The sequence below is a fragment of the Akebia trifoliata genome, chromosome 10 (genome assembly GCF_017979445.1).
Source record: "Akebia trifoliata isolate Shusen 1 chromosome 10, ASM1797944v1, whole genome shotgun sequence".
Classification (NCBI taxonomy): domain Eukaryota; kingdom Viridiplantae; phylum Streptophyta; class Magnoliopsida; order Ranunculales; family Lardizabalaceae; genus Akebia; species Akebia trifoliata.
The window spans coordinates 20,325,729-20,397,817 of NC_141384.1; the positions used below are offsets into that span (position 1 = coordinate 20,325,729).

General features: G+C 34.7%; 1 protein-coding gene across 1 annotated transcript; it reads right to left on the reverse strand.

Annotated features, from left to right (window-relative positions):
• Positions 1–12,818: 12,818 nt before the first annotated feature.
• Positions 12,819–24,137, reverse strand: LOC147393236 (BRAP2 RING ZnF UBP domain-containing protein 2-like). Its single transcript, XM_086457143.1, has 13 exons — positions 23,976–24,137; positions 23,640–23,857; positions 21,487–21,602; positions 21,280–21,388; positions 21,048–21,162; positions 18,763–18,860; positions 17,068–17,174; positions 16,688–16,937; positions 16,541–16,594; positions 15,990–16,133; positions 15,816–15,880; positions 13,323–13,377; positions 12,819–13,219 (listed from the first exon to the last, which is right to left on the reverse strand). Exons 2-13 carry the CDS (start codon positions 23,853–23,855, stop codon positions 13,055–13,057), a joined length of 1,494 nt encoding a protein of 497 aa, XP_086313269.1. The 5' UTR covers positions 23,856–23,857; positions 23,976–24,137; the 3' UTR covers positions 12,819–13,054.
• Positions 24,138–72,089: the final 47,952 nt, after the last annotated feature.

Sequence of the window (72,089 nt, forward strand, 5' to 3'; positions counted from 1 at the left end):
GACGGCCTCTACTTATGATTTCATTCTTCTAATTCTGCCCATCATCAAATTCAAAAGAATCCTAATGGAAATATATTACTCTCTTCAATTTTGGAAAACCACTTATACCATGAAATTGGAAATCGAAATGGATTGTTTAATACTTTTCCAATTTGCTCTCTCTTTAAGCAACTTCCCTGTCCATTTAGAAAAGCAATTTGATTCGGGTCATAAAAGAAATTTTATCAAAAAATTGACCCACGTTTTTTAAAGAAATACTCACTTTGAAATAAGATTTCCAACATTCAACCCTTCATTTATGTCACAAAGTCACCTAGGGTAAATATTTTATTTATTTTCTTCTAATTGATTTAGAAGCCAGAGACTAGTATAGAAAATTGAGAAATTAAACAAATTGTTCAAAGAATAAGAGGCAATCTTCTTTGTTTAGAACCGAGGTATCCAAATCTGTTCGAGCACCACCCAACTAATCGTCGGGGAACCTGTAGTTGCTTCTCCACATAAGCACCAGTTAATTTCTAGAATAGATTCCTGAGGGTGGCCACAAGGGGCGATTTTAACTCAAGACCACTTCCTGAGGTGTAGCCTTAGCCATCTCACTAACAAATGACAATCTTGTCATCAAAACGTAAGGTTGAAGACGAAAGACTTTTGGAGTGAAAATCAACTATTGAAGAACATATTTCTACCAGTTTCTACCAAGGTTATCTGAAATTAATATTGACCAAACCTTGAAGAGTAAAACCAGGGGTATCTCAAATTAATATTGACCAAAATCTTGAGGGGTATATATATATAGGTTATCGTAAACAGTCTCCAACTTTTAAGTTTTTTCTAACTGAGGATAAATAAATAAAATTTCTCTGTACATTTCCAAACCATTTTAAGTCGCAGCTTTCTTTAAAACTAATAAGATTATCTCCTTCCAACATAATAATGCTAATATGATACACCCATATAGAAAGCGAAAGTATCATTACCGTGAAAAGCAATGCGGTGGACAGGCTTGGAATTAATCGTATTCATGCTATTAAGACTAAGTGAACTAATAATAAGAGCAAGAAACAGAACTTATAGATCCAATTTTAAATAAGTACATCTTAGTGAAGTAAAACTTCTAAATATATCCATGAATTGTAGGTAGAAACCTACCAAAACATAAAGCAAAGTCTTGAACCATAGTTGTGAAGTCCCCACGTGACTCTATCTATAAGATCTACCTAACTTGCTAGCCTCTATATTAATCAGCTTAGTAGCTCTCTCTCTAACATGTCTTGCAGTAGTTGTAACTTGAAAGAAGAAGAAGATGCATAACTCACCACCTCACCATGGCCTACCTACTCCCAAACCCCAACCCCAGCCTCCAGGTCCCCATCCACCACCACCTCCAGGTCCAGGCCCACCACGGCCCACACCATGGCCCACCTCACCACCCCGAACCTCCACCTCCCCATGGACCACAACCACCACGCTGCTGATCGTATCTAGATGTTCATCCCAATGGAGAAGGTTTACTAGTGTTGTATCTAATGTTTTACAATCTGGATGCAAATGTGTGTCAAAGTAATAAATGAAGTACTTGTTTTAGTTGATTAACCAAACAAATGCGTGTTTAAATTTGTTCTGTTTCTGATCTTCTTAGCCTTACGTTGATCTTCAAGAATTAGTTAGATCTTGTGACCCAAGAGTAGGTAAAGGTGTCACTTTTCAAGAGTGCACCTTCTCTTTAAGAAAAAGATAGTATCATTAAGAAAGAAACAGGGGTTGAGGTGACCACCAAAAGGGAAACCCAAAGATAACACTACTCCAAAACTAAATAACTAACCCTATCCCACCTTATAATAAAATATTCAAAGAAAACACCCCTAAATTCCTTGTACGACTTAGACCCCTACATTTCTTGTCTAAATGATTCCTGTCTTTAGAAAATTACTTCGAGTATCCATTTTTTCATGTGTCAAGCGCTTCCAGGCCTGCTGACCAATGAATGTTTGGCCTTATCTTTGGTGTCACCCACACGGGGAATCATTGTGACTGAAGTCTAGCCAATTTGCCATCATTGGGTTCCAGCCCACCTAAACCCTTTTTGAATCATGACTAAATCAAATAGTTAAGGAGTATTGGTTAAGTGTTCCCCATTGGTATTTGGGAAGAGGGCAGAGTCTCTGAATTCATAGCAGTATTGGTTAAAGAATCCCCCGCAAGAACTCAGGCAGATTTAGAAAATCCTTAAGACTGTAGCCTAAGCATTAGCTAAGTAATTCTTGTAAGAATTCAAGAAGAGGCAGACACTAAAACCTCTATGTCAGAGAAAAACAGGCTGAAACTTTAATTTAGGTCTGAGATTGATGGAAATCAATTGCAGCCACTAAAATTAAGAATCAATATTAGGTTCTTATTCTCAGAAAAAATAAAGAAAGGAGAGAAAAAGCATCTTATTTTACTTTTATTAATCAATCTCCAAAAAAACTAAGTGCTGAATTTGTTTATTGAGACTCCTTATATAGATAACTCCCTCATAACAACTTAGAAACTTCTAAAATACTAAAACATAACATTTTAATCTATCCAATAACATGTTACTAACTTTCTCTAATCCTATTAGAACTCAATTTGGACACCTAAAAGCACTTTTAATTATAGCCTAAAGAATAAAAACGAATTTAGAAAAGATTAGAAATATAAAACAAAATACAAACTTCTCAAAGTTGAAATAGAAACTAACTAGGACTACTTAAGCAACTTAAAAATAGAAACTCAATAAAAGAAAGATTCCTAAGAGAAATTGGACCAGGTCTTGTGGATCAGTCAAAAATTAGACTGAGTTTACTCAGTTAGTCAAACTAAATAGGATGGTTCTTGGCGAATGTGTGTGGATAGCAAAGCAATCAACAAGATTACCATCAAGTATAGGTTTTCAATACCGAGGCTTGGCGATATGTTGGATATGATGGTAGGCACCACTATTTTTTCAAAGATAGATCTTAAAAGTGGTTACCATCAAATTCGCATTTGTCCAAGGGATGAGTAGAAAACCGCATTCAAAACAAAGGATAGTTTGTCCGAGTGGTTAGTCATGCCCTTTGGGTTAACTAACACCTCGAGCACTTTTATGAGGGTCATGACGCAAGTGTTGAGACCCTTTATGGTAAGTTCCTAGTGGTTTACTTTGACGACATTTTGATTTACAATGACTTTCAGGAACACCACCTAGACCACTTGAGACAAGTATGTGGTGTTCTTAGGATCAAACAACTCTATGCTAACCACAAGAAATATTCGTTCATGTCCAATCAAGTTTTCTTAGGTTTCATAGTTTCCTCTGAAAGGATATCTGCAAATCCTAAGAAAGTCAAAGCCATAATGGAATTGCATGAACCACGAAACATTCATGAGGTTCGTAGCTTTCATGGTTTGGCTGCATTATATAGGCGATTCATCAGAGGATTCAGTTCCATTATGTCCACAATTACAAATTACATACGTAAAGGGGAATTCAAATGGATGAATGCCGCAACTAAAGCATTTAAAGAGATATATCAAGTCAAGGATGATTGAATCTCCTATCATGCGTCCCCCTAACTTTTCAAAAGTCTTTGAAGTAGCTTGTGATGTTTCAGGGGTAGGTATTGGTAGAGTCTTGAGTTAGGAAAATCACCTGATTGCATACTTCAACAAGAAACTAAATGATGCAAAACACAATACTCCACTTTTGACAAAGAAGTCTATGAGGTAGACCAATCCTTGAGATATTAAAGACATTACCTATTGCCGCAACAATTCGTTTTGTTATCAGATCACGAGGCTCTGAAATATCCCAATTCCTGGAAGAAATTAAACCATAGACATGCTAAGTGGGTTGAGTTTCTTCAAGAGTAGACATTTATACTTAAGTATAAGGTGAAAGTTGAGAATAAACTTGTGGATGCATTGAGCCGCAAGGTTGCACTATTGCACTCCATGAGTGTAGAAGCGACTGGGTTTGAGCAGATTAGAGACGATTATCTTACGTGCCCAAATTTTGGGGAGTTATATGCACCAGTCTCAAGAGATCAAATTAGGAGTAATAGAGAGTTTGTCTTACAAGATTGGTTTCAATTCAGAGGTAGTAGATTGTGCGGTCCTCGCACATCATTATGAGACTTTCTTATTTGGGAGCTCCAAGGAGGTGGAGTAGCCAATCATTTTGGTCGGGACAAGACTATTATCCTTGTAGAAGATCGTTTCTATTAACCAAGTCTCAGGCGAGACGTAGCTACGATTATAGATTAATGTAAGAGATGTCAACCAGCAAAACACAAGTTTGTATTCCCCTTTGTCAATGCCACATTCCCCGTGGCAAGACATCAGCATTGATTTCGTGCTAGGCCGTCCAAAGACTATTCGGAAGCAATATTCCATATTTGTGGTAGTGGACCGTTTCTCAAAAATGGCTCACTTCATTGCTTGTTCCAAGACCTCTGATGCATTTAACATAGCAAAGATTTTCTTTGTGAAGGTAGTTCGTTTACATGGGTTGCCTAAAACCATAGTGCATGATCGAGGTGTTAGATTCATGAATTATTTTTGGAAGACATTGCGGAGCATGATAGGCACCAGGTTCCAATTTTCATCGGCATACCACCCACAGAGAAATGGTCAAACTGAGGTTGTCAATAGAAGTCTAGGATATTTATTAAGGTGTTTAGTAAGGATCATGTTAGATCATGGGATTCATTATTGTCTATAACTGAGTTTGCATATAATAGTTCCACTAATAGGATCACAGGAATGAGTCCATTTGAAGTAGTATACGGTTATAAACCTAGGAAACCTGTAGATCTTATACCCAAGGCAGTATCACATAGGCCTTCTAAGTCAACATAATCATTTGCACATCACATTCATGAATTGCATTCTGAGATCAGAAAGAAAATTACTATGGGCAATGCAAAATAGAAATTATCTGTTGATGCACATTTTAAGTTTAAGAGTTTCAAGTAGGTGATTCAGTAATGGTTCGCATAAGGCCTGAGCGATTCCCACAAGGAGTCGTGAAAAAGTTACAAGCCCGCAGTGCTGGCCCATTCAAAATACTCAAATGACTTGGTCCCAATGCGTATTACATTGATCTTCCGACAAACATGAGAATTAGTCAGACCTTCAATATGGAGGACTTAGTTTCTTTCCAAGGCCCAACGACTTTACCTAGCAATCTTTACCCGAGTCATACCTTTGATCCTACCCAAACAATCCCAATTTCACCTGATCATGCTAGACCTACCATTGATTTAGCCCTTGAGCCCTCACCTGATCCAAAATACATATCATCCCAGTTTTCACAACCTTTACCTACTTTGCCTCGCATGAGTGAGAAAATAAAAAATATCTTGGATCACCCAATGGTCCCCACCAAACATGCTTGTCAAGTGGAGAAATTGACTGTATTTGGATAGCACGTGGATTACAAAGACGGAGTTACAACGGACTGATCCAGATATATTGCAAAGGTGACAGTTTTATCTCACCAGAGGTGAGTTCCTCTCAGTTGCAGGGAGTTTATGTTGTCATCACGAGCATACTCTTCAGAGTGTTTCAGAGGAGAAGACATTCAGTCGTTGTGGATGGGCAAAGTGTGGACATGAAATTTATGACAAACACCATTTCATGGATCCTTCCCACTGGATCATCATATTTCATGTTTTTATTCAGTTTATGTTTAAAGAATCTATTTTAGTGTTTCAGATGAGTATTTGATGTTATTTTCATGCTTTATTAGCTATGATGATAGTATAGATGTTTAGGGCAATTTGATAACTTCATAATTATTTTTTAATGAGTTTTCAAAGGTTGAAAATTCAAGGGAAATAAAATTACGGGATTGAGACATAGATGGAATTTTTTATTTTATTTTATTTTATTTAAATTGTTTAAATTTTATTTACAACCATTGGATCTAATTATATTAGTTGGATGGTTGAGATTAGATTTAGGATTTAGAAAACATTATAAATACTTGTCTATTATTGTAATTTTCTTCAATGATGAATAAAATTGAGATTGGAGTTTTGATAATTCCATTGATGGTATGGTGTGAGTCCAAGGCAACATTCGTTTTCTCTATTGAGGTAGGTATTTACTGTTTCCATAACATCTTTTTTACTTTCTCTCTTAAATTTATGTTTTAAACCTCCAAAACATTTATAAGCCCTAGCCAATCCATTTTATAACCTAAAACCCCATCGAAATCCCTTCATCTATTGAAACATAACCCTCATACCCATAAAAACCCTGCCTAACCCTTCCTTACTCGCACCACATTGTTCCAAACAACTTAATCACATTCCTTTTTTTAGCCTACAACTTCTCCAAACCTTGTTAACTTGCCGCACAACAAATCAACACTATTTATTTGACTATTTTTGCATTGAAATTGAGCCTAGAAATCTATTTTGAACACCTAACTGAAACCCTAGACTAGAGGAAGACTTGTCTTCTATTGGAACCTATTATTAGGACTTGAATAGCTATTACTGTGGGACTGTGACGAACCTTAGGACTGTTTTGATTATCACTTAGATTCTCTTGCATATCCATGAATGTAAGCTCATGATTTATATTTGCATTGCTTATGTTAATTCCGTTTAATCTCAAATTTATCATCATACGGTAACATTTACAGTCTTGCATTACTAGGTCTGAGATTAATGGAAATCAATTGCAAACACTATAATTAAGTATCAATATCAAGTTCTTATGCTCAGACAAAGCAAAGAAGGGAGAAAAGGTATTTTCTTTTGCTTTTATTAATCAATCTCAAAAAAAAAACAAAAAACCGCTGAAAAATCTCCAAGGCTTATTTTAGGAAAATAGGATATTCTTGATTATTCTTGATCTCTCTTAACTTTCTAGAATATTCTTGTAATCTTCTACAATAGGATAGTTTTCTAGAATATTCTTGTAATCTTCTACAATAAGATAGTTTTCAAGAATATTCTTGTAATAGGATAGTTGGTCTATAAAAACCCTATTAGGGCATTTGTAATGGGTATCCAAGAATTCTTAATAAATTCAATTTTCTACATGGTATCAGAGCCTTAGGCTCATATCCTGAGAATCGAATTTTTTTTTTTTTTTTTTTGTCATCTTGTTCGCAGTTCATCTGTTTTTACCCTTCCTTTATTTTTCCCTTGTGATCTGAATTCACGATGTCAAAAGAGTCAGGAGCCACCAATCAATCTGAGATGGTGACTATCAATCAGGCCGTAGGAGAGTTGCAGAATATTCAGGATGCTTACAGACTTAATGGTAAAAATTACCTAAAATGGTCACAGCTGGTTCGAACTTTTCTCAAAGGCAAGGGAAAACTCAGTCATCTCCTTGGTATCGAACTCGATAAAAATGATCCTGTATTCGCTGCTTGGGATGAAGCGGACTCCATGGTCATGGCCTGGCTTTGGAATACAATGGTGCCAGAAATCAGTGACACTTGTATGTTCCTCACCACAGCTAAGGAAATATGGGAGACAGTTCAACAGACAGACTCAAAAGTAAACGATTCAGCCCAGATTTATAATATTAAGACCAAGCTTATTGCTACAAAACAGGGTAATCGTTCAATTACAAAGTATTCTAATCTGTTGAAAACATGTGGCAAGAGATGGATCATTATAGGTGTATTGTGATGAAAGATAGTGAAGATGCTGCCATTCTCAAAAAATTTATTGAGAATGATCGAACATATGACTTCTTAGCGGGTCTCAATCCCGAGTTTGATCAAGTGAGAGTGCAGATCTTTGGAAAGAAAGAATTACCATCTCTAAATGAGACAATTGCGATTGTTTGTGCCGAGGAAAGCCAAAGGGGAGTCATGCTTGTTCCACACGCATCGCTGGAAGCCTCGGCATTAACTACAACAAGTCCTAGAGAGCTAACTTCCTCAGAGAAGGCTCTTGTTGTAAACTCAGAAGGCAAACGGCAAGATCAAAGAAATGGTAACAAGGCCAATCTCATCTGCAACTATTGCAAGAAGACAGGACACTTGAAGGAGCAGTGTTGGAAACTTCATGGGAGACCACAAAACTTTTTTGGTCAAAATGGGGGAGGATCAAGAAACTGGCAACAGAATTGGCAACAAAAGGGACATGCTAATCTGGCACAAACCGGCAGTGATGGCTCGGGTGCTCAAGAGAATTCTAATAGCAAGGAGATCAACAAAGAAGACATTGAACGGCTAAGATCACTTCTCAACTCCTTGGAGAAACCATCGGGTATGTGTTCATTTGCATATTCAGGTATGATTTCTTCTTCTCATGCCTTTAGTGTCTCGGATAGTAACCATTTCGACTCTTAGATCATTGATTCAAGAGCAACTGACCACATGACTCATTGCTCCTTTATATTCCCCACATATAGTCCATGTTCTAGTAAAAGAAAAATTACATTGGCCGATGGGTCATTTGCTACTGTAGCAGGTCAAGGAGATATTCACATAAGTCCTTCATTAATTCTAAAAAATGTTTTGCACATTCCAAAACTTACAATAAATCTAGTCTCTGTCCAAAATCTCACAAAGGATTTGAATTGTAGCTTGACCTTTTCATCCACCTCTTGTATTTTTCAGGACCGAGCTACGGGGACTAGAGTTGTAGGATTGACAATCCATCTTCCTTGTTGTCAGATACAAGATCTCCAATAAAAGACCAGATTTGGCTATATCACCTTCAGTTTGGACATCCTTCCTTTAGGACTTTAAGTGTCATGTTTCCTTCCTTATTTAAGAATGTTGATATTCGTGAATTTCATTGTGACATTTGTGAGTTTGCCAAACACAAACGAGTTTCTTTTCCTTTGAGTAATAAAAAATCCTCATTTCCTTTTCAAATAATCCATAATGACATTTGGGGACGACCGTCAAGAATTTCAAATATTTCAGGGGCTAAATGGTTTGTCACGTTTATTGACGACTGTACTCGTGTCACATGGGTTTTTTTGCTAAAACAAAAATCTGATGTTTGCACGGTTCTCCCTATCTTTCATGACATGGTCAAAAATCAGTTTAGCGTTAAAATAAAAAATAAAAAAAGATCTGACAATGCAAGAGAATATTTTAATCAAGTATTATCTCCATATTTTCAAAAAGAGGGGATAATACATGAATCCTCTTGCATAGATACACCCCAGCAGAATGGAGTGGCAGAAAGGAAGAATGGCCATCTCTTGTCAACAACTCGTGCACTGTTATTCCGACGGAATGTCCCCAAATACTTATGGGGTGAAGCAGTTCTCACATCAGCCCACTTAATAAACCGTACTCCATCTCGAGTTCTTGATTTTAAAAGTCCCTGGGAGGTTTTTTCCAAATTTTTTCCTGATTTTGCATCTCACAATCAATTATCACCTCGAGTTTTTGGATGTGTCTCGTTTGTTCATATTCATTCTCATGGTCGTAATAAACTTGATCCTCGAGCTCTTAGGTGTGTCTTCATGGAGTATTCCTCAACTCAAAAGGGTTATAAATGTTATCATCCACCATCTCGCAAAATCTTTGTGTCCGCCGATGTAACTTTTATTGAAAGTGAAAGTTTTTTCCAACCTTCTCTTCAGGGGAAGACACTTACTAGTGAGGATAAGGACCAAGGGGATCATGGCTTTCTAATGGACTTTCCTGCTCAAGCTAGCTAACCACCAACCCAAAACACTCCACCATTTCCCTTGCCTGAAACTGAACCACCAAAACAACTTGAACAAGAAGAAGTTGAGCCATCAAAACAACCCGAAGCTGGACAGCTTGAACCTATAACCCCAAGACATACTTGTATTGAATCAGTTGTTACGAAACCATTGCAAGTTTACTCAAGGAAGAGAGGTTCCACTGCTAAGCCGAAGCTAACTCAAGCATCCGAACCAACTCTCGGAAATGAGGTAAATACTGATATCCCTATCATCAGCTTGTCTTCTGAAGTTTTTGAAAAAAATGATCTTGACTTACCCATTGCAATTAGAAAAGGTACCCGAAATTGTACAAAATATCCATTGTCTCATTTTATGTCATTCGAAAAAGTGTCACCATCACACAAAAGCTCACTCATCTAAACTCCACAACCATACCACAAACATTATCCGAGGCCCTAAGCAAAGAAGAATGGAGACATGCTATGAAAATGGAAATGGATGCACTCGCGAAGAACAAAACCTGGGAGTTGGTGGAGCTGCCCAAAGGAAAGAAACCTGTTGGATGCAAATGGGTGTTTTCTCTGAAGTATAAAGTTGATGGATCACTTGAACGATACAAGGCCAGGTTAGTTGCAAAGGGTTATACACAAACCTATGGAGTGGACTATGAAGAAACATTTGCACCGGTGCACAGTAAGGATTTTGTTGTCATTGGCAGCCAACTTAGATTGGAGTTTACACCAATTCGACATGAAAAACGCCTTTCTTCACGGAGACCTAGAGGAAGAGATTTATATGGTGAGGCCTCCAGGATTTGATGACAATTCAGGAGATAAGAAGGTATGCAGGTTGAAGAAAGCATTGTATGGGTTAAAACAATCTCCACGAGCATGGTTTGGAAGGTTTACAAAGACAATGTTAGGAATGGGTTACAAACAAAGTCAAGATGATCACACTTTATTCGTAAAACACTCGGCCTTTGGGGGAGTAACTGCACTACTGGTATATGTGGACGATATTATTGTCATTGGTAATGATGCGAAGGAAGAAGCACTCAAGAAACGTCTTGCGAAAGAATAAAGGACCTAGGCAAGTTGAAGTATTTCCTAGGTATAGAGGTTGCTCGTTCAAAGGAAGGAATATTTGTCTCACAACAGAAGTATGTGCTAAATCTTCTCAAGGAAACTGGAAAAATATGTTGCAGGCCCATGGAGACACCGATAGAAGCAAATCATAGGCTAAGTGAAGCTCCAGAAGATGAGATTGTAGACAAAAGGATGTATTAACGATTGGTTGGAAGACTGATTTATCTCTCTCATACTAGGCCTGACATAGCATATTCTGTAAGTGTGGTTAGCCAATTCATGTACAATCCTAAGAGTATACACCTGCAAGCCGTATACCGCATCCTCCAATACTTAAAAGGTAGTCCAGGTAAGGGAATCTTATTTAAAAAGGGACCAAACTTGCGTTTGGAAGCATATACAGACTCAGATTATGCAGGGTCCATGGTGGATAGAAGATTGACGTCCGGTTATTGTACATTTCTAGGAGGAAATCTAGTTACATGGAGAAGTAAAAAACAACCGGTTATAGCAAGATCAAGTGCAGAGGCAGAGTTTCGGGCAATGGCACAAGGAATTTGTGAACTTCTGTGGATCAAAATAATTCTGGAAGATCTTAAAATCACCTGGGACAATCCAATGAGGTTGTATTGCTCATAATCCAGTGCAAAATGATCGTACAAAACATGTGGAAGTGGATCGACATTTCATAAAGGAAAAACTAGACAGTGGTTTAATTTGCACCCCATACGTTTCAACAGAAGGGCAACTTGCAGATGTTCTAACGAAAGGATTACCTGGAACCACATTTCACACGGTCATCGGCAAGCTGAGAATGAAAAGCATATATTCACCAGCTTGAGGGGGAGTGCTGAAAAATCTCCAAGGCTTATTTTAGGAAAATAGGATATTCTTGATTATTCTTGGTCTCTCTTAATTTTCTAAAATATTCTTGTAATCTTCTACAATAGGATAGTTTTCTAGAATATTCTTGTAATCTTCTACAATAAGATAGTTTTCTAGAATATTCTTGTAATAGGATAGTTGGTCTATAAATACCCTATTAGGGCATTTGTAATGGGTATCCAAGAATTCTCAATAAATTCAATTTTCTACAAAAACTAACTGCTGAATTTGTTTATTGGGTCTTCTTATATAGATAACCCCCTCATAACAACTTAGAAACTTCTAAAATACTAAAAAGTAACTTTCTAATCCTATTAAAACTAAATTTGGACACCTAAAAGCACTTCTAATTATAGTCTAAGGAATAAAATCAAATTTAAAAAAGATTAGAAACATAAAACAAAATAGAAATTAAACAAAATAGAAAATTCCTAAAGTGGAAATAGAAACTACTTAGGACTACTTAAGCAACTTAAAAATAAAAACTCAATAAAGAAAAGATTCCTAAGAGAAGTTGAACCAGGCTTGCGGACTGATCAAAGATTGCACTTCGTTTACTCAATTGGTCAAACTAAGTAGACTCGATTTGACTGATTTGACGTAGTCAATTTTGTTGATTTCTTTGATGTGTCTTAACTCGAACAAAGGCATTGTGATAAGTGTCGCCAAGCCTATCTACATCACACACCCTATATCATCAATAGAGTTCGATGAATAAATTCTGAGCTGAAAGAACTTGGTTTGCCAAAGGTGTGATACCTAGGGTTGAAATATTAGAAATTATATCGATCATGGAACTTTGGTGACTTAGAGTTTCATTTGTTTCCCTCATACAAATCTCTTTGGTTAAGGAACTACAAGTATATTTTTCTTGCATACAACCATTGATGCCTTGAGATGCATTCTATAATAAAGATCATGATCAAAATTGTCTAGGGATAACAAAATATATTAATAGTGAAAAAAAAGGAGATGAATAGACCATTATGTTAGGTTTGTCACCAAGGAATTCGGCAACTAATGTCCTGCCCCCTTGGACCAATTAAAGTGTTATATGCTCACATCTTCGTCAGCATGGCATGAAAATGGCTTATCCCAAGATTTAGAATCTTATTTTAATACAATATTTCGTTTAGGAGAAAAATCAAAATGATCTCAACCAAACCATTCCAACACAATCCAAAATCCTGAGTGTTTTAAAATCAATATTTCATCAATCTCTACCAAAAAATTGGAAAATTGAAATTATACAGAAGTATGAACCATAATTGTATTTACAAAAGTGGATTTTATAGAGATTTTTTCTCATCAAAGACGATAAGTTGTTACAGGATAGGATATATATATATGAGTGCATGTTACATCGTGGTGTCATTTTGTTGTATCATAATTTCTATTCACATGTCAAATTTTATACCTGATTTTTTGTATCAACTTCTTTTCCCATTATTATTTCTTGTGGTCCGTTTAGTACCATTTCTCGAAGAGGAAGACTCGATTGGTACTAACAAGACCGTGCCATCCTTTATCTCACTTGTGTTTAGTAGTTCCTCTTCAAGCTTCTCGCCTTCAAGACATACCATCAAATCTCGAAGCTGTCATAGAAAGTTCATGAGATAGTTGCAACCATGAGAACCATGACTAAAACCCCAGTTTAAGATGAAGGATACCCAATCTTAAAGCGGAATGGTGTCATACCTGATCCTCCAAGTCCTGTATTTTCTCATCCTTTAATCTCAAGGCCTTTTTCTGCCTGAAAACAAGAAACAATTTAACTAATTTGCAAGTGCAAGCTTTAGGTATGACTTATGTAAAAACAATGCACAAGGTCCCTACCAACATTCTCTCATCACAAGCAAGATACTTTTATGGCCTCGGTTCTCTATTAGTTGGTCCTCCACATAAAATGGGAAAGACTATCCATTACAACCGAATCCATTTACTTCATTATTTTTTCTTTTTCCTTTTTTTCATTAATGAAATTGTACTATGTACTATGTATATTATTTTTAAACATAAAACTTGTGTTTCACCATGTAAGGTTTCTCAAAGAACTAGTAGATAATTTTTATCTCATCCCATGTTAACCATATTCTCAAAAACAGTATCTTTTAACAACTTAATTTCTAAAACCACCGTATATGTATTAACAATTTAGTCGTATGCAATAGGGGTGCAACTTAATTCGGTTCAAACCGAGAGCCGAACCAATCCGTGAATTTTGGATTGGGTTGGTTCGGTTTTAATTAAATACGGTTCGGTTTCGGATTAAAAAAATAAGAACCGATGGGTTCGATTCGGTTTTCAGTTAAGAATTTGTAAATAACCGAACCAAACCGAAAACCGAACCATAATATTTTATTTTAAATAAAATGTAATTTTTTTTTTTCAAAACCCTACTCTCCTCTACTCTCTTTCTCTCGTCTGAGTCGTCTCTCCCACTGACCTGTGGCTTCGACCTACAACCTGCAGCTGTGCCTCTCTCTCTCTCTCTCTGTAGCTGACCTGCGCCTGTGGTTGCAACCTCCGACCTGTGCCTGCACCTGCGCCTGCAACCTCCTACCTGCTCCTACGGCTGCAACCTGCGACCAGTTCGTTCCTCTCTCTCTCTCTCTCTCTCTCTCTCTGTAGCTGACTTGCGACTTGCGCCTGTGGCTACAACCTCTGACCTACGCTTGTGCCTGCACCTGCAACCTCCTACCTGCGCCTACTGCTGCGGCTGCAACCTGCGACCGATTCGTTCCTCTCTCTCTCTCTTGCAGCTGAGGTACAGCTACAACTTGAAATGGGGGAATTTTTGTTCTTCGATCAAATGAGGAATCTATTGGCAACCCATGAAACCGAACCGAACCGAACCAAATTAAGGTCAGTTTGGATTGATTCGGATCTAAACTAATTCGGTTCAGTTCTGGTTCTCATATAATAGAACCGATCTTGGTCGGTTCAATTCTAATTTTACTCTAAACCGAACCAACCCAAACCAAGTTGCACCCCTAGTATGCAATAGTTTTCTTTCTATCTCATTTTATCTATGAGGTCATAGCAAGCTTATATGTATCAATTTTAGGTCATAATGGGAATATCTACCATGTAATGAATGAAGAAATATAGGCATGGTCCACCAACTCATCAAATGTAAAGCCCCACAGTATTATGTTATTTAAATGAAGTGTGCCACAAGTGGCTCACCTCACACAAAATAACAGCTCCTTATATTTGTCAATCACGACAACGCATGCCATTCACCAGCTAGGAATAAGAAATGTACAAAGGGAAAAGCATTGCCAAGAAACGAGGATCTAGATCAATACTCCCATTCTTCCTGTTTGAAACCTCTTATAAAGGGTGCCAATTCTTCTTAGAGAGAGCAATTTAGTATTACCAAATTAGTGCTCCCAAATTTTAAATACACAACTGCAAATTCTGTCTACTCTGCTTGTAGTATTTGAACAATTACAAAATAAATCAAGATGAGTTTGGCACCGACAATTCTAGGTTTTACATCTTGAAAGGACTAGGTATTTGCCTTCTGTATATTTAATGTTGAGAAAAAACCTTTTTGCCTTAAATAGACAAATCTTATTTAATTTCATATTTTATTCTTTAATATTGGAAGGTCCTTTTTGTAATTGTAAAATATTAAATAAGGTGAGTTTAAAGATATAATTTTTTTTTTTTTTTGGTAATTTCAAAAAACTAATTGATTAGCTATTGGATTTGACTGCAAGTCCACTACTCAATAAAATTTGATATTATATCTGTCAGTTAATACCCCTCCAACTTTATTGATTTTACCCTTCTACACATTTTCCAATGATACCCCTAACACTCTATTGTCTTTCCTCCATGGTTTTAAATCTCGTCCGATTCGTCTCAGTACCTTTCACCAATGAGATGGATTGACAAGTCGTCTCAAACCTGTTGTGTTTCTCAAAAGTCAGTCTATTGTGTCCTTGTTGAATGAAACATCTCGAATAAATTGGATAACTCGTCCGAGGCGACTCGGTCTCGTTCATGGACGAGATGAGACATCAAAACGAGTTCTAAAACCATGCTTTCCTCTTTTACCCCCTTAACCCCAAAGAGGATGACCGTGCCTAGCTAACTCTAGTTTATTTATATACACACCCACAACAATTTTGCCTCAATTCACAATTATAATGACAAGGAATATAAGGAACACATCCATACCTTTCTTCAATTTCTAGAATCTTTGCCTTCCATATCTCCTGGTTTTTCCTAATATTCTCGTTGACCTACAGGTAGAAACGATAAAAATAAATTAAACTAAAAGAATAGTAAAATACTAAAGATCATGTGTGATATCTCATTGGTGCTACTCTCAAAAGAAAATATGGTCCTTACATCATCAAGAAATTTCTTCTCTTCAATACATTTATCCAGCTTCGTTTGCATTTTCTGCAGTTTAATACTCAGAGATTTCTGAACAACTTCAGAAATTTCTTTTTCAGTTTCCTCCTTGACCTCTTGTAGGAGAGACTCAAAAAACTATGAATAAAATGGAGATAATGATTAATCCAAAAAAATCATTGCAGAAGTCATACAAAACTTACTTGAGTTATTTCAGTATTATCAGCAATATAAAATCCAAAATATTCATTACAAGCATAAGTAGAAATTTTGAAAAAGGTTTCAGGGAAAAATATATAAGAGCTTCGATTGCCAAACCAACTTTTGCTAATGCCACCCCATGATGTGTGCTAATTGTTTGGTGATTTAAATATGAATTGGGGTGGCGTTCGCAAAAGTTGGTGAGGCAATAGAATTTTTCAAATATATTTGCAAGTTCAAGAATCACATTTCCTAGGTCAAGTTGAATGCTAGACTCGAAGTATAGGATGTAAAAGCGAGACCTCTTCAGAAATTTAACTTTAGGAAATGAAGAATGTACTTACTATTCTTTGGTTCTCAAGTTGGGATGTAAGAAGGTCATTGTACTCATTAACAACCTGCCAAGGCATAAAGACCCATAAATAAAATGTAACAGAGTGAAGCAATATTGGAAAAGAAATAAAAAATATGAAAAAGATAAATGTTATTACAGCTTCAACTTTGCTATTGAGGAGGGCCTCACTGAATCCAGCATCTGTAATGCATTCACAACTTCCACAAGTGTCATCAGCATGCATACAGGGAGAATTTAACTCGACCAACTTGCCATCCGTTTTTGACTGAATCAGCCGGTGAACATAATTGTCTCCAGCATAATCCCAAACACGCTGTGTTTCCAATTCAAGGGAATAGCAATGCTGTGTTTCTTTCCAATGTCTGATAGAATGACCTTCTTTATACCTAGAACAAAATTTTCCAAAATAAGGAGCAATGGGTACTACAGGGCACACTAATAATTTATGAAGTAACTTTGACAAGTGTTAAAAAAACATAAACAAAAAAATAAGTTGAGAGAATATATTGTTTTTACCTCCCACACCCAACAAAACCACATATTACACAAATCCAGAGATTCTCAGAAGTTCCACAAACAGAACATGTTGATTTTTCAGGCTGTTGCTGGCAATATCGGCAGACCTAAAATGAAATTTAGAAATCGAGTCAACTCCAAAAATATTTCTTCTCGGTATACTTTCATTTCAGCTGTTCCAATAAAAGTTTCACATCTTTAGTGGGGTTAAACATTGAGTGTTTCAGGAATGTCTCATAATGTTTTGGCTGGGACTGTCACACCTTTTCTCTTAACCGATACATTGCATTTCAAAACAAGATTATAAACCTTGCCTTTAATAATAGAAAGGCGAGGAACAAGATTTGTTTAGCCAACTCCAAACCTTTGGCATAAGGCTTCAATGATGATGATGATGATAAATATTAAGTGTAATTTTTATAATTTTTTTCAAAATTGAATATTCCGATAGAAGTTTAATATTAATGGAAATAATTCTACAAATCTTGCATTTTCATGCCTAAAATTTGATTATTTAGCTTGAAGTTCCCTATTCACCAAAATATTTCACAAAATGGACTGTTTTCCACCAAAATACATTTTAAAAAAAAATGAAGGTTAAATTTTGTGTCAAGACTTGTGAAAATGGAAAATATATCCATGTATATTGTGAATATAAGTCAAGGTCAGTTGGTTTGACACATTGCAAAGCAACTTTAAGGTGTTGGGTTCAAGTCCAGCTTATCCATCAAAAAAAAAATTTTGTTCATGCTATGGTACCAGGTATTGGGAGACTTGTATGAATTTAGAAACAAAATTCAGCACATAAACAGGTCAGCATATAATTGATCGGTACAGATTTCCGCTTTTTAAGTTCAACAAATGTTGCCTTGTTCTTTCTTTTTGAATTTTCAATCCGGTAAATTTCTAGCTTCCACCTCATCTAAACAGAGAGAACAATAAGTTGCCCAAGTTATACCAGAATCAGCAAAGTCATTACCATAATGGCTTTGATAAGCTTGGTATATGAGACCAGATGGCGAGTGCTTGTGTGAAAATATGAGACCAGAATTAACTTCAGTTTTCCTTGCAGTGCTCTCTTTTCCAGAATAACAGAAATAGAAAAAATCTAGCATGATTCCATTTATGGGTAGAAAATAAATTCACATTTTTATGGTTGGATGGAAATTAAATGAATTATATGACATCAATTATAACAGTCCTATTTGGACTTCCCTGTAAGTCTAAGAGATAAAGCATGTGCAAGGAGTAAATGATATTAAATTTCTGAATTGATGCACATTATGACATCAAACTGTTTAATCTTGAAAATTTAGATAAATATCAAATGGTTTATTCCAATTTGTTGAGAATTAACTCAAAAATGTTGGTTGGACCTAGATGAGCACAACATTGACTGACTGGATGAAACCCAAATCACAAGTTGGCGAAACTCCAACTGATATCTCAGGGCTCTTTCAGGGATGGATACACGTTTATAAAAATCAGTATTGAAAGGCCTTTCTTTCCTTGGCCGTTACAGGTGGTGTCCAATGATAGAACTCAAGACCCAAGTTTCAGCCTTTTCAGATATCTTAGCACTATGCCTCCCAAGCTAAGCACCTTACGTAGGAAAGAAAAAAGTGACAAAGAAAAGGATAAATAGGCAAACCGCTCATTTACATGACTAAAAAAAGCATAAATGAAACTGCTTACAGGACAAGAAGAGTCTGTCCATTTTGAAATACAAGAAGAATGGAAAGAATGATTGCAGATAGTTGTGAGAGTTCCACCCAGATCTTGGTCTAATCTCTCTGCAAAATTGAAAATAAAATTAGAGTTTAGGCACAAAAGTAAAGGAAAGCTAAAATCTTCTTCCCATAAGCATGTTTCACTTTCCTCTAGGAATATGTTCATATATGCTGATTTGGAAAAAAAAGTGCAGAGGGATCGGTAGAAATATGTAGCCAAGCAGATAGAAAGCATAAGTAATACAAAAACATGCAATCCAATTCCATCTCCCAGAAATAAAGGAATAATAAAGAAGTAAACGGAAAGAATAAAATGAAGCAACTCATCTCAGACTATGACTGCGTTGATAGGAACCAACGGTGATACCCTTAATTGCATAAGAAGGGATCAGGGAAAGGAGGTGATGGGGACATCAAAGCTTGAAGAGTAGATTTTTTTTTCTTAGGCTTTTATTTTGGACTTATTTTCATGTTTTGGGCTTATTTTCATGTTTTATTGGCCTATGTTCTTAGTATAGATGTTTTGGGGTAGTTTGGTACTCCTAAAATAGACTCCAACATTTTGTTACTCATAGGAGTTGAATCCAAGAGTTGGAATTGGTAGATTTACACATATAAATTTAATCAAAAAATAACATTATCAGTGATTTATAAAGATTAAATTTTAACATATTTAATACGCTGATATCTAGCCATTGAATTTGAATTTTATGCACACAAAACATGTTTTCCTAAGTTTTTGTTGGGCAACACAAGCTGTAGAAAAATTTTAAAAATCACAGATCAAGAAACTAACTTCAGCTGAATCATATATTAGATAAGAAATTTCTCATGCTCATATTTTCTTATTATATTCTTTTTTCTTTTGTTGATGTTGAGAAGTTTGCAATATTGGGCATCAATTTTCATGAAATCAGATCAAATCGGCATCGAGCTCCTAAACACTTGCTACAACAGACTTTGATTTTCAGCTCCATTCCACATGCCCTTGGGATTTTATTTATTTATTTTTTTAACAGATGAAAGCAGTAAAATTCAAGTCCTGGTTTTCAGATCATAAACCCTTGCTACAACAGGCCCGTCCCTCATTAATACTCAATTCAAATAAAATTATGGTTTCAATTAGAAGAAAGAAGTCCAAAATTTACTAGAAACTTCAGTAAATATTCCCAAAAAAATCTATAAAATTTTCATAGCAGAGAAAAACCTGGTTCGTTTTTTGTTTAGAGACCTGCTTCATTGTTAAGAAAGAGAGAAGTCTCAAAGTAAGGACCTTGCTCAAGAGAGAGAGAACTGTTTGGGTGTTTTCATCTTTTCTGTTTGAATTATTATTTTTTTTTTACAGGCACATAGAAAACCCCATTCTTAGTATAAGAGCTCGTCCGTGTAGAAATTAGACGGAGTTAAGAGAGAGGCCCACAATGTGTAATTTTGGAGAAGTTGAAACTCCCAGCTTCTTAGATCGGAGTTACAACTCCATGTTGAGTGGTAGTGACTAACTCCTTGTAGGTCGCCAGAACCTCCTTCGAGCTCTTCTTCTAGCTTATATTTATCTTTTTCCTTAATAAAATAAAATCTTCTTACCTATCAAAAAATTGATAAAGAGGATACAATCTCATACCACATAAAAAGACAGTGACAAACTAACTGGATGCTACACATATTGCTCATTTACCAAGCTTTGCTGCCTATGTCCTTAACTAAAGATGAGATATATACTCCTCTGCAAATCCCGCAACAATATACAAGCAAGATTGTAAATTATGAAATGAATACATACATGAGTTCCCTCTTTTTCAGTTCAAGAAGATGCGTTATGGGGACCATGAAAACTTGAATTTATAGTGAATTGTTGGTAAGGGAACTAATTTCTGGTTTGTTCTCTCAACAGAATCAGATTAATATTCTCAGGAAAGTTCATACCGAGGCCAATGAGGCAGAGTCAATTTCAAAATAAGGTACATATGTAAAATGGAACTATAGCGTTTTAATTGGTGCCAATAGAACTACCCTCAACTAAACTGTCTATGCTCCAATATACTAAATGTCATCTTGTAGAATATTCCAAATGTTTTGACTTGACGAGAGTCTTCCTCACTGATGAGGATAAAAAGATAAAATGCCAATGTTCTCACTTAGCATGCAGTTCTTATCTTTTCCTGATATGTAAACACTAACATCAAACCACAATTTCATATGATGTGCTACTATGCAAATAAAATCAAATTTCAATTTCCTTGAAAAACTTACCAAGGCAGACTGGACAAGAGGGCTGTTCTGTTGAGCTGGCCGTGGAAGTCCTTGCATGTTCTATTGATCCTGTGTACTGCACATCTACCGTAAAAAGAATGCGGCAAACTTCTACCTGAATACAAAACGAATAAAAAGAAATAAAATTATAAATAAATAATCCAACAAACCACCTAAAGAACTACCTAAAAACAATGTTGAACAGACATAAATATAAGAAGGGGAAAGAAACCTCTAGAGATGAGAAATGCCTTCCATGAAAATGCTGATAAAAATTATCAGCAGATTTCTGATCATCAAACCTTATCAGGACACTATATCGATCCTCCATATCGTCATTCCTGAATGTTTGTAAATAAGGCAGTCAAAATCAGAAAAACAACTTGAAACCCAAATTCTATTAAAATTTTCAAAAAATAAATACGTGGTCGAATCTAACCTGACAATTCGCATCTCTAGTATATGCTGAATGAATGACCCACAGAACTGACAAAAATCTGCATAAGTCATGTGATTCGGTACTGCAAGAACGCACACAAGCGGTTTCCTCCCAACCTAAACACAGTTCATGTAATCCAAACTGTCAGTTTCAACTTAATTCCGAAGCTTCCTACTGTTTAAAGGCTCGAGTGGAATTGTGAGAAAAATTTGGATGGCGGTAAGCAGAGTTGTGGCAGATTCAAAAATATCACCAGCTGAGTTTTGGGTTCTGTCCAAACAATGGTTTTAAAAATGGTTCGAGACCCAGATGACTCATTCAATATTTTGAAATTGTCAGCCCGGTCGGTAAAACTTGGCTGACTAAACTTTTTAAAAAAAATTTATAGAAATGATTAATTTTTTAATAATTTAAATGTTTATTATCAAAATAGAAATATGATGGTTTGACTTAAGTGTCTTCTAATTCATCTTATTTAATAAACTAGAGTTTGCCCATGCCTATGGCATGGTCATCCTCATTGAGGTTAAGGGGGTAAAAGAGGAAAGACAACAAAGTTGTATCGATATTGTTAGCAAAGGAGTAGAAGAGTAAAGGCAATAAATTTGGAAGAGTATTATTGGAAAAGGGGGGGCGTAGAGAAAAGACAATACAGTTGGAGGGGTATTATTGAAAAGGGGGTAAAAGATAAAGACAATAAAGTTAAAGGGCATTTGTGGAGAGGGAGGAGAGAAAGGGAATAAAGTTGAAATTATTCCTCGAGATTTCTGAGGAGAGATTAAATCCCAACCCCACTTATGTGTGGAATAAACATTGGAAATAGAACCATTGTGTTTTATTATATAGATAAGTATATGGGAGGGATAAACATTGGTAAGATAACAGTTGTGTTTTATTATATAGACTAGACGGTGGCATGCACAAACGCACATGTTAGGGCTTATTTGTAATTAAAAATATTGATTAAATGATTTTTGAAAATTATATAGTCAAAAAAAGGATATTTTGTAATTTTGAAACTAAGCACCATGATTACACGGTGGTTTTTACTAAAATGACCTTAATAATATTAAATTTAAATATAAAAGTGGAGGCATTTATGGCCACTCAAATTTGGTCTCAAACCACTTGTACTCCACCTTCTCCATTAAAACAGTAAAGATAAGTATATAGATAGGGAAGCGTTTAGAGGCCCTAAAGAAGCCAAACATTGTGCCAAACATTTTTCAAAATGGTGGTTACAAGTTTCGGAATGAGCTGATTTTTTGGGGAGGATGATTTCTAACCTTAGTTTACAAGTTAAAGAACTATGGATCGTCCGTTTTTTGTAAACCACTTTTGATGAGATTAGAAGTTTTGAAATGGGCTAATTTTTTGTGAGGATAATCCCCTCATCATAGAGATCATCCTCACAAAAAATCAGCTCGTTCCGAAACTTCTAGCCCATGCATTGAAAAAATGTTTGGCTCTCTTTAGGGCCTCCGAAAGCCACCTATATACATATATATATATATATATATATATATATATATATATATATATATATATATATATATATATATATATATATATATATATATGTGTGGGGAATACTTATGTCCAAAACCTCATGAGGACATTAGCATTGGGATTGCCACCAAATTCACATTCTAATACCCATTTTCATTTTGTCTTTTAGTAAAAAAGATAAGAGTATATTGATATAATAAATGTTAAGGGCATTTTAGTCATTTAATTTCAATGTCTTTGTTTTTAATAAATGCTTTGGTAATAAATGTCAACCTAATAAATGCATTTCTTGAAGAACATAATAAATGTATGTATTATGTAAAAGACAAAATGAGAAGAGATATTATTTCAAAATAAATTTGGTGTAGAATGTTGATGTCCCCTGAGGTCTTGAATTTGGACGTTACCATTCCCCAATATATATAGATAATTATTTGAATACAAAGAACTAATTAATTTAAACAGAGTTAGATGGATTTTATCTCAGACGAGCCGAGTCAGGAGAGACAATTCGGAACACCTACTTTTATAACCATGGTCCAAACAACAAACACAATCTAAACTTCCAAATAAAAACGCAAAATTACGATCTCTCCATAAAAGATATTAAAATAAAAATAAAAATAAAAGAAATTAAGATATACCGGGAGATCGGAAGTTGCAGAAGGGACGTCATAGAGATGCATAATTCCTCTGGTTTCTTCGATTCTAGGGTTTCCAGAAGAGAAAGTTAATGCTTGAGTGACACAGGAGCTTGAAGACTCGGTTAGGTCATCGGAATTCATGGCTAGAGATGGACGGAATACATCTTCAGTGGTGGTGCCGGCGGCGGCGCTGCTACTGGTTGAGGTGGCTGACATGGCTGAGCAAGACGAGTAGAATGAAGAGAGGATCGCGCCGCGTGAGGAGAGAAGTTTTTAGACTTATTTATAGCTTTTTTAAGAAATTCTGAATAATTTCAGGAAATGACCAGAACTAACCTCCATAAGCTTTTCAACATTTATAAAAGTACGCAAAAACTCGAGCTTGTTGCACCCCGACCTCTGCGCCTCTGCCAGAAAAATAAAAGTACGCAAAAACTCGAGCTTGTTGCACCCCCACCTCTGCGCCTCTGCCAGAAAAAGCTGGGGCTAAAATGGGTTGAAATCCGACTAATCCCAAATCTTAATTTAACGGGTTTAGGCCCTTGGGGTAAATTGAAATCTAAATGGGTCGAATATGGTTTGATATCCTATGATTCGATCCAGGTCGGATATGGATCTATCCATATATCTACCTAGATCCAAATGATCTTTTACTTTCAAAATTATATTTTTAGGTTTTTCAAAGAGTCTATTAGCCTTATTAAGTTAGTAAAGATTTCACCCTCACTAAGGGCCCTTGGGCTCACCTTGTGGCATCCAAAAATAATGATCCGATGCTTTTGGGTTGTATAGAGGACCAAAAAAAAATTGATAAGTAAAATATTATTTCATTAAGGTAGTCTAGGAGACAGATAAAAAAATATAATACAAGAAGACATAATTAAGCAAACTCAATCCTACAAACTTGATCACATCTTACAACAAAGTCTTCAAAAGACACATTCCTAAACTCTTTAAAGACCTTGCACCAAAAAAGCAGCAATCCCAAAATGGACATTACAATGTTATCTTCCGAGTCATCTTCCTTCAAAGGTGCAGTTATTACGTTCCAACCAAATGCCCCAACAACTTGCGAAAAGAATGATACTCTCTAAAAGAACCTTTCGGCATCACAAAAAAATTACCACACGTTCCCCAAGCCTCAAGCACGCTTAGGATCGACCAAGGCATGCACCCGACTACACCAAATAGACGATGAAAATGCTTCAAAATTCTACTTTCCACGGTGCAATGAATCAGCACATGATTTACAAATTCGTCACATTGTAAAGAAGATTCACATAACAAGTTCATGATCTCTTGTATTTTTTTTACAATCAATGTTAAGAGATTCTAGACCAATATTTTTCAATCGTTTATAATTGATTGGGTTGTCTTGTGGTAAAAGGAGATGAGGGATAAGATTCCAAGAAAGTACCTGGGAATTTTAATCTCATTAAAATTCTTTTTTGTTGGGATCATAGTAATATATATGAATCATAAAGTTCTAATCTAATTGGAACTCCTAAAAATATTGGATTTTTAATCTCATTAAAATTCCTTCACAATGAATTCATAAGGAAGAAACAAATCACTCTAGTCTCTACAAAAATAAGGAGAACTAGGTGAATCCCTTGGCTTTAACTAATTAAAAAAAATTCTAACAACTAGAAAATTATTTAAAACAGTAATTAATGCCTAGCATAGACCATCCATTATTTTTTTAGGTTTCCTAATTATTTAATAATTAACTAATTGATCCAAAATGCAGCCCATCAAATGGACCCATAAGAGACTTTTATTATTTTCACACCAACAAAAATACTTGGTACACACCAAGGATGGTTCAAAAAAATATATTGAATTTTTAACTTTTAAAAAATTCAATATATGAGTACACATAGGTTTACTAATTCACTTTTAAAGGTGTGCAACTCTTGCTCTCTTAAAATTTGGGACATTGGATTTCTCTATGCAAATTAAAATAAGAAAAAAAAAAAAATTTAAGTAGTACAATCTCCAATTGCTTTGGGATATCCATTTATGGGCTACCATAAATCATACCTCAATTGATTTATGGAATTACAAGTGTTGTGAGATATCCATATTGTGATCGGTCCATTCCACAAATACCTGACAAATTATTTCCCTCCATAACAACAATGTCCCTTACATCAACCATTGGGAATCTAGCTATTATCGAACCTGTAGTTACATGAACTACATTAGGGATTCTAGATACGTTCATTAGAGATGTGAGAAACTCTTTCTCATTTTAAAAAAGTTTTAAAAAACTGATGTACATGTATATATTTTTCTACATTAAATATTTTCTCGATAAAACATATGGAAAACTACCTGTGGGATTTTCTTATATGACTTGTGTCTTTCCCTAATCTTAGACATTTACCCATTTTCATGGGAATAGATCCCATATTGAAACCTTACTATCACTCAAACACTTTTGTATTAATCTAATTACACCAATCCATAGACATTGCTTTGGAGTCTACTTCAGTGCAATCAAAACTAATAGATCAACAATTAGTAATTAATAAAAATCTCAAGTCTAAGGATTGGATTGTTTGTATTTGCTAGTGGACGACAAATTTATTGATAGCAGATTTCTCAAGTTGTCTCTTCATGCACAATCAATCAATGTACAATTAAGAACCCATGTGTTGTATATGTAATCACTTTTACAGTAGTTCGAGACTCAATTACTTTACATCTCTATGAGTTCATACTAAAGTCCCGTTTGATTCAGCTACCTAAATCTACTGTTAGAATCTGCTGTCAGAATCTGCTATCAGAAGCTGAAACACTAAAAAGCTTATTTGATAGATCTTTGTAAAAGTGTTGTGCTGTTTATCAGAATCTAGTAATTATTATTTGATATAGCTTCTAGAATCCGTTATATTAGGGTAAAATGACCAGAATACCCTTAAGGTTGATAGAACACCCAACATGCATTAAAATTTATCAGAATACCCCTATAAATATATAATTACACTAAATATATATAAATATAATAAAATTATATAAAAAATTAAAAAAATAATTGTATTGATTTTAAAATATTTATAATTCTAAAAAAAATTATAGAAAAATTTATAATTCTATAGAAATTTCGACAGCATCTCCTCTTAAAAATGGACATATGAAATTTTTTTGATAAACAAAATACCTGCATGGTACACAATTCAACATTCACATTACATCGTATATACATAACACATCTACATAACATCTAATTTATATTCTGACATCATTTAAACATAATAATCATAGTTAATATAATAAGTAAAATTAAAATAAATAAAAACATGAAAAATATACATCCAACAAATGCATACAAAATATATTCTTCATTCTTCTTATTTGACTCCGTCACTTTATCTTGAGGAACATTATCATTGATAATGTCAACTTTATCTGTCCACACAAAAAATCCTGTATGTCTCTATAAAGTAAAATAACACATTAATTAATATCAATATCACCAAATACAAATATGTACCCAACATTAATATCAATGTCATATTACCTGCCAAGATGGACACCTATAAAACATTCTCCTATAATTTTTTTTTGTTTTAGCTGTGACTAATGTCATCACTCGACCACATGAACAACATGGTGGATACGTATAGTTTACCATCAATGTTATTCATCATACACAAAGAACATAAATAAATAAGTATAGAATCTTCGAAATATACTTAAAAATAATATAATCTTTATTCCAACATCGAATAACAGTATTTATAATTACAATACAAAATTAAAATAATATAATATGAAAATGTATTAATAATTTTTAGTAAAAATGGCATTAGCTATTGAATCCCTATGCATTTTCATTATTTGTTAACTATGACGATCTATTGATGAGAGAACTGGATACTCTTGATCAGTGATGCCATCTTCTTTTTCTTTCATTGCTCTTTCTTCCTCGAATCGAGTAAATTCTTTATCGACAATCGTATATTTTCTAATAAAATTGTGTAATGCCATGCAAGTCACAATAATATTTTGTTGTTTGTCCAAATTATATGAACGCATCAATTTCAAGATTAACCATTTTACCTTCAAAATTCTAAAGGTTCATTCGATCACGTTCCGAAGTAAAGAATGTAAATGATTGAATATTTCTTGTCGAACATTTGCCCATGATCTCTTATAGTCTTATAGATGGTATCGAACACCTCGATAAGGTGTGAGATAACCTTCAATGAATGGGTATCCAATATCTATCAGATAGTATTTACTTATTATCAAAAAAAAATTAATTTATAGGATTGAATATAAACATATATAATTGACAAATTTTTAAATACAAACTTGATGGAGGATATGAAAATTTTAAATTGAAGTATTCAATGTCTCAATGAAGACACGTGAATCATTAATCAACCCTTCCTAACCAACCACCATATGAGTGAACAACATGTCAAATGAACATATTGTCATTATATTTTATGTGAATCCCTTATGTCCTCGATATTGCATTTGGTCTGTTATTGGTACAAATGCACTAACATATGTTCCGTCTATCGTTCCAATACAACCTTACAAAATTTTAAATTATATTAATCTATAAATATTAATAAAATAAATATATTTAAAGTATATATATATAAGAAATTACCTTAAAATAGGGCAAAAAATAAGGATTGTTACGGATGTGCGAAGAGACTTCATTGGAGTCAGGAAGTACAATTAAAGACATTGACAAGTTCACAATCGTCAAAAGAACTATGTTGAAGTATTTGCTAACCTTTTCAAGTGAGTGAACGAAACGATCTACAATTAGTCTTTGTCTTTGATTATGTCCTATTATCAATAGGAACATCGCTACTCGTTCTTAAATAGTAAGATATCGTTGCATCTTTAGTAAATCCCGATCTTCCAAAATGGAACACAGATTCACAAATACATGACCTTCCATTCTAGACAATGAGTGACACGTCGTATTATCATTCAGTGTTCTTTGCACAAAGTTAATTTTCTTGTACTGACAATTACTACATTCCCCCCTATCTAAGAAATTTTCACAATAAAATAAAGAACAGTATTACTGTTATCACCATTTGAATCGATGGTATCAGTCGTATCAACAGTATTTGTGGTATCAACATCTGAATCCATTTGACTTGTTTATGGATCTATATTAGTGGTATATACACCCAACTTACAATACACAATATAGAAAACACAATAAAATAATATCCACAAAATACAACAAAACTCATCATCCACAATATTAATCACAATAAACATCCAACAAAAAATAATATATCCATCTAATAGAAAATATAATATACATCCAACAAAAAATAACATATCCATCTAACAGAGTATATTGCATCATATTAGTGCAAAAAGTAACCAATGTCTATTGCACCCTATAGGTGCATCATAAAACCAACATAATATAAAAGTAATATGAAAAAATGTCTAAAAATCTCTCCTAGCCAAATAATCAGTCATCTCGCTTTCCTACCACCTAAGACGAATCTCTGTTGATCGTAACCCATAAAAAATCTCTCTAAATTGTTTGTTCTTCATAAACATCTTCAATGCAAAATGATAGAGATCACCGTTGGGGGTTACATCTGTTAGCTGGTCTAAAAGGTCAATTGACTCTTGAATAATACATTTCTTAACAAGAGTGAGATTGCTAGAAGTAGATGTCTAGTTGTGAACTGCATCTACGAGCTTCTCCAATAATTGGCCAATTCACATAAAGTAGTCATCTTCTACCTACGACCATGAGGTTGTAGAGTATCGCTACTTCTGCGTCAAACGGGGTATGTGAGTGGGGGTACAGTAGGTGTAGCATCATCTCCAAACTCATCAGCATCATCAGGAGTAAAGTCTAGAGGTGTCTGAGACTCCAGGGGTAGGGTCTCCATGACATCATCTAGATCATCCGCATCAAGATTATCTTGTTAAGTTGCTGATGTAAATGGCATTGCTTCCAAAGATTAAATTCAATTGCTTCACAAATATCAAAAGCTTCGATCGAAATATTTCATTTTTTGGATGATGCTTTAAAAAGAAAATTTTCTAAATTATATATAAAAGAAACAAAAAATTTTAAAATAAATAAAAGAAAGAAGTAACAAAAAAAATATACCTCTAACCACCTATCCCACCACTCCTCATTTGCGTCTAATATGCTGGTCTCAACATCATAAGAAACTCTAGTATTTGTGTAAATCTTATTCCAACGTCCTAAAAGTCATTTTTGTCTATCCCATTTATTTTTCATTTGCCCTCTATCATAGTAAACGCCAGTTATCTTTTTAAACTCCTTCACTAAGGTTTCATATCCAATCTTATCAAGTACTTTATGTGGTCTCCTCCCCTTTTTAACTAATTCCTAGCATATCTCGACCCAAATTTCATGTTGTTTGGGCGTCCAATCTACTTTCGCACTCTTTAAATTATTATCTTTCTTCTGTTAATGGTAATAACAACAGTAGTGCATAGAATAAAAATCAGGAGAGAAACTAACAAAAAATCTTTAGTTTACCAACAAAAAAACCAGGAGAGAAACCAAAGGCATGCAATGTATAATCAAAGAAAAATACAATGTATAAGTTAAAGAAAAGTACATATATATATATATATATATATATATATATATATATATATATATATATATTTTTTTTTTTTTTTTTTTTTTTTTTTTTTGACTTTTGCATAATGTATAATCAAAGAGAGAAATCATGAGGCAATGCAGGTTATTCTATAGATAACCGGAAGAACGCACAGTTCTCAGTCCCACGGTGAGGAATCCCTGTGTTCTCAATCTTTAACTGTTCATAGTACGGTAATTAATGTGTGTGTGTGTGTGGTGTGCGTGTGTAAATTAAAGAAAAACACTCATGATTCAAATATTCAAACTTTAAAACTCAATTAACGACAACCACCACCAAACAGAAACATCAAACAAACATGATTCAGTTCAAACTTTAAAAAAAATCATCATAGTTCTAGAACATCCAACAAACATGATTCAAATATTCAAACTTTAAAACTTAATGAGACTGCCACTAAGGACTTTTTTGCTTAAAGCTGAAATCCAATCCTTACTCGAGCAAACCTTACATTATGAATCATGCTACCATTATGAATCCAATCCTTATTAGAATTTGAGAAACTCTTGAAACTGACCATTGTAATGCATGAGTATTTAATTCAACCATGAATATGTAAATAATAAACACACCCGAGGACATTATTAATTTGCACCACAATCGAGATATTCTCCCCATTATCTAAGCGGTGGATTTTTAACTTTTATATCAAATTGGGTACACCATTTTATGAAAAATCTTAAAGATGGAAAATACTTTGGTCTGCATAAGAGATACCCAAGTGTATCCATTTGTAATCATCAACCAATATTACAATCTAGGGAAGACCAAACAGAGAGGTAATTGGGGATGGTCCTCAAACATGTAAAGAAAATGGGTTTTCCAAAAATCTAATTTCTCTTAAGAAATCCAAACCCTACAAAAAATTAAATAAAATTGAGAAAAAATTCTAAAATTTGCTTAAATAACAAAATTATAATCAAGCAGACCCTAAATTTTTTTGAAATTTCCATGTTTATAGGGTTAGAAAAAATGAACCAAATTAAATAAAATTGATAAAAAAAATTCTGAAATTTAGTTAAATAACAAAACTATAATCAAGTAGACCCTAAAAATTCAAAATTTTTCATGTTTATAGGGCTAGAAAAATCGAACCAAATTAAATAAAATTGATAATTTTTTTTTTTTTTTTGAAATTTACTTAAATAACAAAACTATAATCAAGTAGACCCTAAAATTGAGGGAAATTTTTTTTTCTAAAATTTCCATGTTTATAGGATTAGAAAAAAATCGAACCAAATTAAATAAAATTGATAAATTTTTTTAAAAAATTTGCTTAAATAACAAAACTATAATCAAGTAGACTATAAAATTGGTAAAAAAAAATTCAGAAATTTTCATGTTTATAGGGTTAGAAAAATCGAATCAAAAATCCCATTTGATTTAGTTGTTTGTCGAGAGAGAAGAGATTAAATAATAAAATTATAATCAAGTAGACCCTAAAATTTATATATAAAAAAAATCTGAAATTTCCATGTTTATAGAGTTAGAAAAATTGAACCAAAAATCCCATTTGATTTAGTTGTTTGTCGAGAGAGAAGAGACGAAGTTGAACTCCTTGGTTCACTCAAATTTGTGCGGCTCGATAGAGAGAGAGAGAGGGAGAGAGAGAGCTTTGCAAGAGAGAGATATGTGGTTCACACAAATCTGTGCGAACTGTGTGAGATGTTTCTCGACAGAGAAGAGAAAAAAATAAACAGAGAGAGAGACCGTGAGATAGAGAGAAAAGTATGCGAGAGGGAGAGGTGTGCGAGAGAGAAAGAGAGGTGAGATCGAGAGGTGTGAAGCTTCTGTCGATAAAAGATTCTATCGAAAAGAATAGAGAGAAGGGGCAGGGGAAAAATCGTATTTGCACATGAACCATTTATTCAGTGATTAATTCCCCCGCAAACGCTAATAAAAAAGCGCCTCATATAGGCTTCTCAAATTTGTGTTTCAAAACGCAATTCCACACCACAATTTCGTAATGCCATTTTTACCAAATGGTAATTAGAGAGCTAACCGCAGTTTTTCACCGCAAACGCAATGAAATCCCGTTTTGAAGCGGAAACAAACACCACCTAAATTGTGGCAGAAATTTTAAATGTAGTGCCCAACTACATCCCAAGCCATGACTATTTCGAGTGTAGTAAAATGCTTGTCTAGATCTCCCATGTTGGCCCTTAGCCAATCACCTAGGTAGCTTATTATAAATCATGTGGACCTTTAGGTATCTTATACCTATTGATCAACTCTTTGATTAATTTAATGGCTATGTACTCAAAACATAATATAATAAATGATGATCTTAATTAAGAAATAAGTCCAACTTATAAATTTATTAACTATCTTAAAAGAAAAATTGTTCAAAAAATTAACTTTTTAGGGCACAATTCTAACACTATGAGCTCAGTGGATTTCCATGGAAGCGCACATTACAAGCTTGACACACTACCCTTCCAACAAATAGTCTAATCAAATCACATAGATCCCACGACTCATGTTAAGTATAAGTGGTGCTAAGTCGACCCGTGGTTGTGCATCCACTTCCCATGTAAAAGATACCCAACTCATTGGCTTATATGTTTTAGACTCTTTCAGCGAGGGATCAAACATTCAAGGAGACTACTAAAAATTTTAAGTAATTTAGGGAGGCATATCTATATGCTTTTTTATCTAGGGAGGTAAGTAAAATAACTCAATTAAACATTAAGAGAAGAAGTTATTGGAACTCTTAAAATGATAAAAATCAAAAATATCGGACGAAGGCTTCTTTCTTATAAAAAAACAAAAGAAGGTGAGAAAAATTAAGAATACATAAAGAAGATTCATCGGAGGGATGCACAAACAAATTGAAAGAGGATTCAGAGTAAAAATGAGGAATTTTCCAAAAAAAAAAATGATCAAAATATGATTTAGAGCAATCACACATAATGCAAAAATGATTTAGAGCAAAAATGATCAAAATATGATTTAGAGCAATCGTTCCACACTTAAAGCATTGACATAAATAATTTTTTTTATTTCAAGCCCACTTTTGTAATTTTTGTTATTCTTTTAGTAAACTAATGGAGTTTTGTAATAATTCTTATATTTGAGTTTTTCTTTTAGAAATAATTATAACTGTGAGTGGAAAAATGAGTTATTTTGTAATAATTGTAGAAGAAGAAATGAATGAGTTAATTGTAATTGTAAGTGAGGTTGTGTTCTGTAATAAGTGTAAAGTTATAAATGGAGGGAATTAGTTGTAATTTCAAGATTCTCTCTCTATAAATAGATGAGGTATCTTAGAAAATAGGCATAATTTATTCTCCAAACTTTTAGAAGTCAGAGAAATTTGGAGAGAATGAGAAAGATGAGAGAGATCATAGATTTAGATTTAGAAGAAGAGAAGAACCTCCATTAATATATATCCGAATCCTTAAATTTGTAAAAATTTCCTTGCTCCTCCTTATTTTATTAATGAAATTCCAAATTAAATTGCATCTCTCTCAATTTCTTCTTCTTTAAATTATTTCTTCCCTTTAATTTTTTTAATTCATCAAGAACACCTAAAATCATATCCAAAATGTAAATCGGAACCAATCACCTTGCTGTATTGCGGGATTAGATTGTGAATCATCTTCCTTGCAGTGGGGACTTGATCAACCAAGAATTCCACTGTCCCCCAATGAATCTTAGATTCGAATATTTGAGAATGAAAAACATCCTGAACAAAAAAAAGGGGGAAACACCCACATCACATTGTGGACACAAGATTCTTTGTTTTCAAAATATCTCAACTACTTTGCAGGATTTTTGGAGTCCCCACCATTCTTTTTGTAAAAGGGTGTGAATGGTCACCCGTGATGTACTTTTTTGAAAAATCATTTATTTTAGCATTTAGTGACTCTCGTATGGATATGACTTATTGGCCCAACTTTGGATCTAGGTAAGGGAGTCCGTATTAAGGAGTATGGAAGGTGTTATGCATCCTACTCCCTCCATCGTTGGTGGTAACCTCGGATTCAGTCGGTTTTGAAAAGAAAAATCAGATAAATTTGATTTGTGCCCTCAAGGAACTTTGATGTTGGTTTAAACCGTTGAGAATACCCTTATTGCAAAAGAGTCCCTTCGATGGTTCGAACATTTCGTGGTATGTGCGTAGGTGTAGAGAAAAGGAAGAAGTAGAAGAGAGAGCGTTGGAAGAAAAAGAAGGGGGGAGGAAGAGTTTTTCTTTATTTTTTAGTCCATGTCCTACCTTGTTCTTGGGTTGACCTTCTTTGACCTTCAAAGGATGCTTTCTTGACTATTCTTGATTTAGTTGAGAGTGGGTAGAGTGTTAAGAGTATAAATGTGAGTTGAGAATAGAGAGAATTATGGTTTGAGAGGGTATTTTCTAAATTTTTTATTAAGTGAAAATTGTGTTGAGGATGAGGGGATTTTATAGAGTTTTTGGGGTTATTTTATGGGTAAAATGGGATGAGTTAATGAAGAGAAGTACAAATGGTTAGGGGTTTGTAAGAAGGGGTGTATAAATTGAGGATGATGGAAGAGCATTTGTGTAAGGGAGGTTAAATGGATTATTTGTGATCCAAATGGGTTGGATCTTTCAACCCATTTGGATTGAGTGTTAGGTGGAATGAAATGAGTGGTGTTTGATTGAGAGAATGAGGGTGTCAGATGATGGTTGATTGATTGAGGTTTGGCAAGTTGAAGGGAGTGGATTTTAATTAAAAAATGGGTTGCGTAAGAGGGTAATTGATTAAATTTTTGGGAAGGTAGAGGAGGTGGTGACATGTGTCAAAATGGGTGTGGATATGAAGTGTTAGATGAGTTGATTGGAGAGAAACCGTATTTGATTAGAGAGAAGAGGTGTGTGTTTGGCTTGTGAGAATGAGTTTGTAAGGAATGATGAGGGTAGGTTAGAGCAGGGTGATGGATTGATGTGATTTTTTAGAAAAAAAGGTGATGGGGTAGGTTATTGGATGAGGGAGGTAAGTTGAAGTGGTGACATGTGTCCCACCTTGATAATCATGTGTGATTGGTTATGATCTTTGGGTTGGGTTGAGAGTTGGGCTTGGGTAGGATAGTTGGGTAATGGATTGGATAAGTATAGTGTTGGGTTGATGAATGATTGGGCTTGAGTTAGGGTAGAATTTTTGGGCTTGGGTAGGATAATTGGGTAGTGGATTGGATAATTATTGTGATGGGTTGAGGAATGATTAGGCTTAGGTAGGATTGTTGGGTAGTGGATTGGATAATTATGGTGATGGGTTGAGGTAGGTTGAGAAATGTAGAGTGGTGGGATAGATTTGGGTCCATGGGCCACGTGGTAGGTTGGATTTGAGTATAGTAGTGAATTGAATAGTAATAGATTTGGATTAAGGTTGGGATGGGTTAAGAGATAAGAGGAGTGGTGTGAAGTCTTTTGGTCCATGGGCCACGTGAGTAGGGCTTCGGGTCATTTATTGAAAGAGAAAAGGATTTTTAAGGGTCTGGGCTTTGAGGGCCCATTTTAATTTTTGACAGATTTTTGGTACTTTGCATGGAGGGCCCAGTCAAATTTGGATGTTTACAACTACCCTTCTTTGCATGAATTGCATGCAAAGAACTGCAAAGAATAGACGAAATCCTTATTTGCACAGGCCCGAGGATTTTACTTAGACAATTTTTGAAAATAACGATTTAGTTTGGGTATTTGATGACAAATAGTGGCTACCCAAGTACGTAGTCTAATAGGATAAGCCTTTTGATTTTCTCGATCTTGTGGCGCGGAGTTCGTGTGAGGTCTCAGATTTGTGATAGTTTTGTGGAAAAACTTTGAAACAGGAGTTTTCTAACGAGTCTTGGACAAATTTGAAATTTTCTTTTGTAAAAATGTTATTTTTTGATTTTTTTTAAAATCGAATGATCGGGGCCCTTGGGACCCGCCGTGCATTAGTTTAAGCACAATACAAAACATAAATGTATTGGTCCGTGCATAAAACATGGACTGTGCAAATTTTGATTGGTCCGTGCTCCATGCACGGACTATTTGGATTATACCCAGTCCATACATGGAGTACAGACTTAAATTATTTTCTTCAGTCCGTGCTCCATGTGCGGACCAGAACCTTATTTTCTTGCTTTTTACCCCATAGAACCTCATTTGTTCTCTTCTTTCACAATTTCAAGATTTTCACACGTTCTAGGGCATCAATGGAGCCCATTCATACTTTGGGGATTTCAACCAACTTCGATATCACGGTCAAAAGTTCATCTCCCATTCTTGAAGGTGGTCTCAACCTTCCAAATCTCAAAAGGTGTAAACCCATTTTTGCATCAATGACTTAACTCTGTGACTCATGAAGAGAGGATTAGGCGGGACTCCAATAAGCTTGGGTCCACTCTCTCTTTGTCAAAGGTCACTATAATATGGGATTTGATAGAGGCTCTTATGGGTTTTTGGATCCTGAAGCTCAATTTGTTTCGTTTTGAAGACAAAGAAATGATTCCTACAATTGAGGAGTTTGAGTGCATTCTCGACCTTTATTAGTCACCTCAGGTGGTCGTACCACCCTTACGTGAAAGCTATAGAAAATAGGTGTCGGGATTCTTTAGGGTCCCAAAACAACAATTAGAACAGATTGATAGAAATTTGAATCTTCTCAAGTTTCTAAGGTATGTTTACTTCGGTAGCTTAAGGATGTGGATTCCTTATCTTGATTTGACATTTTGATTCTAGTGGTGGTAAATCAACTCTTGTTCCCTCAGAACGATGAATATGTGAGTCTGGCTTTGATAAGCGTATTCAATCAAGGTCGACAAGGTTTCAGAATGGCTCTTATGCTTATAAGGGAAACTTATTTATCCCTCACGGCTTGTTTGAGCGGGAAAGAGCGAGTGTATCATGGGTGTGTTCCATTGTTGCAGGTAAGGTCCTCGTTTTGCCTATTTTAAATTTAGCAATATTGTGATTAGAGTTGACCTCCATTTTTGTGCAACTTTGGTTCTTTGACCATTTGGCTTTGACTGTGACCATTAGTAGTCCTATCAACATCCATGCCAATCTAGTGATTTTGATGATCAAGAGAGAGCTCCATGTCTGTTTTGATGGCAAGTTGGGTTGGGTCGAAGGTTTGTAGGATATGCTAGATGATGAGATACGTTGGTTAGGCACCTTCCAGCCTTCGGCTTCGTCTATTCTTTCAATTTTTTAGATTTTCTTTGTCATATTGATCGGTTTGACTAGGGTTACTCACTACATCCCTCTTCGTGTGTTGAGGCAATTTGGCGAAAATCAAGGCATAGTAACTCACAGAGATTTTGGTGAATTGTTGGGTCATTTTCTTCTTCTCCCTCCTCATGGTAATTGCGTGATCGACTAGAAAAAGCTTGGAAGAACATGGAGATTCTCAGCCTTCCTGTATTTCCTGGCTATTCTTTTTCGAGCTATCGACTTTGGATAAAACAACAGATTGCCAAGATGGCTAGTATTATGCCTTCGATTCAAGTGAGGTCTTCTTGTTCTCATTTTTTTAACAACCGTGATCGACTAGAAGAAATGAGATTGTCTCACAGGCGGATTGAGAAACTTTAGCTACGGTCTGAAAATGATCTGAAAATCCAGATAGCTCAGCTTGAGTCTTTGAGAAGTGATGAGTCTTCCACTTTGAGGGCTGAGATTTATAATCTGCGAAAGAGGCTTGCTCAGGGTCCTTACTTCGATGACTTCGCGTCTTACTTGGTGAGTCGTGATGCTTCGAACGTTGAGGTGGTGATGATGGGGGCAAGCTACCCGAATTCATATCTTGAAGGAGAAACTTAATTCTTTCTTCATTTCTCGTCGAGATGTGTGATTGGTACCATATATATTTTTATATTTTCTTTTAGTTAGCAAAAAATGTAATGTGAAACTTTTTGAAATGAAAAGAAAATATGTCTTTTACTTACTTGGCCTCAGGTATATGTATTGCTTTAAGAACATGAAATTTGAATAAGTCCTAAATTTTTTATCATTGGCCAAAATAATAGTTTTGAAAATATTTAAAATTTTATGATTTATCATCGTCGAATAGATATTGTAGATCCAAAATATGAAAAAAATTTCGAAAGACCTTTGGTACTTTAATGATTTTTGTGTTTTTGCCAACTATTGAAGATATAGATGGCCCTTTTTAGAGTCATCCCTAATGCCCTAGTACTGGGTGAATATCGATTGAGCGCAAAACTTGGGATTTTGAGAAATATTTTGCCATTCACAGTTTATACTCATACGGGCCAGGAATTTTTCACTTTATTTTATTTTTTTGTTGTTGTTTTTTTCCTTATTGCCCTTGGTGCCAGTTACAATTTTCACCAAACTCGATTTTCACATTTTTGCGTATCGACGCCTTTTTAGGTTTCCATCGTGTCGGTGATTTTGATCTTGCCATAGTTTTATTTTTTCACTCATAGCGCCCTTTGCGATTTTTACAATACCCATTCAGAGTATGCTTGTATTTTTTTGGATTTTTACATTACAAATCTTGCTTGGAGTCTCTGAGTCTTTGTGACTCGGTGATTCAAGTTGAATTACGAGATCTACGACTCTACTCTTGTAGTGGTGCTCTTTCTTGAGCGATCGATCTAGATTCTCTTCTTAAATTTACTGACGACTATTTGTGGTTTGACAACTCAAGTTGAGCCGTGAGATCGGCTACTCTACGCTTTAAGTATTTTTTTTTCAAATACCGGATTTGGATTCCCCTCTCGAGTCTTCCAACGACTAATAAGACTTGAGGTCCGGATCAAGTTGCAAGATCATTGGTGTTTCCATCTTCATTGTAATACCTTACAAAATTCCCTGATCCGAAAGAACTTTTTGGTAGGACGAAACGTTGGCTTAGGTTAAGGGTAGTGGAAAGATACATAAAGGTTAAGGTCTGGGTTTGTCTAGAGTGGGTTAGACATGGTATTTGTCTATTTTTATTTCAAAAAGGTGATCTATATTTTTTTCTCTCAAACTTGTTTAGGCTAGAGATTTGGGTCTAGCTCAAGATCAAGTGTTCGAGTTTTTGACTTTTTTGATTTTTTTTGTATTTTTAGCCATTCATAGTTTATCCTTATGCGGACTAGGAATATGCTTGCTTTGATTTTTTTTTTAATGTTGACTTGCCCCAGTCTTAGGTTAAGAAATGAACATGAAGGCTTAAAAGGGCTAACTAAGGTTAGATAGTTATTTTCAAGATAACAAAGATTGTATTTTTTCATCTCAGGGTCAGATATCAAGCATAGTATTTCTTAACAGTATCAGCATTGATCGATTGAGGGAAGACTTGTCCGTCCATTTTTGTAAGAATCAAAGCTCCTCCTATCATTACCTTCTATACAATGAATGATTCCTTGTAGTTTGGTCGAACGTTTCCTCTAGCATCTTCTTGGATCGGTAAAATTTTATTCGCGACAAGGTCTCCTGGTGAGAAATTTTGAGGTTTGACTTTTTTGTTATAAGCACGGGCGATTCGTCGTTAGTAAATTTGCCAATGACATATAGCTGCAAGTCATTTCTCCTCTATCAAATTCAACTGGTCGAATCGAGCCTAAATCCATTTTGTTTCATCTAGCTCTGCTACTTTTAAGATTCGGAGGGAGGGAATCTTAACTTTGATAGGTAAAACTGCTTCCATTCCATATACCAATAAGTAATGAGTTGCCCTAGTTGAGGTTTGGAATGAAGTCCAATAGGCGTAAAAGGTAAAAGGCAACATGTCGTGCCAATATTTGTAAATGACTATCATCTTCTCGATTATTCTTTTGATGTTATTGTTGGCAGCCTCAATTGCTTCGTTCATTTTAGGCCTGTAAGGTATAGCATTGTGATGAGTGCTCTAAAAGTCTTCGTACATTTTTGTCATGTCTTTATTCATGAGGTTTTTGACATTGTCGGTTATTATTCCACTCGGGTGACCATACCGACAGATGATATTATTCTTAACGAACTTCAACACGTTGCTTTTTATGACAGTGGCGTAAGAGACTGTTTCTACCTATTTCGTAAAGTATTCAATAGCAAACAGGATAAAGTGATGCTCATTTGAAGCTTTTGGTGAAATATGTCCAATAACGTCCATGTCCCAGAGTGAGAAGGGCCAATTGGTAGTCATGTTGTGCAATTACGAATGGGGAGCGTTGATCTTATTGGTATAGATTTGGCAGAGATGGCATTTACGAACGTCCTGATAGCAATCATTCTCCATTATCATCCACTAATATCCCATCCTCATGATTTTCTTAGCGAGCATGTGACCTTTCATGTGAGGTCCGCAGACTCCACCATGTACAATCTTGATAAATCGTTTAGCCTATATTTCTGCGACGCAACGAAGGAGAATCTCGTGATGCGATTTTTGAATAGAGTCCTATTACTTAAGAAGAATTGACCTACCAATCTCTGAATGGTTTTTCGTTAATTTGTTGTCACATCTGATGGGAGAGTACGATCTTCTAAGTAAGTCTTGATGTCTGAGTACCATGGCTTCTCATCAGGCTCTGTTATATCCACTGCATTATTTTCTCTTAGTAAACTTATTCTTTTACTTATGCTAACTAGAATCGCGATTTCCTATCTAGTTTGGTTTCCAAAGTAACAAGAACTAGAACATAATTGGCCTTAAAAAAAGACATGATAAAAAAATTGAAATGATGAATTTTTATTTTTAACCTACTTTAGGGTTCTTGTTACTTACTATTTTCAGTTGCTTCGTCTCTTAGTTGTGTCACTTCATGCTTCTTCTTGGTCGTCTTTCCCACCTCTCTGGTGATGATCCTAGGGATGGTGTCTTTTCTTTTTGACATTGAATTTATTTTTGGATTGTTAGTTGTGGTTTTTATTTTTTTGATTTTTCTACTTCCATGTACTCTTGTTTCTTCTTCTTCCACCACGTCTCTTTTTTCCTTTTCTCACTTCTTCTTCATCAATTTTTATCTATGTTTCTTCAATTGGGTCAATGTGTATCATAGTTTCTCTTATTCTTCCGAAAATTGTTACATCAAAACTCCTACACTGTAAGTGTTCTAATAATGCATATTATCCTTCTTTGAGCCAATTTAACCATATTTTATGGTTTACCCTTGGATTTACGCATAAATAATTCTTCTTAGTACCTTGTAACTCTTGGTATAGTTGTGAGTAGGTTTGGAATCTTATTTGCATATATTTAACCATATTTTATGGTTTTTCCTTGGATTTACACATAGATAATTCTTCTTAGTTCCTTATAACTTTTGGTATAGTTGTAAGTAGGTTAGGAATCTTAATTGCACACGTTGAGTATAATACACTTTGTATTCTTCTTTGATCCTACCTTCTCTGTTTTCACTGGCCACTAGAAGACTTTTGCTTAGGAGAATTGAGAAGAAATATTGAATGGCATTCTCTACATATCTAAAATATTCATGAAACTACTAAATGGACACATCTTGATCATACCCAAACTGTTTTGCTACCTTATGTGGATTATATGCTACTAGTTGAACTATAGTATCTAACTTCTTATTCTGGATTGTTTATGGGTATGGAGGCATCCCGATTAGGAACTAGGTGTTGTGGTTTTATACATGTACAACTAGTCAGTAGATGTCCCGATAGCTATAGTTTTATTCTAGAATAATGGCTCTGCTCGATACTCATTTCCTTTATATGGACTTCATGTGATCCTTGGGAATGTGCACAATGCTCTTGCATATAATAAGGTATTTTGCATTCGAGGCTTTGGAATGCCGCAACAACAGGCTCTGTAGATGTTTCCTATCTCTATTCAAGGTTGCTTCTCTGGTACTTGGGTTTTAAATCTCTGGTATGCCCAAATTTGCAGAATTTAATTTTACTTTTTCTCCTCTTGTCCTTTATGTAACCCATGTTAGTATGTCATGATGGTAGTTATCCAATCCTTGATATAGTTGTGAGACCAGAGACTCACTAAACATACATCTTTGCCTGCTATTACCCTCACAACAACATTACAAATGGTTGTGTTCAGATACTTATATGGTATAATTGGTGCAACAAAAACTGAGAAATAGTATACTAAAAATGCACAGAAATGGGTTTCTTTATAAAAACATCCGTTATATTTTTCTCTCCATCGACTTAAGAATAGTTTTCCATGGTTTGTAGTACTTCCGACTAATATTCTCATTCCTTTCATTTGCAACCGTTGACCCAACTCAACATCATCAAGTTCATCGTTGAGAATATATGCAACTTCTTTTCCTACTAGTAGCCTTGCAATCTTACTGCATCTTCTACTGTAAAGGTGAATTTGTTACCAACGGATATAAATTGTGGATACAAGGATTCCACAATTCTATGAAGGCTATTAACAAGGGTTCATTTGGATATACATCGTTCATGGATATCTTTATGACAAAAATAAAACCCAATTCTTCTTCATATTTTAAAAATCGAAAACTTTTTTTACCCATGAAGCTCATGCAACTGATTCCCAACTATATGAGTAGTGCACTTCTAGCACAAATTCTTGATCAACCGCATCTTTTACAAACATAACTAGCTTTTTGGTGATCATGTCTGGTGTTATTCCTTGTATGAGTATTATGGGTCGTAGAGCGAGAAAGTTCTTTGCTTTATCTTGTAGTACAACTATTACTCTGTTTATGTCTTTTTCTATCGTTTGACAATATTGGGTGTTATCCACCTCCCATTTTGTTTGTTTTGGTATATCCTAGCACTGGTGCAGGTTCTTGGTCATTGGTTACAGTTGCCTTTTCTTTGCTTGTGGAAGTTTTCCCTTAAGTTGTTTTCTCAACTTTTGGCAGTATTGTATTATCTGCAACAAGTTTTCAATACAATAATGTTATTGTATAGATATTAAGTTGATAACATCAATAGTAACAACATCTCTACAAGGGGACTACTTCCCAGACTTCACTATGGTCTTAATTGTAATCTCACATATATCCTTTTAGACTTGACCCCAATATCGTTATATATACCCTTCTCTCAAAATTTGTGCAACATTTCCTCTTGTCTTATGACATGTTTTACAAACCAATAACGATTTTGTGCTCACTTTTCAACGTCACAAATCTCGTCATGATTTCTCATTATTCTTCCATTTCATTCATTCATTTTGTTATATTCCAACAATCATTTTACTACAAAATAACATTTTTTTCTTTTCTAACACATACCTATATTGCTTTCTTAGTATCGCTCCCAATATATATCTTTCTCAATATCGCTCTCAATATATCGCTTTCCCAATATCACTCTCACATATCGCTTTCTCAATATCGTTCTTACTGTATTGCTATTGCTATATCGCCTTTGTCCATATCACTTTCCTTAATATCGCTTTCTCACTCAAATGTCGCTCTATAGTGTTTTTTGAATGCGCTTTTACTTAGCAATTTTTCTATCACGCTTTTTAGGCAACAATTTTTACCTTGCAATTTCTATATGATGTTATTTGAATAATAAGATCTAGTTTATTCTTGAGGTATTCCTTGTTTTCCAACCCTATAATCCAATTTGTATATTCGATTTCTTTCGTCCAAATGTTTTTCTAATTTTCCTCATATTTTCTACTTTCGTTTTCCTCTTTATTTTGCGATTTTTTGTTCTCCTTCTATGTTCATTATTTTCCTATTTGCTTCATTTTCTTCTCATCATATTCAATGTATTTCTTTTACCCAATACATGTACATGCTTTATTTCCAAACCTATGAGATTTTCTCTACAACAAATAACAAAATAGCGATATTGGATTGAATCGTATCTTTAATGTCAATTTTGGTAACTCTTTGCAAGTTCTTTAATAGATTTTCGCTCTTTCAAGTTTTTAATTTAATATCTCGGCAATGAATTCCTTTGAACAATACTCCAATCATCTTGCTTTTACTTTGTGCATTTACTTCAACAAACGTGCCTTTGTGGGTCCATCTTTTTTGGCCTATAAGCTACTATTCAATTTATTCTTGAGATGCTCATCAGGTCGCCTCATTGATGTTGTTATTTTCATGCTCCATCATTTAATAGATTTTATTACTACTTATTGATCAAATTATTTCTCCACTTTGGGTGTGATGCCCCCCTTTGAGTTTCTCTGGCAGGCAAACATCAAAGGCACTTTACTGTTATAAGTCAAATTAGACATTCATCATGATCATGATTAATCTTTTCTTGTCTCGAAATTAAACACAATTATGCATGTCCAGAGCCTTATGAGCTTTATGAATGGAGAAATTTGGAGTCAAAGAGTTTGAAATTTGAAGAAAGCAAGAGATCATAAGCTAAGTATTGAAGAAATGATGTTTCTATCTAAAATCACTCTAAGGAGTATTGTATCGTTCTAAGGGGTACTGCATCAAAATCACTATATGAGTTTGTAGACACCTCATCTTTGCACTCGCCTAATTAATCAACTCATCAATCCGATCGCAATGATTCCCAATGATGGATGTTTATTCCATTACTTTATTTTGTTACCAGAAATGTTTCAGAAATCCGGATGAAGTATCTCGAACTGACAAAACTGTAAAAACCACGCTACGCTAAGAAAATGTAATCCCAGAAGCTTAGAAATCATCATTTTTCAGATAAAAAGAAGTTTTACGATAAAAATGACCAAAATGCCCCTAACATCAAAACGACCCTAGAGCCTACATTACGCTTAGGAAAACCCTTTCAAACACATAAAACAACAAATCGAAACCAAATAAATCATTTCGCCAATTTTCACAAAATTTGACAAAATTACAAAAATGCTCCTCATAAAGTTCACGACCATTTCACACAAAAATTTCATAAATAACAAAAATAATATTTCCATTGAATTTCTTACAAAAAATCGATTCTAAAACATCCTAGAACATTAAAAATCGTCTTAAAACGTGAAAAGTCCTCTCCGGGGGTAAAACGGTAATTTCACAATTTTAATAATAAAAATTTTGAAATTAATAAATAAAAAATTAAATAATTAAAGTGAAACATTAATGAAATTAATTTAAAATTTTGAACTAAAAAAATCGATCAATCGGGCTCTCATGAAAAATTGTTGAGGGTTCGTGAGATATTTCTTTAAAGACCCTTCCATTTGGGGGTCCAAAGAATTAAATATATAATATAGGAGGGTTCTCAAAAAATTTAAAGTCAATCAAACAAGACTAAAGTCAAGGTATTAAAGTCAATCAAGTGAGACTAAAGTCAAAATTAAAGTCAATTAATTAAGACTGAAGTTAAGATATTAAAAGTCAATCAATTAAGACTAAAGACCAAATGTCAAAATCATAATAAAGTTCTAATTAAATAATAACTCTATCTAATAGAGTTCTAATTAAAACACAACTCCACCTAAAACAATTCTAATTAAAACACAACTCTACCTAAAACAAGTCTAACTAAAACACAACTCTAATTAAAAGAACTCTAATTAAACACTAATTCTATCAAAATCAACCCTTAAAAAAATCTATAAATAGGGGTGCTCACACCCTATTTTCGGATCAAATCAAAAACCCTAAGAGAAGTAGGTCAAAAAACTTCCCTAGCCTCCCATAAACCCTAGTTTTGAAGTCCCAACTCCTTACCTAACACCCATACTTCGATTTTAGCCTTAAAAACACCTAGAAGCCCTTCAAAAACACCCCAAAATCGATAACAAAATTTGAAGAATCCAAATATAAGGAAGAGATATCTTGCCTCGGAGATCCGAAATCAGATCTGGAGACAGAACGAAGTAAAGAGAACGGTACAAGAAGCAATTTTATTGAATCTGAGGGAATAGAACCGTTGCATTCAAAGGTAAAGTTTATTTTATTTTATTTTATTTTATTTTCCTTTCTTTTTCTATCTAGGTTTTTGTTAGCAATGTAGACTTATTTGGGTTAAGTAGAGACAGGCATTGGCTGGGCAGGGTTGGTGCCTAACACCTTCCAACCCCGTAATGTGATCCCCGGATTCAGTTTTTCTTCGTAGATTAGTTTATTTGCCTTTTAGAGTCAAAATTTGGTTCCTAAACTGTAATAACTAGGTGGCGACTCTCAAACCTCAAGGGTCAAAAGTGGATCCGCGCACCCCACGGATCGAGGGCGCTTTCAGAGTTCTGCACCAAAAATTATTATTTCAAGCCAAAACTATTATATCGTTATATTGTTATAGCGATTTTTGGTCCTTCAGTTTAATTAAGTAATTATCTACGTGCTCTCTGAAATATAATTAAATTTCTTCACACATATGTCATTATAATGTAATTTTCCATCTGTTCTTTGTATACATATATATTTTTAGACATTGCGTAATTATTATGATTTTACTATTTTAAAAAAGACTCAATTTGTAAGTCCCCCCTCCCCATGATTTCTATAAATAAAGGGGAGAAGAGGAAAAAAATAAAAAGATAGAATTAATTGGAGAAAGTAAAGAATTTTTTTTAAGTTTTCTTACTTTTGGCAAGTTCAGATCTAGAAGAAAGAAAATGATTTCCTCCCATCTACAGTGAAGATCCATTGTAACTCAAATTGGAATTAAATCTGTAAAAATATATTCGATTTAAAACCAAGGTGAGATAAAATTCAAGTTTATCCGTGAAATTTTGTTAGATTTAATCGTAAAATCAATTTTGACCATCAAAATGATCTTTTAATCAATAAACCTAATTTTGCTAAAATATAATAAATAATCCTGCTTTGAAAATTCGGAGATATTCTAAGAATGGAGCTAATCATTTTGCTGTATTGCAAGGTTGGATTCTCAATCCTCTTTCTTGCAGTGGGGACAAGATCAATTAAGAACTCATCATTATTCCCCCAATGTATCTAGATCCAAATTTGAGAATTATTATATACTCTTCTCCAAATCGAGAAGAAATGGGGAAAACACTAACACCTTCCATTTTTTCAACCGAACCGCTTACTAAGATCTCTAAATCAAAGACTAGATAGAGAGTCATAATTTTGGGTGAGCATCACACTCTCAAATTCAATTAATGGTGGTGATTCCAAAGAATTTAAAATCCCTAAAAGAAAGCAAGGTAGTTCGCGGACATCAAGAACCATGTGTATACAAAACCAATTTCCCAAACATTCTTAATTCTTTTGATTACTAAGAATCAAGTCATAAGATTCATAAATCCATTAAATTTAAATATTAGGTGACTTGATACACTAAAGGTGATTGTTTTAGCATAACAATATACATTTGCATGATATGCTACTAATGAATCCATACCCAATATAACATCAAAATATCTAAGTTTCAACACTGTCAAACTTGATGTCATTTCTTGGTCTTTTATCTTCATTATACAATTTGTACTAACTATATGTGGTATTATTTCATGTGGATGAATAAAGATAAGGTTTTTCTTAATTATGATATTTCCAATCCTTGTCTTTCTACCACATGTGCAAAAATAAACTGATGTGTAGAACTGAAATCCACCAGAACATGCATAAATGAATTATATAACATGACCATACTTTCAACTATATCCTCGGACACTGGTACACCCTATTGTGTCATAGCATATACTCTGGCTTGAGAAAGAATATATTTACCTTATTATTGTAACTTAGGACACTAACCATTTGTATGTCCTAGCTCCTGGCATCCATAACATTTGATTGCTTGTGTTTGACTGCCCTGATTGTGGCTTCTATTGTTGATGTTGTTGTTGTGACATAATCATTTCCCCCTAAGGTCTCTTTGCTTGTCCTTAGTGTCTCACTACTTGAACTGAATCTCTATTATAGATTCGCACTACAGACTTCACATTTGTGGAATAAAAGTTGTTGGCCTGACAACATAGGGTACTTATTGTATTATAGGTCCGTGACTTACTTAACATGGATTACTTTGCCAAGTAGTCACATGTCTTTCACTTGGTCGAGGAGTAGATTGACTTTTAGTGGACTGCTATTTATTTTTCTCAATTATTTCATCTTACCTCTCAAGCCTTTGAGCTCTTGAAATTGCATTTTTGCAAGTAGTAGTTTCGAATGCCACAATGTTATTTTGATAGAATACCCTCAAACCCCTTTGAAATTTGGAAGCTTTCTTCAATTCGATACTAATCAGCTCTGGGGAATATCTAGCCAACTTGGTAACTTGGATTCATATGGATCCAACATCATACTACTATGAGTTAATTTGTTAAATTCTATTCTTTTTCGATCCATAGTACTAGATTAGACATACTTTTATAAAGATTTCCTCTGAAATACTTCCCAGTTAGTTTGTATGTTATGTTGCGTATTTTTTACCAAATTCCATCAACATATGGCATCTTTCATAAGAATAAATAAAGCTAAAAGTACTTTCTAACTTTCAAAACACTCCATTGCCCATAAAATAATTTATGTCTTCAACAACCAATCTTCAGCTAGAAATGGGTCCATAAATTCATCATAACTTGGTGGAAACATCTTTTTATATTCTTGAAGCAATTGATAAGGGAGTCAAACAATTTGTATTTTTACCGGTATATGTGCTAGTGGTGGTGGAGAAATTACTTGTTTTGGAATCATGACTGGTGTTGGATTCTGACTTTTCATCAATCTCATAAGTTGTCTCATTATTAATGATTGATCCTCCATCATTTTAGCTTGGCATTCACCAGATCTTGCTTAATTCTGAGTCATTTCTATGATAGAATGCCTCATAGCTTCCATTTCAGGATTAAGTCCTTTGTCCATTTGTTTTTCTTCAAAGCACTGTCATTTGTTCTTAGGCCTACCTCTTCCCCTCATTTTATACTATCAAAGTAAATGTACTCTTATTAGTATTTGGGAGATGTTTGGTTTACAAATGATATTATTTACATAATATTCTACGTAAATTCTAACAACATTCTACCTTGTGTGGTCATATTTTGTCTTTACTGTTGGTTATTTCTTTTAGAAATTTCAACAACATCTTGTTTATATCAATACAATATTTATTTTATTTGAGTAACTTTTAATATCATTTTGTTGTGCGTGGGTAATTTTTATCTAGCCATACTTATTAATTTTCATGTTGTGTCTAATTTTGGAGTTATTTTAAAGATTTTTATCACTTGTCTGCCCCATTAATTCTAGAATGAAACTATTGCCCCATCATTTAACAGCTTCCCATGACTTTATCAAAACTATACATCCCTATTCTTACAGCTCAACTAGACTCTAGATTGACATCCTAAGTCTCCAAAATAGCAGAACACTTGACATCCTCAACTCCCATAAAGATCTAATGCTATGCTCTGATACCACACTTGTCATGCCCCAAAACATATCACTAATCCCTATGACTTCGTGATAGATCCCGAACATGAGATATCAAAATCCCTTTTATAAACTTGATAGATATTATTAGCCTGACAACTGTTCAATTATATCATAATAATAGTAAAACAAATCAACATAAAAAATATTATAGTGCACATGATTACAAGTCAAAAGAAGATGATCATATATATATATATATATGGGAAGTGTTAGGAGGCCCTAAAGTGAACCAAACATTATGCCAAACATTTGTCAAAATAGTGGTTAGAAGTTTCTAAATGGGTTGATTTTTTGTGAGGATGATATTTATGGTGAAGAGATTATCCTTACCAAAAATTAGCTCATTCTGAAGCTTCTAATCCAAGTTTACAAGTTGAAGAATCGTGGACTATCCAATTTTTGTAAGCAACTTTTGATGGGGTTAAAAGTTTCAGAATTGACTGATTTTTGGTGAAGTTGATTGTAGACACCCCATTTTTTACATCCGCCTGCTTTGGCGATCTGTTACCCGGTTGCTATGGATTTCTAATGATGAGCGTAAATAACTCGAAAACTTGTAAGAGGCCTTCCTCTATTTTCTAATTCTATTCTCTTCTTTCTCCTCGTCATGTGACATAAAATTATGCACGCTTATGATCGCTAAACATTCCACCTGACTTACCAAGCATGCATGCTTAGGTTCGCTACACATTTCGATAACTTAGAGACTTCGCTACACTAAGAAAATGCAACCTTAAAACTTAGAAATATTACGTTGTAACCAAAAGAAATCTCATGCCAAAATTCGTACAAATAGTCAAAAATCGATAAAATGATGAAAATATCCCTCATGAAGTTTAGACCCCTGAAAAGTCTTAAAAGTACCATCATTTCCTTTAAAATATGATTTCGAGTATAACGGGACCCAAATCGACGAAATCGAAGAAATTTTTGAAAAATCAATAAAATGACCAAAATGCCCCTTAATGTATATCTCTTACTTAGAAACCTTGACGATGAGGAAAACGCAATTAAAGAATTAATTTTTTTTCAAAAAACCCTCAACTAATCAAAATTAAATTTAAATTTAAAATTAAAAAAATCAATTAAAATTCACAATCAAATAAAAAAATTCAAATTGAAAATAACCGTTAAACTAAAATTAAAATTTAATCGACAATTTAAAATTTAAGATCAACTTAAAATTCATCATTAAATCAAAAATAAATTTTAAAATCAAATTAATGACTAATTAACCAATCTGAATTAAATTTTCATCAAAACCCAACTAAAGTCAATCAACGAATTAAAAAAAAATCAAAATCCAAGCTCAAATCAAACTCAATCGACCAATTAAGATTACAGATAAAATTAAATCAACCATTCAAAATTAAAAATAAATAAATAAATAAGATTAATCAACCATTCAAAATCAGTTCACATTAAAAATCAAAAGAAAACAAAAATAAAAATAATTGACCAATCACAAACCCATCAATGAGGGACTACTATGGTGGGGTAGTATGAGATCAATACCTCCCATTCTTCTAAGAGAAACAAAGAAGGAAGGAAAAAAAACTAAGAAAGCAAAAAACGTGAAATATAAAAACTATGATTTTATAAAAGGGACATCCTCTACTCTCTCCAGGGTCTCTCGAACTTACGTGGCCTGACACTTCTCACAATCCAGCCCCTCTTTTGATCAACTTTTGCTCACCTTCACCACTCCCTCTCACAACAACAAAAAAGGATAAGAAGAGAGGAGGAAGAAGAAAGAAAAAAAACAGCAACTTGTTTTTCCTTTCTTGACAGTAGCCTTATTCTTTATCTCCATCATCATCTTCAATCATAGCAGCAGTATTTGCTTCTTCAACCATAACAGTAGCCCTTGCTTCTTCTTCATATCATCTTCTAATAGCAGCCCCCATCTTCCCTCTTTATTCAGCCACGTTTTCTTAATCTTTATCATCTTCATCTTCTTCACACACCAGTCGTTATCTTACTCCTTCCTCAGCCACATGTTTTCCAACCATAAGCATCATTCTACACTACAATAACAGCCCCATTTCACACTGTCTTACCCCCATAATGTCCTCCACTCTCTCTCTTTCTTTTGGACAACAATAAGAAGGAAAAACAAAATAGAGAAAGGAAAAAAGAGAAGAGAAAATAAAAATTGAATTACATGGACTTTGATAGCATACCTTCATGATATTTTTCTCGATCATCCTCTTCCTGCGTTCGTTGGCATCTTACGCTATTTCAAGACTTTTTGAGGGGATAAAAACATCCGAAATTGTTCGGTGTGAAGGTAAGCTTTTCATTTATTTTTGATTTCCAAAGTTTTTTTTTATGCATCCTAATTGACTCGTCGATTTTTGTGTACATGTCGTTAATTGTGATCTTTGATATTAGTGAATCGATACGCTGATTTTTGGTGTTGATAGATTGATCGAATTAACTCTCGTATGTCAAGTTAGTGAACTGACTTATTTATTTTTAATATTATCAAGTCAAATCATTGATTTTTGATATTATTGAGCCGATTTGCGGATTCTGATATTAATCGATTCACTATTTTTTGTATACATGAGAAATTTAGAATCGATTTTTTTCTTTATAAAATGGGTGCAAATCAACTCACTGATTTTTTGTGTGCATAGAAGTTACAAAATCGGGTTTTCTAATAAAATGAGCACGTGAGTCAACTCACTGATTTATGTGTATATAGGAAATTCAAAATCGGATTTTTTCAATAAAATGGGCACGTGAGTTAACTCACTGATTTATGTGTACATAGGAAATTTAAAATCGGACTTTTTCGATAAAATCGACATATAAGTTGATTTATTGATGTTGTGGACATAAGGAGATGAAAATTTATTTTTATTCTTCAAAATGCATCAATGAGTTAACTCACTGATTTGTGTGTACATGGCATTAAAGTTGATTTCATTTTTTTCAAAACATGACCAAATCAACCCATTGATTTTTGATACCACGTAAGTATTATCAATCGTGAGATTCCATTATGCGAAATTCTTAGAATTCACGTGGCAAAAATGAATTCTTGAAAAAATCATAGTTTACTAATTTTGGGGATTTTGGTGACTTTCCTAAAATTATCATTTTCTATTTTTGGAAAATTAAAATTTTAATTTGGGAAGCCCAATATTGATAATTTTTTATTTTGAAAAATCCTTCCCACAAATTCCTAATTTGAGACTCACCAGATTTGAAACTTTTTATTTTGAAAATTTCATATTTGGGAGTTTCTCATATATTCATGAATCACCACAAATTTTTAAGTTTCCAACTTGGGAGCTTCTCATATATTCATAAACTTCCAATTTAGGAAATTTCAAATTTCTAGTTTAGAAACTTCATGAATCACCAAATTGGAAATTTCATATTCACGATTTGCTAATTTAGAAAATTTTCGTAGATTCCTATTTTAATTAATTGGGAAAGCATTTTCTATGTGGATTTTAATTGAATCTTGCCACGTGAATTTTAGAGCATAGGTTGGAATTGAGACTTTTTCAAATATTTCCATTTTTGTGTGGAATTCGAGAAATTATGGGATATTTAAGAAAATATTGGTCGTAAGATTCGTTTAGCACATTCGATACAACTTGATGATGATGGGACCCTAGCTTGACTTTAGTCTTTAGCCGTTGACCGTAGGATAATTTGCATCGTAATAGAGACCGATCATCTCGATCGGGTAGGTTTGGTGCTTAACACCTTCCGAAATTCGTAATCAGACCCCTTACCCATTTCTCTTACTCGTGAATTAACCTGATCTATTTTAGAATTATCTATAGTTCTAGACTTAAACTAGGTGGCGACTCCTTATTCCCTAAAAATTCTCAATTTACCAATCAGACCCCTATTCGCCATTTAGTAGAAAATGGATCGAGGTGATTTCAGTGACAACTCCACTGGGGTCTTTAGGGTCAAATTTGACCCGATCCAAGACTATCCTTAGGTTGATTTTTTATTTGAGTCAACCTAGTTGACTCAAAGAGACTCTTAGATTTTGCTAAATGTTGTAATTTCTTTTAATGGGTATGTGATTGGATGTAATTGATTGATAATTTGTCATTAGCTATTTCTTGTGATTGGATTGGTTTGATGTATTTGATTTGTATAATACTCGCGAAATGCCCTGGACGCACTTTGTCCCTTCACACATATTCACGAGCATGCATATTCATGTTTGCATTATGACATGTCCTTATAAATCTCGTAGTCGGATCCAAGCTAACCTGGTCCTTCGGGACACGGGGGATGACAATGAACGTTACAACTTCAGTACAATACCTTCTGGTATATCAAACTAGAGCACTACGTACTGGTTGAATAGGTAAAATTGGGATAGTATATCGGTGTTTCGGGCTGAAGTAACCCATGCTTTGTCATAACCTAGTCTCAATCATATAATGAACTTAGAACCTTTAACTTAAGTGCGGTCTCATTGGGCCATGACTCGAATCGACCATTAGTGCTCCCAGATTACTCTACTTAATCTAACCAACAGGTAAGTGGGCGAACCGATCCAGACCTTTCAAATTAAGCTTGCAATATCGGTCCGACTCAATAAACTCAATTGGTAAACAAAAAGGATGTTGATCAATGTAAACCAAATAAACCAGTTGGCCCAATTAGCAAATGGATATAATCGGCCAACACCAAATTAGTTGGACCAATTGGTTTTCAGGTTCAAAGATTCAACCTAATTCGCACCAAGAAGATTCAATCAAGTAGTCAAACTAACTAGTCTGACCCAAGGTTCAACACCAACCAAGGGTACACCTGTGACTAACCGTTCTCACTCTTGTGGTTTCTATAGACTTATAGTGCATTTGGACTTGATGTTTACCGTCAGACTTAGGCTAATTTATGTCAAATTTTTTATCATGTGGTTAAGAGTCAAGCCTTTAGAGTCAATGGTTAATCTTGGTTTACTTCTAATAAGATAATAATTGCTCCTAAGCATTCTAAACTACCATCTGTGCCACTTTGGGTCCGTGAAATGAGTCGTTTTAGTAGAATACATTCGACAAACCTAAATAGTCAATCTTTGCCACAAGAAGAAACAAGTGCCATTGACGAAACATCACTCTGTCAGATTTTGGAATCCTTTCAAATGAAAATTATTGCTTCTGTTCAGATACAAATTGAGGCCCTGAAAATTAAAAAGAAAAATGATAAAGTTATAGAACCTCAGGCCGTGTTTGACCTAGTCAAAAATTTTGAAGATGATCAATTACCCATCGACCCTGTCTTAGTTCATCAAATAACTCAGGTAGAAACTGCATTGAAGAATATCAAGGATCCCGACGATCTTGCCCTTAGATTAGGGACTATGATGTTATTTCCTACGATTCGTCTACCAGAAAAATTCACAATGCCAAACATGGAGAAGTTTGACAGGACCGGATGCCCTAGGACTCATTCGAAGTTATATGTTGGCATCATTCAATCTTAAGGTCTGAGTGAAGAACAGATGACCCAACTTTTTCAGAGAACCCTTACAGGTCCTGCTTCACGCTAGTTAATGTCACTGAACTCATCTCAGGTAAGAACATGACATGAATTGATGAAGGAATTTATTGGTCGGTATTCATTTAACACAAACATTGAACTCATAAGAAGAGATTTAGAAATAATTAAACAGAAGCCCAGGGAAACCTTCACTGAATTCATTGCTTGATGGAGAGATAAAGTCGCTCAATTATGATACCGACCTCAGGAAAAAGAACAAGTCAAGATCATTTTTAGGAATCTCACTCCAAACTATGCCAAGTATCTAATGCCTCAATACCTTCCTACCTGTCAATCCCTCATTGAGGCTGGAAACCAAGTTGAGGATGCCTACTCTTTGAGACTTTTTGGTAACTCGTCTGAGTTAAAACCCAAACACTTCAAATCCAGTGTAAATTCCTTACAAGTAGCCAACACCTCTTTTGCACTAGCTCCTCAAGCCACTCAGTCCTCACAAGCCAAGTCTAGTAGATAATTCTCCAATCTTGGAATGTCTCTTAGTATTGCCTATCAAAAATTGATAAAAAAGGGAATTGCTGACATGTTGCAACCTAAAACTCTACCTATTCTTCTCCCTCCAAACTTTGATAATGGGCAATTCTGTGAATTCCATCAAATGCCTGATCATGTTTTTGATAGGTGCATTAATCTTCGCCCTGCTATCCAAGGCCTTATGGAACAAGAAAATGTCACCATACCCGCTCCTACTTGAAAGCGCCCTCGATCCGCGGGGGTGCGCGGATCCACTTTTGACCCTTGAGGTTTGGGAGTTGCCACCTAGTTGTTAAGGTCTAGGAACCAAACTGACTCTAAAAAAAGTAAATTAATCTACGAAAGAGAAAAAGAGTCCGGGGATCACGTTACGGGGTTGGAAGGTGTTAGGCACCAACCCCGCCCGGCCTATTGTAGCCACGCTTCTCGGGCTAAAGAACTTAAACAATCCTGTTAATTCAATATGATTCAAACAAAACTGGAGTCTCGTTTCTCGGACTCTGACTAAGGTTTAGAGGAACTTAAACAATCTTATAAAACATGGAGTCTCGTTTCTCGGGCTCGAGCTAAGGTTTGTAGGCACTTCAAAAAGCCTATTCATTCTATGATTTAAAAAGTTGGTGTCTGGTTTCTCAGACTCGAACTTAAGTTTGTAGGCACTTTAAAAAGCCCACTCATTCTATGATTCAAAAAGTTGGAGTCTCATTTCTTGGACTCGAACTTAGGTTTATAGGCACTTCAAAAAGCCTATTCATTCTATGATTCAAGAAGTTGGAGTCTCGTTTCTCGGACTCGAACTTAGGTTTATGGGCACTTCAAAAAGCCTATTCATTATATGATTCAAAAGGTTGGAGTCTCGTTTCTCGGACTCGAACTTAGGTTTATAGGCACTTCAAAAAACCTACTCCTTCTATGATTCAAAAAGTTGGAGTCTCATTTCTCGGACTCGAACTTAAGTTTGTAGGCACTTCAAAAAGCCTATTCATTCTATGATTCAAGAAGTTGGAGTCTCGTTTCTCGGACTCGAACTTAGGTTTATGGGCACTTCAAAAAGCCTATTCATTATATGATTCAAAAAGTTGGAGTCTTGTTTCTCGGATTCGAACTTAGGTTTATAGGCACTTCAAAAAGCATATTCATTCTATGATTCAAAAAGTTGGAGTCTCGTTTCGTGGACTCGAACTTAGGTTTGTAGGCACTTCAAAAAGCCCACTCATTCTATGATTCAAAAAGTTGGAATCTCGTTTCTCGGACTCGAACTTAGGTTTGTAGGCATTTCAAAAAGCCCACTCATTCTATGATTCAAAAAGTTGGAGTCTCGTTTCTCAGACTCTAACTTAGGTTTATAGGCACTTCAAAAAGCCCACTCATTCTATGATTCAAAAAGTTGGAGTCTCGTTTCTCGGCCTCGAACTTAGGTTTGTAGGTACTTCAAAAAGTATATTCATTCTATGATTCAAAAAGTTGGAGTCTCGTTTCTCGGACTCGAACTTACTAAGCCACGTTTCTCGGGCTTAGATTTATAGGAACTTAAACAATCTTATTAATTCATTTTATGATTTAAAATCGAGCTCAAAGTTTGAAAGATCAGGCCTTTATTGGCTTATCATGCATCTGGATTCATAATTATCATTGGGCTTCACCGAACTTTTAAGCTTTTGTAAGATTTTCTTTTTATCATGTGATTAAGAACAAAAAACTTTGAAATTAAAATGACCTTCAAAAATGCCTCTAGTTTCAAGGTTGACTTTAATTGGGACTTGACTACGAGACTGATGTAATGGATTACGCTTGAAAAATATGAATTCTGAGGTATGATAGATAGAAGAACTGACATTCTTTTAAATTTAAGACTCTTAAGGTTATCATATGTGCAATAAGGGATTGATTATTATTTTTGAGAAATGCTTGAGCTGGACTTAAAAAATCTTGATAAATATTAGAATAGAAGATCTTTCTCTTCAAAGTGGTTGATAATTCTACATCTTCCAGTAGCGAACACTTGAACAAGTAAACATACTCTTGAAGATCCTACAATGTTCAAGATGACTTCTGATTTTTTCGACTTCAACATTGTCTTCGTCGGATGTTAGCTCTTGGCTGAAAAACAAATATTGTGACTTGAATGGTTCTGCAGTTTCTGCACAAGCTTCCTTCTGAATTTTTCTTCTTGATGAGACTTTTCCTCCCATTTGATGATGTCCTAATTTTTGCCTAGATTGCCTTTTCAGGTTTTCAATTTAGCGGACTTTATTTTTCTTTTTCTGATGATGCCTTGATTTTTGCCTAGGTCGTCTTTTCAGGTTTTCAACCTAGCAGGCTTTCTTTTTTATGGTTATACCCAAAATTTTGCCTAAGTCGCCTTTTCGGGTTTTCGACTTAGCAGGCTTTTTTTTTTTAATGATCTTAAATAACCAACTCGATAACTTCTTGGTTCCCTGCACCTTAACCGAGTCAATTAGCATTCATGAGGACTTAATAGGTGGGCTTAGGATATGGTTTAGAAAGAAAAGATATAAGGCTCAACTTTCCAAAATGCCCCTAGTTTGATATTCTCTCTTTTCTGTCAATTATTTTGATTTTTTCTAAATGCCCCTATTTTGGCATTCTTTTTTTTTTGATGCCCTTATTTTGGTACTTTTTTTCTTTTGAATATTTTAATAGGGGATTTTCCTTTTAGATGACACTTTTCTTAAGAGAATACATTTTTTTATGTGATCGGGCCTGAAGTAATTTCTCAAGTTGCCTACGTACCCCAAATATATATTTTTTTCTTTTGGGATCAGGTCAAAACGTAGTTCATACTAAGATTCCCTCCCAAGGTTGGTCTGTATGGTTTAGAAAGAAGAAGTTATTTTATTTTTCTTTTAAAAGGCTGCGAGGGGCTAAAGAATGTTTTTTTTTCTTTTTTGGTAAGATAGGATAATTGTTCGACTAAAGAAGGCCTCCTTTGGTGAATGCTGCTTGACTTGGTCAAAGTTTCAGGAATTCGATATTTGGATTGCTCTGTCGAGTAAGGTTTCCTTTCGAAGAATGAATATTCTTTAGTCTTCTTCTGTGAAATCGAGTATGATCGAGTTTTCTGATTATTCAACTCTTCTAGAACTTCAAGAAAATATTTTATTCTTTTGTGAAAGAGAACTCTCTTCTTTTGAGTGAGAAACATGGTAGATCCACTTGTAAGTCTTAGCATCTTTGTTGATGCTTTCAGCTATATCATCTTTTACCGATAATCTTTGACTTTGAAATCACTCTTGACTTGATCTATGTTTTTGTGTAATTCATCCATATATCTTTATGAGACCATGCAAGAATATTGTTTGAAATTTTAAGGTAAGTTTAATATTCTCTCATGTTCTCTTGAGGATAACGTATTACCAATTTGCACTTCTTGAGTATACTCTTTAATTCCAATATTTATCAAATTTGATTAGTGAGCTTTAAGTCATTTCTCATGTTAGATTTTATATTCACATCATTATTGCACACATGATAATCAAAAGCTTCTTTATTTATTGGAATTAAAAAGAACATAGACTGACAAACCTTACTAAAACCCAAAAATAAAAATGAAGAACTGAATTCAAAGACTGACGTAACTAAAACTAAAAGAAACTAAAAAGACTTAAAAGACGACATCATTCTGAATGGAGGGACACAATTCTAGAGTCTATGCCACTTCGATTATCTTCGATGGATGAATTGAACTTGCCTGCTTTTACTATCTCTTCATATTCTGATTCAAATCTGTCAGATGAGGGACAATCCGTTGCTTTAATAATTTCTCTGTTCTTCAGTTTTGCCACTGCCTTAGCGTAGTTGAGCTCATTCTGGCATGGAGCGAATGCACTGTTAAGACCGATTGGGTGAATGAAGGAAACTGGGTCACCTGATTCAGGTTTAGATATTGATATTAGGTTTAGAGTAGGAGGGGGTTGATTTTGAAAAGTAGGCAAAGGGTTAGTCTTAACATTGGGAGTAGTAGGAGTAGGTATGGTGACTTTTCCTTGCTCAATAAGGTCTTGGATAACATGTCGGAGAGTAATACACCTGTCAAGAACATGACCAGGCATCTGATGGAATTCACAGAATTGCCCATTATCCATGTTTGAAGGAAGAGGATTAGGCAAATGCTTAGGTTGTAAAGGCGTCAACAATCCCCTTTTCATCAATTTTTGATAAGCAACACTAAGGGACATTCCAAGATTGGCAAACTGTCTCCTAGGCTTAGTTTGTGAAGGCTGAGTAGCTTGAGGAAATAGTGCGAAGGAGGTGTTGGCCACTTGTAAGGAATTGACATTAGATTTGAAATGTTTGGGTTTTGATTAAGACGAGTTACCAAAAAGTCCCGAAGAATATGCATCCTCAACTTGATTTCCAGCCTCAAGGAGGGATTGAAAAATGGGAAGATACTGAGGCATCAAGTACTTGGCATAATTTGGAGTGAGATTCCTAAGGATAATCTTGACTTGTTCCTTCTCTTGAGGTCGGTCCCACAATTGAGCGGCTTTAGCTCTCCATCGAGCAATGAACTCAGTGAAAGTTTCCCCGGGTTTTTGTTTAGTAGTTTCTAGGTCTCTTCTTGTGAGAATATCCGTGTTAAATGAATACCGACCAATAAACTCCTTCATCAATTCATGCCACGTTCTTACCCGAGATAAGTCTAATGACATTAACCAGCGTAGGACAGGTCCTGTAAGGGTTCTTTGAAAAAGTTGAGCCATCTGTTCTTTACTCAGACCCTGAGATTGCATTATGCCAACATAAACTTTTAAATGAGTCCTAAGGCATCCAATACCATCAAATTTCTCCATATCTGGCATTGTGAACTTCTCTAGCAGACGGACCGTGGGAAACAAGGTCATTGCCCCTAATTCAAGAGTAAGATCATCGGGGTCTTTAATATTCTTCAAAGCAGTTTCAACCTGAGTTATTCAATGAGCTAGGACAGGGTCGACGTGTAACTGATCATCTTCTTGATTTTCAATGAGGTCAAACACATCCTGAGGTTCTATAGCTTTATCTTTTCCCTTTTCAATTTTCAGAGATTCAATTTGTGTTTGGACAGAAGTAATAATCTATGCTTGAAAAGATTCTAAAATATGACGGAATACAGCTTCATCCATGGTACTCGGTTCTTCTTGTGGCAAAGACTGATTACTTGACAATGGTACTCTAGAAAGACGATTTTTTTCACGGACTCAAAGTGGTACAGATGGAGGTTTAGAACGTTTGGGACCAATTATTACCTGATTGGAAGTAAACCAAGGTTAACCATTGACTCTAAAGATTTGACTCTTAACCACATGATTAAAGTTTCAATATAGAATAGCCCAAATCCGGTGGAAAATATCGAATTCAAATGCACTATAAGTCTATGGTGACCAAGAAAATGAGAAAATGTTAGACACGAGTCTACCCCTGATCAGGATTGAACCTTTGATCAGACAAATTTATTTGATCCTAAGATTGAGTCTTTCTATACAAAGTGGTCTGGATCTTTAAAAATGAAACCAATTAGTCAAACTGATTTGGAATTGATCAGTTGATCCATTTATCAATTGGGCCAACTGGTTTAATTGGTTCAAATTGATCGGTACATTCCACTGATTTGGTCGAACCGATATTGCGGGTTTTATTTGATTATTCTGGATCGGTCTGCTCACCTACCTGTTGGTTGGATTGAATAAATCAACCCAGGAACACCCATAGTCAGTTCGGGTCATGACCTATAGGAATGCTTCTAGACTCTAGGTTTACTACGTGCAATGTATTTTTATCTAGCCACCCTTGCCCAAGCACACCTATATACCTCTCGATACGTGGTGACTTGGTTTGATATACCGTATAGATGATAATCTAAAATCTCAACTCACTTCTCTGAAGCCAAAAACAGCCAGTTTGATCTCCAGTTGAGAGGTGGCGCACAATGCTGAGCAAGGGCCCACTTAAATACCTCTCGTACAGAATAGACATAGTCTATCCCCCTCGTACAGTAGGGTACAGCGGGGCAAGATCTTGCTTAGGCATCGGTTTTGACCAAGAAGTGCAATTGATATACTTAGATTATCTTTTACATACCTATGGGTACGAGTCAAGAGTTGTAGCTTTCATAAATGGTTTGGCATCCCACGAGGAGACCGATCACGTATTAGTACTACGTTGGCAATCGGGACATGTGACTGTGTGGCTCACAATAGGTAAAAGGCTCAGGTCACTTCAGCCTGGGTGCATCAATACATCTCTCAGAATCACCTGATCAGACGGTATTGATGCCCCAGTTTGATATACCCTAACGTACGTGACTGAAGTTGTGATTTTCATGAATAACGTTGCATCTCCGAAGAGATCGGGCCACGCACTAGTGCCACGTTGGCTATATAGGATGTGTAAGTGTGCAAAATAGTAAACGTGCATGTGGTGTGTGCAAAACAGGGTGGGGTGTGCTCGGGACCTTTTTCAAACACATGGGCCCATGGGCTAGATTATGTCATAACATATGGATATCAAATGAATATTGATCAAGAAATAATACAAAACCCATCACATCGAAATTAAGATGAAAGCAAACACATCACAAATATATCTGTCAAGATCATGGTAAATCAATTAATGAGCATGGCATATAATAATTGATCAAACAAACATTGCAATAGGCATAATTTTTATAATTTTTAAGGTCCAATCAATGATCACTTTTGGGTGATCCAAAATAAATCGAGATTCCAATAGATGTTACATTGATGATAGAATGACAATGGTTGAGATGAGCTCACTCTCAGGAACATTAATTGTGCCAACATTAGATAAATTCAGATTTTCTGTGAATTAGGAAAATACAATCTGAACTTGCATCGATGATATCTAAGGCTCCCGATAACGAAATCGAGTGAACTCAAGTTCTAAATTAATCTACTCGATGAGATCTACATTTTATTAATAGGTTCCCAGACTTAGTTCTCATTAGAATATTCTGTAAAAACGTTTTAACATTGCTGTCCCAACCTTCATTCAGAAATAATTTCAGATTTACAAATTGAACTTCCATCGATGATATCTAAGGCTCCCGATAATGAAATCGAGTGAACTCAAGTTCTAAATTAATCTACTCGATGAGATCTACATTTTATTAATAGGTTCCCAGACTTATTTCTCATTAGAATATTCTATAAAAACGTTTTAACATTACTGTCCCAACCTTCATTCAGAAATAATTTCAGATTTACAGATTGAACTTGCATCGATGATATCTAAGGCTTCCGATAACGAAATGGAGTGAACTCAGATTCTAAATTAATCTACTCGATGAGATCTACATTTTATTAAGAGATGCCCAGACTTAATTTGAAAATACGTGCTTCGTACCATATCTAGTCCTAGAGGGGGGGTGAATAGGATAATTAAAATTTCTTTCGATTTATCCAATTTTAACTTAGATTGATAATTTGACTATGTGTTCTAAGTCATTCACCTAGCCTTGATTTGGCACTTATGTCTCTAAGATGCATTTAATGAAATACACTTGAAATTTAATCATTCATTTAATCATGTCATTCAATGACACATTCATATACGATTTACCTATTCGGCATTTTATGGCATCGTATGACATTCAAAACATTCAAGTGTAAATTGCGGAATTATAAACACATGCACAAAACATACGTCATCTAATGGATCGACAATGTGCTTACATCCATTCTTATGGCAAGTCTCTAGTTTGTAATGCAATTGAAATTTTCTTAGAATATAAACATTCATCGTATGACATACTTAGCATAGTATTCATTCATAGCATACATTCATCTAAGTATAAACTAATAGAAGCATTTTCACAAACACGAGACAAGCATTTTATAGTGGTTCGGCAACGTGCCTACATCCACTCTCAAGATTCCTACCTAGGAACTTGGTGTTCACTATCAAAGGGGTTTATGGTTCACCTCAAACCTTTTACATAGAATTTTTATACATAGGCTAAATTCTAAAACCTTAAGATCGAGAGAACGCATTCTCTCGAAATTGTGAGTTTTGTTCCTCGGAAACTCACAAACCTCTACTCTTGTCAAAAATCCTCGATTCTAATCAAGAGCTTGGTTTTTGAGGGCTGAACCAAGTAACCACATACATATATTTTTAAAATTAAAAACAAAGTCAAAGACTCACTCAACTTCATAAGATTTGTCAATGGAGATCTTGAGTTCTTGGAGTCATTGAGCTTACAAGTACGTCTCGACGGTTGGATCTTCCAATCAAGCTTTCGAGTTCGTCGGTTACTTGTAATTACTCCTACCATCATCTCCTTTTTGCTCCTTGCTCTATGAATGTACCAATGTGTGTGCAAGGTGACGTTTGATGGGCGGAGAGGGATCAAATGAGAAGTCTAGGAATGTTGAAGGGTTCACCTAAGTTAGACTCTCATGAAAGTAGAGAAGACTCTCAAAATGTGGAGAGAGGAGAGGCAATCTTCTTTAGGATTGATCCAAAGGAAGGGCTAAGCGTCAAAAGGATTTTCAATGAAGTTTGAGCCCTTCCATGGCTAGAGAGAGGGTTAAAAGTATGTAGAAATGGAGGGTTTACTTCTCTCAAGCTTCAACCAACCCAAATGAATGAGTTGGAGTTGTTATATATGAGAAGAGAGCAAATTCATGGCTCAACGGTCATAAATATGACCGTTTGAGCACTTGCTGTCGGTGGCACCGTCAGGACTATCGGTGGCACCGTCAGGACTGTCGGTGGCACCGTCAGCCACAAGTGAGGCACATCAGTAAATTACCAAAATGCCCCCACAAAGTGTTTTGACCATAACTTCCAAATGGTAGCTCCGTTTTGTATGCTGTTCGGGGAGCTGATAAATATTACTATTTAGAATATCCCCAACCTTCCACCAAGGGGTGGGTCATGATAAAAATGGATAAAATGATCAAAATACCCTTTTTATCATTTTTGGTCAAAACGAGCTTTCGGGAATTCCGATGTCGAAACGGTTCGAAGGTGTGCTAGATTTTACCTATATAATAACACCTATAAAACACCAAGGAAAGAAAATGGTTTTAGGGTGGTCAAATCTTTAATGTCCCCTCTATGTCCATATTCGATTCCCAAAAGGTCCGATGAGCGAACGGGTCGAGGAAAGAGTTTTCCTAGTTACAACGGGTCGACCTATCAATCATCTAAGTGTTGGAAAATGGTATTAGGTAGTCTCATTATCTCTTAGGCTTTGTGCACACACATGAAAGCTTTTTGTCGAGGTATGAACGGTTGAGCAGCTTTAACGGAGTCTTCATATGTCTTCAATGGTAAATCGATCCGACACTCAACATGTGTCTCGGGATTGACAAAATATGGAACTTACATAATTCTCATTAGAATATTCTGTAAAAATGTTTTAACATTGCTGTCCCAACCTTCATTCAGAAATAATTTCAGATTTACAGATTGAACTTGCATTGATGATATCTAAGACTTCCGATAACGAAATGGAGTGAACTCAGATTCTAAATTAATCTACTCGATGAGATCTACATTTTATTAAGAGATGACCAGACTTAATTCTAACTAGAATATTCTATAAAAACGTTTTAACATTGCTGTCCCAACCTTCATTCAGCAACAATTCCAGATTTACAGATTGAACTTGCATCGATGATATCTAAGGCTTTCGATAACGAAATTGAGTGAACTCAGGTTCTAAATTAATCTACTCGAGAAGATCTAAGTTTTATTAATAGGTTCCCAGACTTAATTCTTACTAGAATATTCTGTAAAAACGTTTTAATATTTCTGTCCAACTTTCATCATTCCATCATTTTCATAGGTCAATTTGAATCTTTCATTATTTAGGGGTTATCAAAAGTGATCCTTAATTGGGAAAAAATGCAATACTCAAAATCATCCACAATCAAGTCACAAAAATAAATAAACAGAAAAAATAAATAAAATAAATCGAACTAAATAATAAAAAAAACTAAATCATCTTGGCAATGCTCCCATACTTGGGGTTTTTCAAGTTTGATCCTCAATAGTCCCCAGTAGAGTCGCCACTGAAAGCGCCCTCGATTCGCGGGGGTGCGCAGATCCACTTTTGACCCTTGAGGTTTGGGAGTCGCCACCTAGTTGTTAAGGTCTAGGAACCAAACTGACTCTAAAAAAAGCAAACTAATCTACGAAAGAGAAAAAGAGTCCGGGGATCACGTTACGGGGTTGGAAGGTGTTAGGCACCAACCCCGCCCGGCCAAAGCCGGTCTCTACTAACTTCCCAAATAAATCACATTGCTAAAAACCTAGATAAAATAAAAATAAAAATTTCATACCTTTCCGATAGTAAGGATTTTGTTTCCTTAGATCTGACAAAAATAGCTCCTTGTACCGTACTCCCTTGCTTCGTTCTGTCTCCGGATTTGATTTCGGATTTCCGAGGTAAGGTATCTCCTTATTTTTGGATCTGAACTCTTCAAGTTTGTTGCGGATCTTATGATGTTTTTGGAAAGCTTTTAGGTGTTTTCTAGGCTAAAATTGAAGGAAGGATGTTAGGTAAGGAGTTGGGGCTCCAAAAGTAGGGTTTATGGGAGGCTAGGGGGGTTTCTAGACCTACTTCTCTTATGGTTTATGATTTGATACAAAAATAGGGTGTGAGCACCTCTATTTATAGATGTTTTTAGGGGTTGATTTGGATAGAGTTAGTATTTAATTAGAGTTCTTTTAATTAGAGTTGTGTTTTAGTTAGACTTGTTTTAGGTAGAATTGTGTTTTAATTAGAATTGTTTTAGGTAGAATTGTTTTTAAGTTATAACTCTATTAGATTGAGTTATTATTTAATTAGAACTCTATTATGACTTTTGGTCTTATTTGATTGACTTTAATGTTTTTGACTTTAGTCTTAATTGATTGACTTTTAATATCTTGACTTCAGTCTTGCTTAATTGACTTTTAATTTTGACTTTAGTCTCACTTGATTGAATTTAATACCTTGACCTTAGTTTTGCTTGATTGACTTTTAATTTTTGGAAAACCCCCCTCTAAAATATCTTTAATTCTTTGGACTCCCAAATGGAGGGGTCCTTAAAGAAATATCTCACGAACCCTCAACAATTTTACTTGAAAACCCGATTGATCGGTTTCTTCGGTTTAAAATTTTAAATTAATTTCATTAATGTTTCACTTTAATTATTTAATGTTTTATTTATTAATTTCGAATTTTTTTAATTATGAAAATTGTGAAATTACCGTTTTGCCCCCGGAGAGGACTTTTCACGTTTTAAGTCGGTTTTTAATGTTCTAGGATGTTTTAGAATCGATTTTTCATAAGGAATTCAATGGAAGTATTAGTTTGTGTCATTTATGAAATTTTTTGTGTGAAATGATCATGAACTTTATGAGGGGCATTTTCGTAATTTTGTCGAATTCTGTTAAAATTGGCGAAATGATTTATTTGGTTCCGATTTGTTATTTTATGTATTCGAGAGAATTTTCCTATGCGTAACGTAGGCTCTAGGGTTGTTTTGAGGTTAGGGGTATTTTGGTAATTTGATCAATTTTTAGTGATTTTTATTGTGAAACTTCTTTTTGGTCTGCAAGATGATGATTTCTATATTTCTGGTGTCGTATTTTCCTAACGTAGTGTGGTTTCTAAGGTTTTGTCAATTCGAGATACCTCATCCGGATTTCTGAAACATATCGGGTAACAAAATAAAGCACTGGAATACACATCCATTATTGGGAATCATTGCGATGGGGTTGACGAGTTGATTAATCAGGCGGATGCAAAAATGAGATGTCTACACTACTACATCCTGTGTTAAAACTTACCCTTTGCTTACTTTTCAAAATCAAACCCCTTTTGTCTTGAACTTAATATCCAGATCCAAACTAGAATCAATTGATTCTGTTTCCTTCATTCACTCGATAGGTCTTATTAATGCATCCTCATCATGCCAAAATGAGCCCATTTACCCTAAGACAGTGAAAGAATTGAAAAGCAAGGAAAGTATTGAAGTAATAGGTTATTCAGTATCAAACAAGCTCGAATCAGAACATAAAGAGGTGGCAAAAACAGACGAGCCCAAATCATTCCTCGTGAAGATAGCCAAAGTTGCATAGACCTTAGTCTTGTGTCCCTCTATTCAGAATGATATCTCTACTTTAAGTTTTCCTTTTAAGTTTCAGTCGTATCAGTCTTTAATTTTAGTTGGTTATGTTAGGTTTTTTTGTTTAATGTCGAGCTTTACCCGAGTCTGTCACTTTATGTTTTCCTAATTTCAATAATAAAGAAGCTTTTGATTATTATACATGCAATAATAATGTGAAATCTAACACAAGGAAGGACTCAAAGCTCACTAATCGAACTTGATAAATATTAGAATAAAAGAGTACACTCAAGAAGTACAAATTGGTATTATATTATCCTCAGGAGAACATGAGAAAATGATAAACTTACTTAAGAAATTCAGCAGTGTTCTCGCATGGTCTTATGAGAATATGTTACCTTTCATCAGAATAGATCACCAAAATAGATCAAGACTTACAACCGAGTGAACTTTAAAATCAAAGATCATCAAGAATGATCGACAAAGGTGCCAAAATTTGCAAGAAGGGATCCATCATATTTTTTATTCGAGTGAAGAGAGTTCTCATTCACAAAAGAATAAAAGATTTTCTTGAAGTTCTAGAAGAGTTGAACAGTTACATACAAATAACTCAATCACATTTAATTTCATAGAAAAAGACTGAAAAGTATTCCTCTTCAAAAGAAGACCTTACTTGACAAAGCAATCAAAACATCGAGTTCCTAGAACCTTGACCAAATCAAGTAGCATTTCATCAAATGAGGCATTCTTTGGCTGAACCATTCTCTTATCTTACTAAGAAAAATATAACCTTCTTTAACCCCTTGCAGCCTCTAAAAAATAAAAACAAATCAATAGCCTTTTCTTTCTAAACCACACCAACCAACCTTGGGAGGGAAGTCTTGTATGAATAACGTTTTTACCTGATCCCAAAAGAGAAAAAAAAATATTTTGGGTACGTAGGCAACTTGAGAAGTTACTTTAGCCCCAATCATAACAAAAAATAAAATATACATTCTCTTAAAAAAAGTGTCATAAAAAAAATCTCTTATTGTAAGATAAAAAAAGGAGATAATGTGAAACTAGAGTGTAGATACCCCAATTTTGCATCTGTCTAATTTGACAATTCGTCACCCGGTTATCGTGAATTCCTAATAATGAGTGTAAAGAACTCGAAGGCTTGTGAGTACTGTCTCTTATTCCTTCTGGTTCCATTCTTTTCATCTCCCCTACTCGTTGCGACTCGACATAGAAATTTATGCGCGCTTAGGATCGCTACACCTTACACTCGACTTAGCAAGCACGTACGCCTTAGGTTCGATACACAGTTCGATAACTTAGAGACCTAGCTACGTTAAGAAAATACAACTTTGAAACATAGAAATAATCATGTTGGGATTGAAAGAAATCTCACGCCAAAATTCGTAAAAATCTGTAAAAATCGACAAAATGACGAAAATACTCTTCATAAATTTCTAACCTCCGAAAGACTTCAAAAATACCTCCATTGCACTTAGAACATGATTTTGAGTCTAACGAAACTCAAATCGACAAAAACAGATAAATTTAGGAAAATTCATAAAAATGACCGAAATGCCCCTCGACCTCCAAACTCAACTTAGATATCTCGATCCTTAGGAAAATGTAATAAAAATCGAAATCAAATTTAAAATCTAATTTAATAAAAATCAAACTCAAAGTTAAAATTAAACAATTAAAACTTAAAATTTAATTCAAAATTAAAATCTAATTCAAAATTAAACAATTAAAACTTAAAACTTAATTCATAATTAAACAATTAAAATCTAATTCAAAATTAAACAATTAAAATCTAATTCAAAATTAAGCAATTAAAATCTAATCTAATTAAAAATCAAACGATTAAAATTAGAAATTAAATCCAAATTGAAATCAAAATAAAATCGATGAACGAATTAAAATTGAAATCAGACTCTCATTGACCAATTAAATTGAAAGTGAAATTCAACCACAAATTCAAATCGATCGACAAAACTAATAATCAAATGGCCAATTAAAACTCAAACTAAAAATTGAAAACCAACCAACGAATAAATTGAAACCCAACTAAATTAACAAATTCAAAATCAAATGGCCAATTAACAATTAAAACTCAAATTAAAAATTAAAATCAAATTAAATTTTTTAGCCAAACTCAAAATAAAAACTAATCAATTAATAAAACTTATAATTAAAAAATTAATCAACAAACAAAAACTCAAAACAAAAATTAACCAAATTGATAAAATCGACCAACCGTAACTCGACAACAAGAGACTACCATCGTGGTACGAGTAGCGTGGGAACATTACTCATCATTCTCCAAAAGGAAACCAAAGGAGAGGAATACGTGTTAAAAAGATAAACATAGAAACAAATTTAAAAAAAATAGAAAGATGTCTTCTATAAAGAGGGAGACGCGTTTCTCTCTCAAATCTCTCTTCTCTTGGCTGCTCAATGGGTTGAACGTGGCCTCTCTCTCTACATCTCTTCTCCAACGAACTCGACTGAAGTCTCTCTCTTTCTGCACTCTCATCTTTCTCTACTCTCTTCTCCCTCTCCACATCTTCTTCTCCATTGGACTAGTGTACCTTGAACAACCCAACAACACTGTCCTACTCCCTTCTCCACGTCCTCAACACAACTCTCCTCTCTTCTTCCTCAAAACTCTACTACAATAGCACTCCATAGCTCTACAACGTCCCAACACTCCTCTCTCTATATTGGTGGCTGTTCCAACGCCCAGCCATTAATCCTATATTCCATAGCACCCACAACGCTCTGCAACTTCTTCTTCTTTGCTGGTTGCTGTACCAGCACCCTTCTACAACCATCTTCAACCATCTTCAACAACATTTCCTTCAGCCTTCACTATCTCCAACGTCTATTGTTGCCCCATTTCTATTACAAGTACCCACAACACACCCCACCAACCTTGATTCAAGTTTTTTTCTTTGTCCAATCCTTCTCTCTCTGCAAAAAAACATCCTTGCAACCTTGCTGTATCCATACCCACTAAAACCTGCAATGTAGCAATGTGCAACCCCTGCTACAGCCCTTACAACAGCCCTTTCGCTGCCTTTGTCTTCTACAACGGATAGTAGCAAGTTTTCAGGATCGAACCTGAAGGAATCAGCCCTTATCGTCCCCACATAGGTAAGTTTAGTTTGGTTTAATTCTTTTTTTTTTATCTTTTTATTTCCCTCTCTCTTTTCGTCTACTCTCCGACTTATTTTTTCACATATGGGTGGGATTAGGGAAATAGAGTTGTTGTGATTTCTCTCTTTGTTTATGTCGCGTATTGGTAGGATAGAGATTTCCCACGTTATATAGTTTTTTTCTATTTTTATTCTTTATATTCTTTGTATTAATAGGACTAGGGAAATATTTTTCATTTTTTAGGTTTTATTTATTTTTGCATATTACTAGAATTAGGAGAATATTTATCTTGTAATTTTTATTTTATTTTGATATTTTTATGCATCTTTGTTATGAGTCGATCATTGTATTTATGCATGATGATCCTATACGATTTTTACAAGGGATTTGTAATGATTCGAAAACTACTCCATGTGATAATACATTTTAGCACGACGAGCATACATGTCTTGATTGATAATTGTTTCGAAAAAATTGAGAGGCATGTCGTTGGAAGATAATTGCTTTGGAAAAATTGAATGTTACGTATGCGTGCCCATTCGGGTCAATTTATGAATTATATGAATTTCTTTGACTTGAAAATTTTGTATGCATTGGTATTGGTTGATCTCCAATTTGGTAAGTATGATAACATGGATTATCTATTTTTGATAAATTTCCAATTTGGTGATTCTTGGCAAATCCGTAATTATAATTCTTCTTTTAGGACATTATTTGAAAATCATTGGAAAATTTATATTTGGAAACCTTCTAATAGGAGGTTGCATAATTTTCTATTTTGGGAAAACACATATTTATAAAATTCTATTTTAGGAATTTCATATTCTAGCAATTTTCCAATTTAGAAGATTCTACATTCTTATATTTAGAAGGTTCACATTCATATGGAAACTTGGTAGTTCTTAATTCAAATTTACATTTCTTGAAATTTGCTATTTTGGAAGATGAATCTTTTAAATTTCTAATTTGGGAATTTTGCATATATTTTTGAATTATAATTTGGGGAACTTCAGATTCCCAATTTGGCAATTCTTTGAGTTTCTACTTTGAACAATTTGAGAAATACTTGCAGGTGGAATTTCTTAATTGATTTTAGATCATGGAGCTAATCAGGGCTTTTTCAAACCCTTCTATATTTTGTGGAACTTAAAGAATGATCATGTAATAAATGGGACAATTTTAGCCATAGGATTTATTTGGCAAACCCAACCTAAATTGATGATGATGATTGGACTATGACCTTGACTGTAGTCTTTGTATGTTGACCATACGATGATTTTGGATTGTAATAGAGACCGATCATCTTGATCGAGCGGGTTCGGTGTCTAACACCT

Excerpts from the sequence above, each read along its gene's own strand:
- LOC147393236 (XM_086457143.1), bottom strand. The coding sequence starts at position 23,855 with ATGTCAGCCACCTCAACCAGTAGCAGCGCCGCCGCCGGCACCACCACT. Across the intron at positions 21,603-23,639 it reads CTGCAACTTCCGATCTCCCG|GTTGGGAGGAAACCGCTTGT; the intron begins GTATATCTTAAT and ends AACTGTGTTTAG. Across the intron at positions 17,175-18,762 it reads GGACAGACTCTTCTTGTCCT|GTCTGCCGATATTGCCAGCA; the intron begins GTAAGCAGTTTC and ends ATTTCATTTTAG.